This window comes from Papaver somniferum, chromosome 7 (assembly GCF_003573695.1).
Source record: "Papaver somniferum cultivar HN1 chromosome 7, ASM357369v1, whole genome shotgun sequence".
NCBI lineage: Eukaryota > Viridiplantae > Streptophyta > Magnoliopsida > Ranunculales > Papaveraceae > Papaver > Papaver somniferum.
The window spans coordinates 34,625,398-34,697,486 of NC_039364.1; the positions used below are offsets into that span (position 1 = coordinate 34,625,398).

The following is a 72,089-nucleotide window of genomic DNA, read 5'->3' on the forward strand; positions in this document are numbered from 1 at the left end:
GATAGAAAAGTAATCACAAACACTTCGTCTCATCGTTTGGGATTCCACAATATCTTTTTTCGCTGCGTCGATTAAGATTATTGTGAGGTGATCAATAATATTAGGCTGTTCTTCGGGAATATAAGACCGGTTTATTGATTGGTTCCTGTTCACCTTGATCTATCAAAAGACGGAACAAAACTCGTAGGTATATTCGTGGGAGACGGATTTATCTATTATCGTAGACTTTTCTGTGTGATACAGATTTGTTTATTAAAGTCTTCGACTTTGGGTCGTAGCAACTCTTAGTTGTGGGTGAGATCAGCTAAGGGAATCAAGTACGTAGCATCCTGTTGGAATCAGAGGCGTAGGAGCATAATTGTACCTTGTATGAATGTGAGATTGATTGGGGTTCAACTACAGTCCAGACTAAAGTTAATTTAGAGTAGGCTAGTGTCTGTAGCGGCTTAATACAATGTTTTTTCAATCTGGGATAGGTCCCAGGGTTTTTCTGCATTTGCGGTTTCCTCGTTAACAAAATTTTGGTGTCTGTGTTATTTCTATTCCGCATTATATTTGTTTATACAATTGATATATCACAGGTTATGCGTTATTCAATCAATTAGAATATCCGACCTTTTGGTTGTTGATTTAAATTGATTGACACTTGGATATTGGTCTTTGGTACCATCCAAGTTATCTCTCTGGTATTTAATAAAGACTCGAAGATTTCTATTTACTTGAGTATATATCAAATCGAGAGATTGAGATATAAACTCTTTGATATACTTTTATCTAGATTGAGTCTGACTGTCTAGTTGATTCTCTAGAAAGTATATTGGAGTTTGTCCATACAGATTGCTAATCGAATTGTTGGGTGTGGATGTTGTACCCCCACTTTTTCAGTTTTGCTACCAAATAACCTATCAATTACACAGCTCTCTGTGGGAACGATCTCTTACTACCGCTATATTACCAGTTAATTAGTGGGAAATATCTTGATTAATTTGTTGTGCCTACGACACGCATCAAATTTTGGCGTCGCTGTCGGGAAGCAGTTGCTAATTGATTTGTTATTTGTTTTAGCTTGTTTTTATTTCTCTATTTTGTGAGTTGTCATGTTTCCTTACAGAAATAACATGTACGCAGCACAAGATCATACATATGATAGTGGTAATCAATATGGTTTTCAATCTCATTCGTATGAAAACTACCAACCATACCCTACAGAGCCTTATGGATACTCTCATACATATCAACAACCTTATGACGGGTATGTAAGTGAGCAATGAAAGGGATGGGAGGATAGTTATACTTCTAATCAGTTGTTTTCTAGTAATGTGCAGATGACAGAGAGTTTGGAACTAAAAAGTTATGATACTGAATCAAAACCTACTCCTCTTCATCGTGTTTTTCCTTCACTCTTCCAAAAGAGGAGATTGTGCATAACAATGGAAAGCGTGTTACGTCAGAAAACTATATGCGTGATACAACCAACTGGAGGAAGCCGGTGCATCACAAAAGATTCTCGATGAAATTAACTAGGCCATAGATATGGAATTCGAACGTCGTTTCTCTATTGACGATTTTGAAGAGGATTCCGATTGTGATGATGAGATTGTTGAAGATATTGAGATTGAGAATGAAACCAAATTGATTGAAGTTGTGGAAGACCCAATTGACTTATCAAGGAATATAATGATCCTGAGATTTTAATTGAAACAGAAATTAAGAGTTCGATGAGGACCACGATATACTTGAGGTAAATAATTCACTAGAGATAAAAGATGAGGATCGCGAACAAGGTTTGTCTAGTCTTTTACATAATTCTATATCTATTGATCCTTTCCATCCAATTAAAGTAGATTCTCAAAGAGTTGTTCATCCATCTTTAGGAAAATACCTCACTTAGGATTGGAGTTATGTGCTTCCAAAGTTTTAACAGATTATTTTGCTTTTAAGTATCCACCACTTGATGTGTTTGATTCTAGTATTGTGCAGGTTCACCAAGATGAAGAACATTTTGAAGTTCCCAAATTCTATATTCTATCCACTTTCAAGTGTAGAAAGGACTAAGTGTGGGGGAAACTTCAATAAAGTGATAGCTTCCATATTTATATCTAGTGCTAATGTTTTCATGAAGCTGTTACTAGAATTGCAGATTGTTTTCTGGGCAGACTACCATATTTTCAGATTGTTGGTGTATGGCCGATAACGAGAAAGTCAGGCTGAGGACCTTAAACTAAGCGCTTAATGGGAGGCAACCCATAGGTTTTGTATTTCTATCTTTTTATATTTATTTTTCTTCTTTTGCATATCATATTAGGATTTCCCACCTTGATTTTACTTAGGACGAGTCAATTACATTGAGGACAATGTAAAGTTTAAGTGTGGGGGGAGTGTTTGGATATTTGCATATAGAGTTTTTAGCCTTTTTGAGTCAATTTTTCAAAAATTTTGCATAAAAACCTCCAACTTGTAGAGATTTTAGAGTCACTAGCATACTTCTAGGTATGTTTACATAGAGATTATGACCGACATAATTGAACTTGGAAGTTTAGGGAACTACGTTGGATTTCTTGCTTGTTAGAGTATTAAATAATGGATTTATCATGTCGGTGATGCAAATTAGGAGCAGGGATAAATGCATTATTAGAGTTGTTGATCAATCATTAGTGGAGACTACCTATTTTATCAACTGAGGCACCAAACCAGATTTCTTTGTATATAACTAAAGAGCTTTCTTTTGAGTGTGTGTCACCGTACGTTAATTCCGGGTAGAATGGTGAGCTACCCAACCTCCCACCAATAGAAGCACTACTCTTTGATCTCTTGAGTGTTAATTTTGTCAATCATGAGGGTGTCGTCTATAGATGAAAACCACCTTCTTGTAGTTTGATTTGCAGTTAGCACCATTCTCCCTCTCGCCAACAACAGATCCATAGAAACACCATCATCATCAACAAGTGGAGCGACATCAAAATCTAGCTGTTATTCTACGGTTGGTGATGAATGATTCTGACGGAAGATAGATAAGTATACTGATCCAATTAACGCTTGGTGGTAACGGCGAAGGATTCCTTGATCATCTCTTTCATCTTATTCTCTTTTATTCTTTTTATTTTGCTTTCAACCAATACCCCTTTCACTTTTTTTGCTACCAAATAACCTATCAATTACACAGCTCTTTGTGGGAACGATCTCTTACTACCATTTAATTAGTGGGAAATATCTTGATTAATTTGTTGTGCCTACGACACACATCATTCGCAAAGACACATCATCTTGTAGGATAAAGTTTCATCGACAAAGGTAGCAATTTGTTACTATCAGCATGAGACACAATTAACAGTTTCATCAATCTTTGTCTAATCTATCACTTCAGTTGAAGATCAAGGGCATTCTTTCGCTGACAAAAGAAGGTAGATTTTCATTTTTCCCCATTGAAGGTATTATGAGTTAACAATTATATGTGCAGGTTTTGGATTGATCAAGTAGAAAATATGTTTGGTTCTCTGGAGCACGGGTATATTGACAACTGCACCTCTTGAAGCACTTTCCCGTTTGAAATAATTTACATAAAACGATCCACAAAATAATGAATTTTACATCGTTTGATGAGTCACAATTTTTACGAGTTTAATGTTTACATTCTTTCATTCTAGACTAACAGGTTTTGGAAGAGAGAGAAAATAAAAAACAATGGTGCACATAGATGAGGTTAAGATTCTGTAAACTGCTCATAACCGGATTAATGAAATGTTTGACCAGGGTTTAGTCGTGCTCTTACACTGGATTTTAGATGGTTTTAAAGAGGGACGAAAAGTTTTTATGTTTCACCCAGTTGGCTTCAGAGTAGCAGTAGTAGTAAGATTTCAATTCACCCAGTTGATTTCCATTATCTTTGGATGAGCGGGTTTATTCTCAAACACGGATATTTGAAGTCATAAATAGATACGTAATTACTTGAAACTCAACTCTCCTTTAAAGCATATGAAACGTATGGAATACACAAGTAAAAACTTTCAAGAATATCATGAAAAACATAAGATTAAGTTTGTTTGTAATGATGTACAAATTGAAGAAAAGGTTTAAGTTCGGTTAATACATAATAATTTACAAACTGATGAAAAAGGTGTATATAGCAGGGATAGACTCAGAATTTTTTCATTGGGTACGGCTAAATTTCTTTTTATTTTAACGATTATTGCATATTCATGTTGGATTGTAGGCTTCACATGAACTATTTAGATGACTCATAAGGTTTTGATGCCGGCACAATGGTTGTGAGGAGAAGACTCTTGCCAATTGTTAGGGAACTGTCAGACAAACAAAATTTGCATTCTAAGATTTGGTCAGCCTTGATGGCACATTCCAATTTCAGTTTTTCTTTGAGAACTTTAAACATAAATGATTTAGTGAAAACATAGTTTTGGATGATAGCTAGAGATTAACGTGACTATAAACTTGGGCACTGAGGAGCATTTGTAAGTTATGATGAGATTAGTACTACTGAGTGCATTATTGTGTTGCGTTTTGGCTCTTAAGGGATTTAGATCACTGTTTGAGTTTAACTTAGATGGGCCAGACTTTTACATATATAAGGAAGGCAGGCAGCCAACCCGTCAGAGTATATCTTCACACCTAAGAGTTTTAAACTAGCAATTCCTTCTTGATATTGACAAAAAAATGGTCAGGGTAATAACTAATCATCTCCTATAACATTCATTTACAGGTTTTGCTTAATGCTCTTACTTTTTGTTTTGAGAATAGATATGGTATTTTGTCAATATCTATTTATATGTATTTTTTTTTCCAAATAGTCGTGTCTTTTGTATAATTTTCAATGGGAATTATTTTTCTTCCAAAACACATACCAGTTGGTGAACGGAAGCGTATGTTAATGATGTATCCTCCTATGCATATATGCCGCTTATTTTACGCTGATGTGGCAATATAGTAATTCAGAATGTATATTAATACCATCAGAAATATTATCGTGTAACCTAGCGGAAGATTATTTGTTCACCAACTGGAATAGAGTGCGCTAATGGCCATGTTTGTGACTAATACAAACTAATTTTGGGTCAGCATAATAATTCCCCTTCAAACAAAATGATTCCCACTAATCAACATTACCATAATAGTTTTGCAACCTTCGGTGAGTCAGGATAACGAACATTATATAAGTGTTTAAGTGATCAATGGAGTCTTGGAAGTGTTTAAGAGAGTTCTTGCAATGCTAAACATGTTAAAATAATAAGTCTTTAAGCATCTGCTAAACATTGCCGGGACAGTTAGTACAACAGTTTGCCAGCCGTAGGTCTTGTTCATGAGTCAGGATGCTACGGTTCCTGAAATGAGTTCGCCAACCATACTAGACTATCGAACTCAGTTGACCACGGTTCGTGAACTGGATTCGCCAACTGCTAGCCTATTTATCCAACTTATAAAATTCAGTTCACTACGATTCACCAACCGGGTTCGTGAATTATTCCCAACTGAACAAACGGTTTGCGAACTGTTTCGCCAACCTTCCTGTATTTCTGTATCTCATATATCTATGGTTTGCGAACTGGTTCGCCAAACTACCCTGGGTAGAAATTTTAGTAAGTTCATATTTCTCTCCTAAGATGTTTGAAACATTCCTAAATGATATAATCATTTGCATGGGAAATTTTTAATTGATCCACAAATTAATTCATAGAAGAGCTTTGAATATCTAATTGTTAAATCATATTTCGAAATTTTTCAAAAGACAAGCCTGACTCGAAATAACTTCTTTGTAATTTTACTATAAGTCATACGACATAGTCTCAATAGATAAAATGATAGTATAACGAGTAATATAGAAAGGTTTAGTCTTTACATACCTGATTCAAAAGTTCTCCAAATGCCTTCGTCGATCTTCAGTCTTCAAGGGTGATCTTTGATACTCGACTATAATTCTAACCCATCCGAAACTTGACTTAGTAGACTAGAAATTAAGATATACTAGTTTTGATCATCTAACATTAATAACAAGCTTGAGATAGCAAAACTTGTAGGTTCAACCGAGTAATGCTCTAACACTTTTAGTCTAGTTTTTAAGTCTATTACTGTTAGAAGTATTCTTAGCTTAATCTTTAGTAAAAATTAGATAATGAGACAATTGGATGTCTTTAATGCCTTCTTGCATAGTTTCTATTAGAAGATATACGCAGCAACTACTAAGGTTTGTCTCCTTTTAATTTCCCTCTCATATATGTCATATGAAAATATCACTTTATGGTCTCAAACAAGCCGCCAAGAGCATGGTTTGAAAACTTCAGCACTTTCTTGACTAAGAATGGTTTTGTTCAGGCTATCTGTGATAATTTCATGTTTTACTCTAATATTTCTGGTATTCAATAGATTTTACTAGAATATATGGATGCCATAATTTTATTGGGATCTTACATCATCTTCGTAATACTTTTGGTCATTATCTACAAGTTGAATTTGCTATGAAGGATTTGGGTACTTTGAACTTTTGTAGTATTAAGAAAGTTATAGACTCCTTTGCTTACACTTTGACTCTGACTCATAATAAGTATTCACTGGAATTATTTAGAAAGCATATATGATTGAGTGTAGGCGTTGTAAAACTCTAGTTGCACTAGGAAGAAGAACTTCTTCACTTGATAGGACTTTGCTTCATGATGCTACAACTTGTATGTCTTTGGTTGGTGGTTTACAATAACCGATAATGACAAGTCATGATTTGGGTTATACTATGAATTATATTTCACAATTTATGTGTCAACCCACTAATGTACATCTTCAGCTTGCCAAGATGATTCCAAGGTGCTTGAAGGTTACTTGGGTTCAAGCATCAAACTAAGGGGATGAGATTGTTTTGCCATTACTGCTTACAGTGATAGCGATTGGGATGGTTGTCCCCGTACTAGAAAGTATCTTGAAGCAATAATGTGTATATGTGAGTCTCAATCTTCTCGTTTGGTCATCTAAGAAACAACCCACAATCTCCAGATCTAGCACTGAAGCAGAGTCCAAATTATTACCAGTGGCTGCTTTGGAAGTTCAATGGATTTCTTATCTTATAGATGACTTATAATTAGATAACTATAAGTCGGGTATTTTTCTGTTTACACCTTGCACTTTATAATTAGATAACTTAGGAGCTGGTAGTCTGTCTTCTAATCATACTTCCATGCTAAAAACTGAGCATGTTGAAGTTGACTATTAAGCTACTGGGGGATTGGTAGCTACTAGGTTTCTCAAACCGCAGTATGTTTCAACACTTCTACAAATTGCAGTGGACTTTCCAAGGAGTTTTTTTTCAAGTTCCAGGGCAAACTGATGCATTAGATCGATGCATAATTTGAGGGAAGTGTTAGACATTTTATATCCTGATTGTGTCCTTATGTAGATTGTTTTTATTGGTCTATGTGTAAGATGTCATGTAAATGTGTCCATATCATCGATATGTACAACTGTCAGATAAACGGGTCGTTATGTGACTATTTACTGTTTCTGTATGATTCTATTATCTGTGACATAATCATCTCTCTTCTCTTTTTTTCTGGTTTTATGCTTCAATGTTAATACATATCTTTCTATTAGTTTTCTCTTTGATCAATCTAATATAGCTTTTACAAATCTAACAACATATTTTTACAAACTCCTCTATAATATTTTTTTACTATTGTTTACCATTTCATAACAAAACTAATTTCTTCTTCTTACTTTTAATATGCCGACACTGCCACCATATCATACCACAACGAAATATCTTTTTACTTGAGCTTTGCTCCGATTTTCCACTACTATTCCTGAGCATGAGTGTTCATTTATAATGGTGTCATAGATAGCTTTTATAGGTAGACCTGAATTTATTCATGATGTTGAATAATTTGACATTTCATATTATCGTTTTAAATAATTTGCAAGTTTTCGAGGATTGTTGTGACTTTTTTTTTTTTTTTTTTGTAATATGGCTTTATAAGTTCTATAATTATTCTTCTGTTTTTACAAAAGTTTTTGATTGGGCAAAAAAAATAAAAATAAAATAAAATAACCTGGCATTTTTAGGGGCGACCCAAAAGAATTAGGGGCGACACTAAAAGACAAAAAAGGTCACCCAAACGTAATTCTAAGCTTCCCCTTATCTCTGATTTTTCGAAATGGCCAATATGCCCTTATATAATCGGGAGCCTACACCATAATCGGTGGGTTAGAGGTGAATCGGTAGGTTAAATTGAAACTGTACCTACCAATTATAGTGTAGATACTTCGGCTAATAATCCGTTTTGTAATCGGTAGGTTATCCAACATATATGACTACCGATTATAAGTTGCCCCAAAATGAGTTTTTTTCTAAAATCCTTCATGTATTGAATTTTGAAATCTGGTATAATCGGAAGGGAATACAACTTAACAACTTACCGATTATAAGGAGTCCCAGATCGAACCCTTGCCATATTCCATAGGTTTTGAGTGTACACAGCCAGTCATAACCACTTGGTTCGTGTTTTGGATGCATCGTTAATCGGGAGTTAAATATATTACAAAACCTACAGATTATAAGTTGCCCCAAAATGAGTTTTTTCTAAAATCCTTCATGTATTGAATTTTGAAACCTGCTATAATCGGAAGGGAATACAACTTAACAACCTACCGATTATAAGGAGCCACAGATCGAATCCTTGCCATATTCCATAGGTTTTGAGTGTACACAGCCAGCCATAACCACTTGGTTCGTGTTTTGGATGTAGCGTTAATCGGGAGTTAAGTATATTACAAAACCTACCGATTATAAGTTACCCCAAAATGAGTTTTTTTAAAATCCTTCATGTATTGAATTATTTCAGTTTCGGTTTTTGTGCAAGTTTTTTTTTTGTGCTAACAGTCCATAAACGTCCGCGTCCTCCTCTTAAGAGTTCTTAGGGTTTCCAGAAACAAAAGTCTCATTTTCCTATTTACATACACATATATATTACTCTATATGTGTCTCTCCATCCCTATCAAAAAATTACATGGAGAACTCTGCAAAATCTCAAGAGTTTGTGCATCTTGGAAGACGCTCAAGGACGTGAGTCAATTCAAGAGCTGGTCCTAAAGAAGATGCTTGAAAGAAAGGATCACAACTCCTGGACTGATTATTCTGTCAAGGATTTGATTCGTGTTCAGAACGATTCAAAGGTCGATTTTGCAAATCTTAAACTGCAAATAAACCAACTCTTGGATGGTCAGTCCAGAATCTGATTCGGAATCAAAAGAAGCTCATCATGGACTGCACCAAGGCTAGACAGCTTCCTCGGGTTGTTGATCGCAAAGTTAGTGTTCTAACTCTTGAACATGGTGTCTATAGTCAAGAGAATAAAGGAAATCAGTGATACCTTCTTTGGATTCATTGAAAGATATGAGGTTCTCAACGAACTTTGATTCTCTTCCGTTTGTCTAGTAAATATTCTATTTTTTCTTGTTTTTATTAGAAGAATAACTAGAGTTTGGAATAGCCATTATTGTGATTACACATAGCTATGTCCAACGTTTCATCTTCATGTTTTTAGATTTATTGATTTAAATTCTAAATTGTTTGGAAGATGATTTTTGCAGTATTAATCTTTATGGTTTTATATATTGCAATATTGTTATGGGATTTGTGTATTTACGTCCGTGAACTTGACCGTCTCATATCTTGTCAAAAGTAAAGTCTTTCCTAAGTCGATATGCATGTATTGATAAAAGAATGAATGGACTTTTGACAAATACAAAAGTTAAGCCTATATTGTCAATTATTGATGGAAGATAGGTTAAAATCTTTATTTGTAAGGATTATGTCTATTGTATGTCATTGTGCAAATAATGATGGAAAATAGAATGAATCCTTGTGTATTCCGCAATAATTAATCTTCCCTGATCCATAATTTATGTATTACTGTGAGGCTCCGTAAAGTATATTATGTTGAGCATTAAACAACCAAGTTGATTATTTTTGATTAGCTATGTTGTTGTTCCGTGAGGTACTTTATGTCGAGCATTTTCAACTAAGTTAATCATCTTAAAGAAATGTTGGTTATTTAGTTTTGCCCGTAAGTTTTCTTATGTCGAGCACGACCAATTAAATTGATTACTTTTGTGATTAATTTGGTTGTATATTTCAATTAGATTAATTATGGGTTCTCTTGTGATTAATCTAATTGTATTTTTAAGTCTCCATAAGTTCACTTATGTATGAGCATTTTCGATTAAATTAATCATGGGTTCTCTTGTGGTTAATTTAATTGAACTTTTTGGATTCAAATTCATACTTGTATGTGATTTTTATGTCCAAAGAAATCCTTCTTTTCTTTCGAAATTAAGGTCGCTCTTGTTGTTCTTTCGGGAATGACATTTAATGGGGGAGAGTTCTTTTGAACTTGCGCTTAATTTCCATATCTTTGTGGGGAGTGCGGATGTGGAATATTATAGGGGTTATCTTGTATCTTTATAAACTCCTTGATGAATGCATTTAGCTTCAGCTTTATGATTGCATCTAAAGAACAAGTTGATATTTTTGCTTTCTTTTGGTCAAGAAATGTCTCTTTCGGAAATTTCATTAGGATCCCATTCTTGTACCTTTGCCAATTTTATTGACAAAAAGGGGGAGAATTAATATGTAGTTCACACTACAAATACACATGGTTTTCGGATCATTATGTAAGGGGGAGTGGTTTCCATGTGAGATGGAGTATTGACTAAGGGGGAGTGATACATATCACCATAGTATTGTTGTTGAAGTTATGATACAATTGGACTTTGACGTTGTGTAATGATACTATGACACTGTATAACAATGATTGAGAACTATTGTTTTCTTGTTGTTATAGCTACGGATTTTCAACAACGATGATGCTAAACTTACAACCTTTGGGATCATTGGAGTACTTGGAAGTGACGAAGATTTCGAGTAATGTTGAAGATTAGGCATGTGGAATAGGAGCTACAAAAGTTAATTTATTTATTTTTTGTATTCCATATGTATTAATAGTTTTGCCACTATAATTTACAAAGGGGGAGATTGTTAGAGCATTGCTCGATCGAACTCGCATGCGTTGCTATCTCAAGAATGTTTGTCAATGTTAGTGATCAAAACTATAAATCTTGATTTCTAGCCTACATAGCTAAAGTTTTCGGACTAGGATAGAAAGTGTAGTTGAGCTCAAGAAATCCATGGCAATCATCATATAAGACGAAGGACTATTCAAGGAACTGGTGGATCTTCATCGACTAAAAGGTATGTGGAGACTTGAACTTATCTGTCACTCAAAATTTTATCTATTTTATCTCCTACTCTTGAGACAAAAGTCGTTTTGATATATAGACTTTCATTATGCACATTTTCTATTTCGAGCCGAGTTTATCTCGCCTATCTATTTATCGAAATATATGTTGGTAAGCTTTCGCTTTAGCCGAATACATCTTTACCTAGTGACGAAAGTCATGTTATGTTTCAATCACTTTGAAAATTGCTCTGGCGAAAAATGATATGTGAATAACGGCTATATCAGTCCTTTGAGAATGTTTCAATGATTGAAATGAGAGTTTCGATTACATAACCATTGGTAGGATATAAGCATTATTGTGGAAACACATATATGGAAACACATATATGAACAACGGCTATATCCTTATTCCTTGAACCAAAGTTTGTGAACTTTTTTGATCAAGAGAAATGGAAGTGGCGTGAGCCAAGTCCGCGAACTGGCGGAAGTTCTCGACCCGAGAATTTCTGCTGGAGTTTGTGAACTCCTTCCATGAGCTTAAGTCCGCGAACCCAGTACGTGAACTTGATCAGGCTATATCTAAAACCGGTCGTTCTTGAACTCATGTTTATTTAAACTAAGGAATGCTTTATCAAACCGTGGCTATAAAGTTTATGAACCGATTCGAGTGAATCAAACCGTTTTTGCTCCGATTGTGTCTTGTGTAGTTACATAATATCTAAGCAATTGAACAACTCTCTAACTAGTTCATTTGAGTCATTTGAACTAGTTATGGTAAACAAGAATATGGTTGATATGAAAGTAATCACATGGCTAACCATTTGGTTAACTATTGTTGAACCAACAAATGTTAATGTTTGGCAACGGTTAGTGAATCCAAAATTTGACATTTCATTTGTGTGTAACAAGCTAAGTTTTCGATCCAACGGTTGAGAAATATTAAGTTGAATCTAATCAGGTTTTCATCTAACGGTGAATATTGAATGCTTTGTTACCAAGCTAACATTGATTGCAAACCCCGATTTAAAAACTATATAAGGGAGAACTCTAGCAACTGGGAAACCTAGTCCCCACACCTTATGTGGGATACTAGTTGCATAGCCAGAGTCGATTCTCCTTTAATCTTTGGTTTCTTCTTCTAAACCAGGTTAACGACTTAAAGACTTCATTGGGATTGTGAAGCCAGACCGATACTACTTTTCTTGTAGTTGTGTGATCTGATCTTGCATCTTCTATCGTATGAGTACAATTGAAATAATTGGCTTGAGATTTTATATCTCCGATAGGAAAGATAGAAAAGTAATCACAAACACTTCGTCTCATCGTTTGGGATTCCACAATATCTTTTTTCGCTGCGTCGATTAAGATTATTGTGAGGTGATCAATAATATTAGGCTGTTCTTCGGGAATATAAGACCGGTTTATTGATTGGTTCCTGTTCACCTTGATCTATCAAAAGACGGAACAAAACTCGTAGGTATATTCGTGGGAGACGGATTTATCTATTATCGTAGACTTTTCTGTGTGATACAGATTTGTTTATTAAAGTCTTCGACTTTGGGTCGTAGCAACTCTTAGTTGTGGGTGAGATCAGCTAAGGGAATCAAGTACGTAGCATCCTGTTGGAATCAGAGGCGTAGGAGCATAATTGTACCTTGTATGAATGTGAGATTGATTGGGGTTCAACTACAGTCCAGACTAAAGTTAATTTAGAGTAGGCTAGTGTCTGTAGCGGCTTAATACAATGTTTTTTCAATCTGGGATAGGTCCCAGGGTTTTTCTGCATTTGCGGTTTCCTCGTTAACAAAATTTTGGTGTCTGTGTTATTTCTATTCCGCATTATATTTGTTTATACAATTGATATATCACAGGTTATGCGTTATTCAATCAATTAGAATATCCGACCTTTTGGTTGTTGATTTAAATTGATTGACACTTGGATATTGGTCTTTGGTACCATCCAAGTTATCTCTCTGGTATTTAATAAAGACTCGAAGATTTCTATTTACTTGAGTATATATCAAATCGAGAGATTGAGATATAAACTCTTTGATATACTTTTATCTAGATTGAGTCTGACTGTCTAGTTGATTCTCTAGAAAGTATATTGGAGTTTGTCCATACAGATTGCTAATCGAATTGTTGGGTGTGGATGTTGTACCCCCACTTTTTCAGTTTTGCTACCAAATAACCTATCAATTACACAGCTCTCTGTGGGAACGATCTCTTACTACCGCTATATTACCAGTTAATTAGTGGGAAATATCTTGATTAATTTGTTGTGCCTACGACACGCATCAAATTTTGGCGTCGCTGTCGGGAAGCAGTTGCTAATTGATTTGTTATTTGTTTTAGCTTGTTTTTATTTTCTCTATTTTGTGAGTTGTCATGTTTCCTTACAGAAATAACATGTACGCAGCACAAGATCATACATATGATAGTGGTAATCAATATGGTTTTCAATCTCATTCGTATGAAAACTACCAACCATACCCTACAGAGCCTTATGGATACTCTCATACATATCAACAACCTTATGACGGGTATGTAAGTGAGCAATGAAAGGGATGGGAGGATAGTTATACTTCTAATCAGTTGTTTTCTAGTAATGTGCAGATGACAGAGAGTTTGGAACTAAAAAGTTATGATACTGAATCAAAACCTACTCCTCTTCATCGTGTTTTTCCTTCACTCTTTCCAAAAGAGGAGATTGTGCATAACAATGGAAAGCGTGTTAACGTCAGAAAACTATATGCGTGATACAACCAACTGGAGGAAGCCGGTGCATCACAAAAGATTCTCGATGAAATTAACTAGGCCATAGATATGGAATTCGAACGTCGTTTCTCTATTGACGATTTTGAAGAGGATTCCGATTGTGATGATGAGATTGTTGAAGATATTGAGATTGAGAATGAAACCAAATTGATTGAAGTTGTGGAAGACCCAATTGACTTATCAAGGAATATAATGATCCTGAGATTTTAATTGAAACAGAAATTAAGAGTTCGATAGAGGACCACGATATACTTGAGGTAAATAATTCACTAGAGATAAAAGATGAGGATCGCGAACAAGGTTTGTCTAGTCTTTTACATAATTCTATATCTATTGATCCTTTCCATCCAATTAAAGTAGATTCTCAAAGAGTTGTTCATCCATCTTTTAGGAAAATACCTCACTTAGGATTGGAGTTATGTGCTTCCAAAGTTTTAACAGATTATTTTGCTTTTAAGTATCCACCACTTGATGTGTTTGATTCTAGTATTGTGCAGGTTCACCAAGATGAAGAACATTTTGAAGTTCCCAAATTCTATATTCTCTATCCACTTTCAAGTGTAGAAAGGACTAAGTGTGGGGGAAACTTCAATAAAGTGATAGCTTCCATATTTATATCTAGTGCTAATGTTTTCATGAAGCTGTTACTAGAATTGCAGATTGTTTTCTGGGCAGACTACCATATTTTCAGATTGTTGGTGTATGGCCGATAACGAGAAAGTCAGGCTGAGGACCTTAAACTAAGCGCTTAATGGGAGGCAACCCATAGGTTTTGTATTTCTATCTTTTTATATTTATTTTTCTTCTTTTGCATATCATATTAGGATTTCCCACCTTGATTTTACTTAGGACGAGTCAATTACATTGAGGACAATGTAAAGTTTAAGTGTGGGGGGAGTGTTTGGATATTTTGCATATAGAGTTTTTAGCCTTTTTGAGTCAATTTTTCAAAAATTTTGCATAAAAACCTCCAACTTGTAGAGATTTTAGAGTCACTAGCATACTTCTAGGTATGTTTACATAGAGATTATGACCGACATAATTGAACTTGGAAGTGTTAGGGAACTACGTTGGATTTCTTGCTTGTTAGAGTATTAAATAATGGATTTATCATGTCGGTGATGCAAATTAGGAGCAGGGATAAATGCATTATTAGAGTTGTTGATCAATCATTAGTGGAGACTACCTATTTTATCAACTGAGGCACCAAACCAGATTTCTTTGTATATAACTAAAGAGCTTTCTTTTGAGTGTGTGTCACCGTACGTTAATTCCGGGTAGAATGGTGAGCTACCCAACCTCCCACCAATAGAAGCACTACTCTTTGATCTCTTGAGTGTTAATTTTGTCAATCATGAGGGTGTCGTCTATAGATGAAAACCACCTTCTTGTAGTTTGATTTGCAGTTAGCACCATTCTCCCTCTCGCCAACAACAGATCCATAGAAACACCATCATCATCAACAAGTGGAGCGACATCAAAATCTAGCTGTTATTCTACGGTTGGTGATGAATGATTCTGACGGAAGATAGATAAGTATACTGATCCAATTAACGCTTGGTAACGGCGAAGGATTCCTTGATCATCTCTTTCATCTTATTCTCTTTTATTCTTTTTATTTTGCTTTCAACCAATACCCCTTTCACTTTTTTTTGCTACCAAATAACCTATCAATTACACAGCTCTTTGTGGGAACGATCTCTTACTACCATTTAATTAGTGGGAAATATCTTGATTAATTTGTTGTGCCTACGACACACATCATTCGCAAAGACACATCATCTTGTAGGATAAAGTTTCATCGACAAAGGTAGCAATTTGTTACTATCAGCATGAGACACAATTAACAGTTTCATCAATCTTTGTCTAATCTATCACTTCAGTTGAAGATCAAGGGCATTCTTTCGCTGACAAAAGAAGGTAGATTTTCATTTTTCCCCATTGAAGGTATTATGAGTTAACAATTATATGTGCAGGTTTTGGATTGATCAAGTAGAAAATATGTTTGGTTCTCTGGAGCACGGGTATATTGACAACTGCACCTCTTGAAGCACTTTCCCGTTTGAAATAATTTACATAAAACGATCCACAAAATAATGAATTTTACATCGTTTGATGAGTCACAATTTTTACGAGTTTAATGTTTACATTCTTTCATTCTAGACTAACAGGTTTTGGAAGAGAGAGAAAATAAAAAACAATGGTGCACATAGATGAGGTTAAGATTCTGTAAACTGCTCATAACCGGATTAATGAAATGTTTGACCAGGGTTTAGTCGTGCTCTTACACTGGATTTTAGATGGTTTTAAAGAGGGACGAAAAGTTTTTATGTTTCACCCAGTTGGCTTCAGAGTAGCAGTAGTAAGATTTCAATTCACCCAGTTGATTTCCATTATCTTTGGATGAGCGGGTTTATTCTCAAACACGGATATTTGAAGTCATAAATAGATACGTAATTACTTGAAACTCAACTCTCCTTTAAAGCATATGAAACGTATGGAATACACAAGTAAAAACTTTCAAGAATATCATGAAAAACATAAGATTAAGTTTGTTTGTAATGATGTACAAATTGAAGAAAAGGTTTAAGTTCGGTTAATACATAATAATTTACAAACTGATGAAAAAGGTGTATATAGCAGGGATAGACTCAGAATTTTTTCATTGGGTACGGCTAAATTTCTTTTTTTTTAACGATTATTGCATATTCATGTTGGATTGTAGGCTTCACATGAACTATTTAGATGACTCATAAGGTTTTGATGCCGGCACAATGGTTGTGAGGAGAAGACTCTTGCCAATTGTTAGGGAACTGTCAGACAAACAAAATTTGCATTCTAAGATTTGGTCAGCCTTGATGGCACATTCCAATTTCAGTTTTTCTTTGAGAACTTTAAACATAAATGATTTAGTGAAAACATAGTTTTGGATGATAGCTAGAGATTAACGTGACTATAAACTTGGGCACTGAGGAGCATTTGTAAGTTATGATGAGATTAGTACTACTGAGTGCATTATTGTGTTGCGTTTTGGCTCTTAAGGGATTTAGATCACTGTTTGAGTTTAACTTAGATGGGCCAGACTTTTACATATATAAGGAAGGCAGGCAGCCAACCCGTCAGAGTATATCTTCACACCTAAGAGTTTTAAACTAGCAATTCCTTCTTGATATTGACAAAAAAATGGTCAGGGTAATAACTAATCATCTCCTATAACATTCATTTACAGGTTTTGCTTAATGCTCTTACTTTTTGTTTTGAGAATAGATATGGTATTTTGTCAATATCTATTTATATGTATCTTTTTTTTCCAAATAGTCGTGTCTTTTGTATAATTTTCAATGGGAATTATTTTTTCTTCCAAAACACATACCAGTTGGTGAACGGAAGCGTATGTTAATGATGTATCCTCCTATGCATATATGCCGCTTATTTTACGCTGATGTGGCAATATAGTAATTCAGAATGTATATTAATACCATCAGAAATATTATCGTGTAACCTAGCGGAAGATTATTTGTTCACCAACTGGAATAGAGTGCGCTAATGGCCATGTTTGTGACTAATACAAACTAATTTTGGGTCAGCATAATAATTCCCCTTCAAACAAAATGATTCCCACTAATCAACATTACCATAATAGTTTTGCAACCTTCGGTGAGTCAGGATAACGAACATTATATAAGTGTTTAAGTGATCAATGGAGTCTTGGAAGTGTTTAAGAGAGTTCTTGCAATGCTAAACATGTTAAAATAATAAGTCTTTAAGCATCTGCTAAACATTGCCGGGACAGTTAGTACAACAGTTTGCCAGCCGTAGGTCTTGTTCATGAGTCAGGATGCTACGGTTCCTGAAATGAGTTCGCCAACCATACTAGACTATCGAACTCAGTTGACCACGGTTCGTGAACTGGATTCGCCAACTGCTAGCCTATTTATCCAACTTATAAAATTCAGTTCACTACGATTCACCAACCGGGTTCGTGAATTATTCCCAACTGAACAAACGGTTTGCGAACTGTTTCGCCAACCTTCCTGTATTTCTGTATCTCATATATCTATGGTTTGCGAACTGGTTCGCCAAACTACCCTGGGTAGAAATTTTAGTAAGTTCATATTTCTCTCCTAAGATGTTTGAAACATTCCTAAATGATATAATCATTTGCATGGGAAATTTTTAATTGATCCACAAATTAATTCATAGAAGAGCTTTGAATATCTAATTGTTAAATCATATTTCGAAATTTTTCAAAAGACAAGCCTGACTCGAAATAACTTCTTTTAATTACTATAAGTCATACGACATAGTCTCAATAGATAAAATGATAGTATAACGAGTAATATAGAAAGGTTTAGTCTTTACATACCTGATTCAAAAGTTCTCCAAATGCCTTCGTCGATCTTCAGTCTTCAAGGGTGATCTTTGATACTCGACTATAATTCTAACCCATCCGAAACTTGACTTAGTAGACTAGAAATTAAGATATACTAGTTTTGATCATCTAACATTAATAACAAGCTTGAGATAGCAAAACTTGTAGGTTCAACCGAGTAATGCTCTAACACTTTTAGTCTAGTTTTTAAGTCTATTACTGTTAGAAGTATTCTTAGCTTAATCTTTAGTAAAAATTAGATAATGAGACAATTGGATGTCTTTAATGCCTTCTTGCATAGTTTTCTATTAGAAGATATATACGCAGCAACTACTAAGGTTTGTCTCCTTTTAATTTCCCTCTCATATATGTCATATGAAAATATCACTTTATGGTCTCAAACAAGCCGCCAAGAGCATGGTTTGAAAACTTCAGCACTTTCTTGACTAAGAATGGTTTTGTTCAGGCTATCTGTGATAATTTCATGTTTTACTCTAATATTTCTGGTATTCAATAGATTTTACTAGAATATATGGATGCCATAATTTTATTGGGATCTTACATCATCTTCGTAATACTTTTGGTCATTATCTACAAGTTGAATTTGCTATGAAGGATTTGGGTACTTTGAACTACTTTTGTAGTATTAAGAAAGTTATAGACTCCTTTGCTTACACTTTGACTCTGACTCATAATAAGTATTCACTGGAATTATTTAGAAAGCATTATATGATTGAGTGTAGGCGTTGTAAAACTCTAGTTGCACTAGGAAGAAGAACTTCTTCACTTGATAGGACTTTGCTTCATGATGCTACAACTTGTATGTCTTTGGTTGGTGGTTTACAATAACCGATAATGACAAGTCATGATTTGGGTTATACTATGAATTATATTTCACAATTTATGTGTCAACCCACTAATGTACATCTTCAGCTTGCCAAGATGATTCCAAGGTGCTTGAAGGTTACTTGGGTTCAAGCATCAAACTAAGGGGATGAGATTGTTTTGCCATTACTGCTTACAGTGATAGCGATTGGGATGGTTGTCCCCGTACTAGAAAGTATCTTGAAGCAATAATGTGTATATGTGAGTCTCAATCTTCTCGTTTGGTCATCTAAGAAACAACCCACAATCTCCAGATCTAGCACTGAAGCAGAGTCCAAATTATTACCAGTGGCTGCTTTGGAAGTTCAATGGATTTCTTATCTTATAGATGACTTATAATTAGATAACTATAAGTCGGGTATTTTTCTGTTTACACCTTGCACTTTATAATAGAACTTAGGAGCTGGTAGTCTGTCTTCTAATCATACTTCCATGCTAAAACTGAGCATGTTGAAGTTGACTATTAAGCTACTGGGGGATTGGTAGCTACTAGGTTTCTCAAACCGCAGTATGTTTCAACACTTCTACAAATTGCAGTGGACTTTCCAAGGAGTTTTTTTTCAAGTTCCAGGGCAAACTGATGCATTAGATCGATGCATAATTTGAGGGAAGTGTTAGACATTTTATATCCTGATTGTGTCCTTATGTAGATTGTTTTTATTGGTCTATGTGTAAGATGTCATGTAAATGTGTCCATATCATCGATATGTACAACTGTCAGATAAACGGGTCGTTATGTGACTATTTACTGTTTCTGTATGATTCTATTATCTGTGACATAATCATCTCTTCTCTTCTCTTTTTTTCTGGTTTTATGCTTCAATGTTAATACATATCTTTCTATTAGTTTTCTCTTTGATCAATCTAATATAGCTTTTACAAATCTAACAACATATTTTTACAAACTCCTCTATATATTTATTTTTTTACATATTGTTTACCATTTCATAACAAAACTAATTTCTTCTTCTTACTTTTAATATGCCGACACTGCCACCATATCATACCACAACGAAATATCTTTTTACTTGAGCTTTGCTCCGATTTTCCACTACTATTCCTGAGCATGAGTGTTCATTTATAATGGTGTCATAGATAGCTTTTATAGGTAGACCTGAATTTATTCATGATGTTGAATAATTTGACATTTCATATTATCGTTTTAAATAATTTGCAAGTTTTCGAGGATTGTTGTGACTTTTTTTTTTTTTTTTTTTTTGTAATATAGCTTTATAAGTTCTATAATTATTCTTCTGTTTTTACAAAAGTTTTTGATTGGGCAAAAAAAATAAAAATAAAATAAATAACCTGGCATTTTTAGGGGCGACCCAAAAGAATTAGGGGCGACACTAAAAGACAAAAAAGGTCACCCAAACGTAATTCTAAGCTTCCCCTTATCTCTGATTTTTCGAAATGGCCAATATGCCCTTATATAATCGGGAGCCTACACCATAATCGGTGGGTTAGAGGTGAATCGGTAGGTTAAATTGAAACTGTACCTACCGATTATAGTGTAGATACTTCGGCTAATAATCCGTTTTGTAATCGGTAGGTTATCCAACATATATGACTACCGATTATAAGTTGCCCCAAAATGAGTTTTTTTCTAAAATCCTTCATGTATTGAATTTTGAAATCTGGTATAATCGGAAGGGAATACAACTTAACAAATTACCGATTATAAAGAGTCCCAGATCGAACCCTTGCCATATTCCATAGGTTTTGAGTGTACACAGCCAGTCATAACCACTTGGTTCGTGTTTTGGATGCAGCGTTAATCGGGAGTTAAATATATTACAAAACCTACCGATTATAAGTTGTCCCAAAATGAGTTTTTTCTAAAATCCTTCATGTATTGAATTTTGAAACCTGCTATAATCGGAAGGGAATACAACTTAACAACCTACCGATTATAAGGAGCCACAGATCGAATCCTTGCCATATTCCATAGGTTTTGAGTGTATACAGCCAGCCATAACCACTTGGTTCGTGTTTTGGATGTAGCGTTAATCGGGAGTTAAGTATATTACAAAACCTACCGATTATAAGTTACCCCAAAATGAGTTTTTTTTAAAATCCTTCATGTATTGAATTTCGAAATCTGGTAAAATCGGAAGGGAATACAACTTAACAACTTACCGATTATAAGGAGTCCCAGATCGAACCCTTGCCATATTCCATAGGTTTTGAGTATACACAGCCAGTCATAACCACTTGGTTCGTGTTTTGGATGCAGCGTTAATCGGGAGTTAAATATATTACAAAACCTACCGATTATAAGTTGTCCCAAAATGAGTTTTTTCTAAAATCCTTCATGTATTGAATTTTGAAACCTGCTATAATCGGAAGGGAATACAACTTAACAACCTACCGATTATAAGGAGCCACAGATCGAACCCTTGCCATATTCCATAGGTTTTGAGTGTACACATCTAACCATAACCACTTGGTTCGTGTTTTGGATGTAGCGTTAATCGGGAGTTAAATATATTACAAAACCTACCGATTATAAGTTGCCCCAAAATCGTTAGCTTAGACAGGTTTTAATTCGTCCGATTACATAGGAGCCCCAAATTTCACCATTGCAAAAATCTAAAGATTTCTAATTTCTATACTTTAACGATCAGTAGTCTCTTGAGGATCTTGTTACTCCCGATTGTTATAGAAGCCAGATACGAGTTTGGCACATAAACGAACTTAATCGGTAGTGTAATCTAGTTAATAACCTTCCGATTAGGTATTTACAATCGGGTACAGTATAGCTTCTGATTATGTAAGCACATCCCTTAACGTAGTGTATATGTTGGGAATAAAAAAATCGCTCCTAATTCCTTTTGGGTCGCCCCTAAAAATGCCAGGTAAAATAAATCATTTGTAAGAAGATAGGCTGGATCCTCGTGACTCCAGTGGCCAAATGGGCCATCAGTTGAAAATCTGATGCGGGCTTTTAGTGAGTCCAAACAAACATTCGAAGAGGGATTTACTGTTTAGTCCAGATAACCCGACCCGGGTTACTGGCTAGTCCAGCGCCAAAAAATATTTACTCCCTAGTCCAAAAAAGTTTTGAAAAGAGTAAAATTACTCTACTAACCCTACTATATAACATTACGTATAATAATACATATGTTACTACATATCACATATGTAGTATATACTAGTAGTAACTAGTATATTAGTAGTAATTAGTAGTAACTAGTATGTAGTAATAACATATGTAGTATACTAGTAGTAATATGTTATGTATTGATACTACATATTGATATGTAGTATGTTATGTATTGATACTACATATTGACATGTAGTATGTTATATATTGATATGTAGTATGTTATGTATTGATACTACATATTGATATGTAGTATGTTATATATTGATATGTAGTATGTTTGATATTGTTACTACATATTGATATGTAGTATGTTATATATTGATACAACATATTGATATGTAGTATGTTATGTATTGATACTACATCTCAAAAAAAATTGTTATGTATTGATACTACATATTTTACTACTAGTACTAGTTACTACTAGTTTACTAGTTTATTAGTATACTAGTTTACTAGTATACTATACTATAGTAGTATACTAGTATAATAGTTTAGTATGGTAAAGTAGTTACATAATTACTAGTAACAATAAGATATTTTTGTTACTACTAGTACAGTACATATTAATATGTAGTATCACCGTATTGATACCACTAGTATGTAGTAACATACTACTAGTAACATTTACATATGTTGATACTAATTAGACCTGAAAGGATGTTTTAGAAATTTATAAAGTACACTTTATACTCTCCACGAAGTTTTTGGACTAGAGAATAAATCTTTTTCACGGGTGGACTAACCATTAACTGGATCTGCTAGAACTGGACTAGCCAGTAATTCCTACACACTCGAATGTGAAAAAAGAAGAACCAAACAACTAACCACAACCAATATTTCACCAGCTTTCCGGCATTTCCAAAGCTTTCAAAACAGTGTTTATAAAGTGGAACTCCAACATCCTCGATCTTATCGAAACCTACATATGCAATCTCAATTCACTTAGGGTTTCGACAAATCTTATACAATCATCCCCCCTCTATAATCTCTTCCGTTTCTACTACCTACATTCACAAATTCCTCACATTTCAGCAACGATTTCAGTCTTCAAGAGGTACAAATCTTTTCTTGTTCCCTCGTTCTTACCAGTTTTACCTTCAAAGATTTCATTTTTCTTTTTGTAGTAGTTTTAACCGTGGGTTTGATTTTGTTTGCTAAAAATCTGATCTTGGATTTTCTTAACTCAATAGGGTTTTTGCTATGTAGTGAGATTTCTACTACAATGCACCTCAGATTCTTGTGAAATAGTATCCATTTATTTCTTTTGGTTTTGGTTTTATTGTTAGTTGCTTAATTTGGTAATGTGATTTCAATTTTTATTTACTTTTTTTCCTGAAAAATTTGAATGCAGATTTGGATTTACTTCGTCGGGTAGAATGGCACAGACAATGGCTTCAGGTCTACAGATGATGATGGCGAAACCATCAGTGAATTCATCATGGAAGGTGCTCAATTCAAGTGCTGCAGTTTTTGGTGCTAATCCAAAAACAAACTCTTTCTCTATGCTCTCAAGTGCTTCTTCTATTGCATCAGTAAAACCATTGTCCTGCAACATCATTTCTATGCATTCCAAATCCGGTGAAGTCATCACAAGGGCAATGTCTCAATCTACTGACAGCAAACCTACTCTTCCTGGTTTGCCTATTGATTTGAGAGGTTAGCTTACAGCCTTGCAGTTTTATTTTATTTTCTATGTGTGATGTGTGTATAGACATTTAGAATTCATATTTATTATTATTATGGTTATGGAGTGAACTTTTGTGGATAGACAAGTCTAGTTGCCTTAGTACTGTTAAAAGTTCTTATTAGCTTTTGCATTGATTACCTGTAACCAAATTCTTTTGGTACATTATAGTAAGTGCTGATCAGTAATAAGCTGACGCTCCCAACCTTGTTTTCAGGGAAAAGAGCATTTATAGCTGGGATAGCTGATGACAACGGATATGGTTGGGCAATAGCAAAATCTCTAGCTGCTGCTGGTGCTGAAATTTTAGTTGGTACATGGGTGCCTGTACGTCAACTACTCCACCGTCCACGTCTTTTACATTTTTACTCATCTTCACCAGATAGCAAAAATTGAATTCTGACCAAATGCTTATTCTGTTGTAGGCACTGAACATTTTTGAGACCAGTCTTCGTCGTGGAAAGTTTGATGCATCTCGCGTGTAAGAACTTTCATCCATGTCACTCATGGGTTTATGCCTTTCAAAAGGTTGTTACTAACGTAAAATTTTATGATTCACAGTTTGCCAGATGGGTCACTAATGGAAATTACTAAAGTTTATCCTTTGGATGCTGTTTTTGACAACCCTGAGGATGTACCCGAAGATGTAACTATTTTGCAATGCTTTCTTGCTTTATATATAGTTTAGAATTGAACCTTGAGGAGGTGAAGTTAAGTATATCTCTTCGATTTGGTTTGTGCAGATTAAAACAAATAAGCGTTATGCAGGATCCTCGAACTGGACTGTTCAGGTACTGTATTCTTATTCCTAGAACTGCATAGAATGTGATTGTGATATTAGAATATGCCAAGATGAGCTGTTGTTCCCATAGTTAAAATGTCAGCAAAATTACAACAAGCAGAACTTGTGAGTTGAACTTCTGGTGTGACATCATGGCTATATATAATTTTTTTTGCTATTGGTAAGAAAATCTGACTGATCCGAGAGCCGGAGTATAACAAATATGTAACCGTGAGAACTAGTTGTTTTTGCAGTTACATATTATCAGATGTACTATCTCTGGCTGCTTTCTTCTCACATGATTTTAAAATGATTGCAGGAAGTTGCTGAATGTGTGAAAAAGGATTTTGGAACTATCGACATCCTTGTGCACTCCCTTGCCAATGGACCAGAGGTATAGTCTGGTTAAAGTTTCATTTTATCCCAACCTGCATTATTCATTGGTTTAGGACTCATGAGAATTTCTGAAACAGGTTAGTAAGCCTTTACTGGAGACTTCCAGAAAAGGATATCTTGCAGCTATCTCTGCATCTAGTTACTCCTATGTTTCGTTGCTCAAGCATTTTATTCCTATCATGAACCCAGGCAAGCGTCTAACTAAAGATCGGTTCAATTTTTTTATATTTCACTTTCTGTCTTCTGTTCACTTTCTTTTATTTGGATAAGTAATTAATACTATCTGGAATATCTGATCCCCTTCTGCCCTGCAGGTGGAGCTTCACTTTCTCTCACATATATTGCCTCTGAAAGAATCATTCCTGGGTACATTTTCTTAACCGCCTTGTTTACCCACCTATTTGTATTTACATTAGGAGAAATAGATTCTTACTCTCGTCTGATTATCTAACAGGTACGGTGGGGGCATGAGTTCAGCTAAAGCCGCTCTGGAGAGTGACACCAGGGTGAGTGTTTCCAATCAGCTAGTTTAATGCCCTCTCCTCTATCTATATCTAGCTTTATTCCTTACAGGATGCGACAGTACTTGATCCACTTTCTACTTGTTGCAGGTGCTTGCTTTTGAAGCTGGAAGGCGCTATAAAGTCAGGGTCAACACTATATCTGCGGGTAAGCCTATGTCTATATCTTTGTAAATTGTAATGTTTTATTTCTTCCATTGCATGTACCATATCTTTCTCAATAGAATATCTTTTTGATTATAATGTATGCCAGAAGCACCAATAGGATCTATTCTGACCATCTCCTCTAGTCGTAATATTCCCAACTTTGGCATCACAAACCAAGATTAGGCTGACCAAGAAACGGGTTAAAAGAAGCTGGGTTCTTAACTGAATTAAGCTCTATGCTCCCCACCAATAAGATGAAACAATCTGAACTTGTTGTAGTGCCTGGGAATCTAATTAACCCCCGTTTCACTTAAACTTTCTTGAATCCGTGTGGTCTGTTCCCATCAACGATGATTGATCCTCAGAACATTAGTTATTTTTCGTCACATTTAAATATGGATATGGACAAGTTTGTTACAGTTAGTTGGTACACTTCTACAACACCAATAGATGGTAAAGTTTCTTAGTTTTCTGTAATCACTAGCGATACTGAAAGTACCTAAAAGCTTCTTTGGTTACTCTTATTCCCTTCATTCAGTACTACTGTATGCATGAATAGCTCTCTTTCCTAAGCAGCCTAACGATATTTCTTCATCCTTGTTTTGCTCTACTATTTTTTCCCCCAGGTCCTCTTGGAAGCCGTGCTGCAAAAGCCATTGGCTTCATTGACACAATGATCGAATACTCAATAAATAATGCACCATTGCAGAAAGAGTTGGCAGCAGGTAAGCCATCCATGTCTTTGTGATTTATCTTTTCTTGTTTTATCCGTTTCTTGCTAAGCTCCTCAAAAATACATGAAACAGATGAAGTTGGCAATGCTGCTGCATTCTTGCTATCACCATTGTCTTCAGCTATTACGGGTTCAGTTGTTTATGTTGACAACGGTCTAAACGCGATGGGGGTGGCAGTTGATAGCCCAGTATTTGGAGAACTTAACATTCCAAAAGACAACTAGAGCTAGAGGGAGAAGACAGAGCCGTCTTATGGGCTTGGCCAGCTAGGCTTGTGCCTAGAGCCTCAATTTGTTGAGCCCAAAAATTTTAATTTTAGTTTTTTTTTAAAATTTTATCATGCAAGCAGTGTTGGGACATAGTGTCTACCAGTATTCTTGTTGATAGTCATAATTTCTAGCTAGTGTTATTGAAAGCCGTTTGTTTTGTAACTAGTGCGCACTAGTTTCCAATTTCATTTAGTCGGTATTTTTATTTTTTACACTTTTATATAAGAACATTAGAACTTACTACATGCAATTCTCTTTAACTAATTTAAGTGTCTCCTTCCTTGTAAGTCCATTTAAAATATGAGAGACTCAAAATATGATGAATACCATAGGCAGAAGATCATATTTTAACAAAGTCTCACCATTTTAACAAAGTCCCCACCATTTTCTAAGAGGAACTAGAAAAATGCAGATTTTGTGTATATCTGATTTATTTTCATGGTTAGAGATAAACTTTATGCTATTAGCGAGTTTTTAGTAAATAAGAGATCGATCCATCAAGAATTTGATGAATCGGTTATTTTAATTGAGATTTAAATTTAGGGATTGTTTTTGATGAGGATACCATCGTAGGAAAAACTCGAGGGTAGCACCAGAAAATGCATGTCCATTTGCCTTTGCAAGCATGCTTCGCAAGCATGTTACCTTAAGTGTATTTCCAGACTTAACTTCTCATCGTTCCAACTTATCATTGTTCTGCGAAAGGTGTAATGCCTTAAAGGCTGGTGCTGATGCATCTTGGTATGCATCATTGACTTCCGAGTACTGTTCATGCATAATGTAGGCCTTGGACTTGCGCATAGACCATTGCAAGCTTATTTCCGCTTTCTTACTTCACTTTGGCATTGAGCAGAAACCATGTACTGGACTTGCTCGAGCCAAGGGTGTATCAATCAGACTCATGAGCATCCAAGGAATGTTACTACCCCACCAAGCATGGCAACAATCATCTCTTGTATCGCAAAACTGAGTCAGTGATACGAGTTACCAAAATATCGCAACCATATCCCTAGTTAGATGATATGATCGACAAAATGCTGGACCACTAATGTCGCAACTAATTGCGGCTGCCAACGTACCCTACGAACAAAGGATGAAGCACAAATTGTAACTCAGAAGTATTCGGGACAAGCAACTAAAGCCAACTCGTATTGCAAAGTCAAAGTCCAAGCATAACCTAGTCCGCTTAAGCCAAATGGTTTTTTGCAAATGATAAGCAAGAATATGCATCACTGGTCTTTTCTTCGTTTTGCACCGTGGTGGTGCATCCTTAGTTTCTCAACACTGCAATAATGATGCCAAAGCATCAAATAGATCTCTCGAGTAAGTAAAGCGCCATAATGATGGTTTTGCATCATATAGGCTTTATCGTCTAAGCTTTGAATCTTACTAGTGCATTTATGCTATATGCACCTTCAACCGACTACCCCTCCTTATATATATATATATATTTTTTTTTGAAACAAGAAGTAATGCATTGAAAGGAATATTAGTTAATTACATGAGAAATATCCCGACTAAGATGTGATCTAATTTCTACAGGAGAATAACTAGACCAAGCTACTGATAATGCATTTTCTCTAGCTAGTTTTAGAGAGAATATCTGCAACTTTATTGCCTTCTTTTGGAATGTAAGAACATTTCCAAGAGCGAAATCTACTAAAAAAACTTTGAATATCTTTTACGAAATTAAATAATTGCCAATCGATAGAAGATTTGTTGTTGACTGCTTCCACCATTGTCTTTGCGTCAAGCTCAAAGTGTACTTTCTCAAGCTTTAACCTCTGCGCCAAATTCACAGCTTCCCACAAACCCATACACTCCGCTTGCACAACATTCCTTATCCCCGTCAAGTAGATACATTTTGATGCTTGCTGCTCACCTGCAAAATTTCGAACCATTAGTCCAATTCCACCAGTGCTGTTAGAACTCAAATAAGAACCATCTATGTTGATGGTAACAACATCAACAGGTGGAGGAAACCAACATATATTCCTACGACAGACTCTATTATTAGTGGCATGTTCATGTTGTTTTGTGCTAAGTGTTCACTGATAAAGCTACGAGCTTTTAAAATGGTTCTCTCTGGGATAGGGTTAGTGTTCTGAAAAACTTTGTCACATCGATCAGACCATAAGAACCACACAATGATGGCTCTTCTGCAGATGTCATCAGTTGTAATTCTCTTAGCATGAAGGTCATCGAACCAGCTTCGAACCAGCTTCGTGTCCAGTCTGAGAAGGAAGTAGAACCATTTGAATACCAACCAGAGATAGAGAAGCACACTGCTCTTGCCAAGTTATATTCCATCAAAACATGAGATGGAGTCTCCTGTACCAGTTCACAGAAGGGACAGACTGATGCAATGCCAGATATTTTAGAACTTAATATGTCTCTTGTGGGTAGAAGAGAAGAAACAACTTTCCATAAAAATTGCCTTATTCTGGGTAATGATTTATAAGTCTTGATCATTCTTGGCCCCACCGATTCTGAGTTGTCTTGTTCTTCATACATCTTCCTGTAAGCTGATTTTACAGAGAAGCTGCCATTTTTTTTCTAGCAATCAGATTAACCTATCTTCACATCTGTTGTGGATCTGTAAACCCATGCTGAGATTTACTGTGTTAGCCTCAAATAGTTCTTGTAGAATATGTATATCCCATGAACTACTATTCTGATTAAACAATTCATGTACAAATTTATATTGCTGATGAGACGTACAACCCAGTTTTGGGATTGGAGGATTCGATAGTCCAAGGATCCATCTGTGTTGCCAAATTAAAATTTTCCTGCCATTCTAAACACCAGCAACTGTTAGCTTGCACAAACGCTAACTCAAAACTCAGACTTCTCCAAGACCAAGTTGTATTGGTCTTCTTTTTTAAGTTGAAGAGATCTCCGTCTGAAAAGTATTTAGCCTGTAGAGATTTCGCTATCATAGATTCTGTGTCAGAACAAAGTCTCCAAGCATATTTCGCAAGTAATTCCCTATTGAAGATGTGCATATCACGAAAGCCCAACCCTCCTTCTTCTTTAGGTTTTTGTGTTTTTCTCCATGTGATGATATGATTGCCTCTGCAAGTTTTCTTATTTCTACAGAATTGCTGCTGTTTTGTACTCATCTTTTTAATGGTAACGTCTGGTAATCTGAAACTCGTCATATGATGAATTGGTATCGCATTAGAGACGTTCTTAATCATAACTGATCTCGCCGCTTCAGACATGTTGCTACCGTTCCAGTTTGCAAATCTGTTATCCATTTTATCACAAAGAATGGAGAATGGAATACGCTTTTTCCTGCCTACAAAAAAGGGGAGGCCAAGATACTTTTTATCTGAGATATTTAAATATCTAACTTGCAGCATTCCACTAATAGACTGACAAACTTCATGAGAAAGATTAGAACTGAAATACATAGCTGATTTATGAAAATTAATCAACTTCCCTGAGCATATAGAAAATTGTTGGATCACGTTCAGTAAATTTTAAACTTGTACGTCATTGGCTTTGCAAAATAAGAGACAATCATACGCAAACAGCAGATGATTGATCTTTGGATCTGAACGTGAAATTTTCATACATGTAAGTTTCCCAGTAGATTCACAATATGCTAAAAATCTCGAGAAAGACTCCATAGCTAGAATGAAAAGATAGGGTGATAACGGATCACCCTGTCTAATACCTCGAGTTGGCTTGAATGCTGGTGTGGGAGAACCATTCAACATGATTTCAATATGGGTTGTCGAGATGCATTGGGAAATAAGTTGACGAAATTTATCTGAGAAACCAAACTGCTTAAGAATGTCTAGAAGGAAGCTCCATTCTAGTCTATCAAACGCCTTGGACATGTCCATTTTAAGTGCACGATGACCACTTATTCCATCTTTTTTCTTCATAGCTTGCACAATTTCTTGCACTAGGCAAATATTCTCTGATATTATTCTACCTGGTACATAGGCCGACTGCATTGGCAAGATGATTTTTGCGATATGCTTCTTCATCCTCAAAGCAATGATCTTCGAGATGATTTTATATACTGTGTTGCACAATGCTATAAGACGAAAGTCCTTCGGTTTTTTGGCTATTTGTACTTTGGGAATCCATGAAACCCTAGTATTGTTTAGTTGCCGAAGTAGAAAACCCGAGTGGAAGAATTTAATCATCTTACAAACATCTTCCTTCACCACTTGCCATTGAGTCTGGTAAAAACTGGGGGGGGGGGATCCGTCCGGTCCAGGAGATGTCCATGGCTCCATTGTCATGAGAGCTTGATGGATTTCTTGTTCTGAAGGGATAGCTTCAAGTTCTTCATTGTCCTCCATAGAAATACATTGTGGAATATGCCTGAAAAAATTCTGATTGCATGGAGGATTGGAAGTAGTCATAATATCTTGAAAATGCTGCTTGAGGAGATGAGAAAGTGAATACCTCTCATTGCACCATGTTCCATCAGAGGCCATAAGAGAATATATTCTATTTCGACATTTTCTTCGGTTCATTCTAATATGAAAATACCTTGAGTTCATATCCATGTCTTTATAAAAGTGATCACGAGACTTCTGCCGATTGGAACTTGCTTGGATTTCATTGAGTTGTATGATCTCACTATCCAGGTTAATAACTGCTTTCGTGTTGGAACCATTAACATAAGCATCTTGTAGGGAGTTTAATTCTGACTGAAGTTGTGTGATACGTTTATTGAAATCACTAAACGTACTTTTGCTCCATAGTGACAGCAGATGTCTTGTATTAGATAACTTGTTTGTAAGGACAAAAGCATTAGAACCAGAGACATTAGTAGACCAAGCAACTTTAATATTTTTCATAAAAAGTTTCATGTTTGAGCCAATGCTCAAAAAATTTCCAATTTCTACAAGTTACCCTATTTTGGTTAGAAATGTCTAGCATTATAGGGGTATGATCTGAACCGTATTGGTGAAGATGCCTGAGAACAGATTCAGAATAAACTAAAAACCACTCACTGCTTCCTAAATCTCTATATAACCTAGACTTAAACCGGCCGATGCCGTGTTTATTACTAGTCCAAGTGAAAGGCTTTCCACAAAATCCTAAATCTGTAAGGTCTGAGTCCTTAATGAGATCTAGGACATCACTAGAAGTGATATTATTTCACTCAATGTTTCTATCATTGGGTGAAAAGGTGATATTTAAATCACCAATGAGAACCCAGGGTTTATTAATAGTCCTACCAAGACTCTTAATGAAAGACCATTGAGATTCTTTTTCATTGTTATAGGGTGTTCCATAGACGCAAGTTAAGTACCATTCCCCTCTACTAGGGTCATTATGATGCTCGTATGTAATATTTTATCATCTTGGTGAATTATGTTTAGAGAGAAACCATCTTTCCAAAGCAAAAGTAAGCCACCTGCTAGACCAATGGATGGAACAAAAGTCTTATTTGGCATTCCTAGGAAATTAGATAACCTAATGATGCTGTTATCATTAATTTTGGTTTCACAGATGAAAATTATGTCAGGATGATGAAGATTATTAAGATAGAGAAGGTGATCTCTAGTATCTTTTCCTAAGAAACCTTGGCAGTTCCAACTTAGTACTTTCATACTGAAAATATCGTGGATGCTAAACCTAGTATAAAAGTAAATGCATGAAAGATCCGTAGGAAAAACTTGATGGGAAAGATAATAACGAAAAAAGAGAAAATAAGGAAAAGAAAATACCAAGATGTTTGAAGCAGCAGCAGCCTCATCCATCACCTGGGGGGGGGTACTCCTTATTGATATTCTCTCCCTGCTCAATCAAGTCGTACTCCATTCCATTAAACTCAATACAAGATGGATTCTTCACAGTATTTTGCTCATTAACATTAGGAAAATCGTTGTTCTCTAAGAACTCATTTGAGTCATCATCTTCTTCTTCAGTGCTTCTGGATCTTTTAGGTCTTCTGGTTTCCTCCTGGTCATCTCCTTGTTATGCAATTTGTTTCTTGCTAGCTTCACAAATTCTCTGGATTAACATGTCAAGATCTTCACAGATTTCAACTCCATACGCTGCTGCCAGATCATGGATATATTTGATATATTCTTCATTTGTATAACGCCGGATCTTCAGGTCATGAGAAACATTGGCACACTGCTCCTTATTGTGATCTATTTTCCAGCAATCAGTACAAAGATTATGAGGTTGACGCTCCCAATGGTATCTCACCCAAGTAACTCCTCCATCTCTTGTGTTCCGCCAACCACCTCTAAAAAGAGGTTTACTTAAGTCTATTTTTACTCTTGCAGATGTCATGCATCCATAAGAAGGCCGGTAGTTTGGGGGGTCAGTCTTAATCTTTGGACCAAGTTCGACCAAAGCTTCATCAATTAGTTGAACATAATGGTGTTTAAGAAAAAGATTTTTGAACTGAATTGTCCATTCACTGTGAGTAAAGTTCCAATCTTTTAAAGGAACATCATCATCATAAGGGAGAAGATTCAGGTGAGACTTACAGACATTCCAAGGAGTTTTTTTGAGCACCGCCTCCATCTTTTCTTTTGTGAGAAACTTGAAAAAAAAGATGTTCCTGTCAAGAGCACGTATTTCTCTAAACTTGTATGGCTTCCAGAGTTCTTTTAGTTCCTTCCTCACTAGATCTGTTTCCATGGAGTCTTCATTAAAAAGATTTCCTATCAAGGAATGACCTCTTTCTTTTGTAGCTGTTGAAAGAGCTTTCACTGAACCAACTGATTTCCTAAGTTTCATAACTGAGATATTTCTGATGTTGGCATTTTGGAGTTGGTTGGTGATGGAAGCAACATGGTTTTTAGAGGTTGAAGTCATTTTTTTATCTCGGATATAATGAAAAATGTTTGACGATAAAGAATGAGTATTCAACTTCCACCTTTTTTGGTTACATAGAGTGTAGGTAGGTACAAAACTACCAAAATCGTTTTTAGAAGGATAAGGAAAATCTTTTATTCGCGGAAACTTTATAACAGCATATACTACTGACGTATAATTGGCATTGAATGAGTATAAGGGTGACTTTGAGTGCGAAAAGATCGTTATGACACCTTGTTGTTGACCAAGAAAATCATTAAATGGTTGAGAAATTTCCTGCTGAAAGATCGCACCACAACTGTAATGCCGCCAATCGAGGGTTTTCAAAATTTGAAAATTTCTTGGCTCCAAAGAATTATGGGTATTGGCACAAAATTTTAGTGCTGAGAATTGAACTTGAGATCGAAACTCGGTTGAGACCTTGGGATCATAAAGATGATTTCCTGCAAAATACTGGAACATACTGGTATAATCCATCATGAGAGAGATGGTCTGCAAAACTTCCGAAGAATACGGTGTGCATACTGCTGTTGATTGAGACAATAGAGTTTGAACAAGGAAGAGAATAAAACAGGTCCAATAATGGATACCCCACATGGTTCAAAGTAGGATGAGACCCTGCAAAGGAGATTAAGTATTCATTAGATAGTGAGAGGCAATAACATAAGTATAAATACTGAGTGACAATAAATCCTGAAGAAGGAGTAAGAACTAAAAACTAGATTTGAATGTAAAAGAAAACCATGCCTAGACAATCTAAATCATAAAGGAACTAGAAGAGTAAATAGATGAAGCTTGAAAAAGATTCAAACAAAGATCACTAAGGTAACATTAGGAGATAAACAACGGATCAAAGAACAAAGATCAACGATCAAAGATTAAAGAAAATTGATAAAACTCAAAAAAATAATTTTTTCAGAATTTCCTAAATTTTCGGTGCTTCTCTCTCCATCCTCGAATTTTTTGCAGAAGGTTCCATCTCTCCCTATATATGTCTTATTCACATTTTTACAACTAAAACTTGGGGACCAGTGGACATGCTTGTTTCACTATTCATGGTTGTTTTTCTAAGCGTACCGAGTAATGCGCCATGGTGGTGCAAAATCCAGTTTTGGCCCAACGACCAACTTGAATGAGGCGCCACATGGTGCAACATTGCTCTCGGCCAGTCACCCACTGGAGTGATGCGCCATGATAGTATAACATTTTCCTCGGGCAACCACCACAAACATGATGCACCATGATAATGCGATATTAGCTCTTGGCCAATGTAACCTGCATAATGCATCATTATGAAGCGATATTGGCCAACATTATATTGAGATAACGCTTCATCTCATTCAATTGACGCACCTTTGAGCATGCGCCATACTAAAAGTGTGAGTGTTACAGAAAATACAACAATTGTCGCAACAAGTTTTTAGATATTTTGTACCTTTAGATTTACGAACCTAAGATTTTATGTTGAAGAACTCAATTAGAAAGTGTCAGGAGAATCTTTTCTAATCAAGTTTCGCAAACTCAAAAACTAGGTTCGCAAACGTAAGTAAGTTTGGGTTCAGGAATCTTTCTCTCTCCACTAGGTTCACGAACTCAAGCCAAGCCGGGTGCGGGAAAAATTCTTTGTCTCTAAGTTGTGCGAACTTAAAACATAAGTTCACAATCTAATATGTACAAGTTTCAAATTTGAAATAGATTTGTGAACCTATAGTTTCAAAACTCATGATAAATATTTACTTGATGTTAGTTCCAAAAAAGTGACAACCATGAACTTGACATCAAAACTTCACTAAACTTTAGCCAAACATCTAATCTATGACAAGAACCATCTTTTTGCAATTTGATTATTTACTAAAGTCTTTGATTTTGCTATGATAGATAAATAGAAGGAAAAACAATCTGAAAGAAAAATCAATCCTTTTTACTATCCTTCGATGAATTTCTTCATGTAATCTTCAATCTTTAATTTTCACGAGTAACTGGGATGAACCTAAGAGTTTACTACCTAATTAATCTAATGTAGACCGAAGCTAACTTAAGTAGGTTATAAATCAAGAAATAGTTTTGGCGTCTAAATTTGAAAACATACTTTCCATATCAATGCGTGGAGGTTCAACCGAGCATTCTCTCTAAAAATATCTCCCTTTTATTAATTTTAATGACAAAACTTTTGAAATACATATGTACTTTTACAAGTTTAACTTTTGGTACAAACGCCATGATGCTTTCTTGATTTCTTGAAAGTTCAACTTTATTCTTCTACGGTTCTACATGTGTTCGTTCGGTATACGTAATTGAATATTCAGCAGTGATAGGTAATAACTTTGATATTCCTACCCTTCAGAATTTTCATGGATGACTTTCATTTCGCGTATGGTTGTTATCCCAATGAGTAGTATCGTTTGTCATTTTTAAGCACAATATATTTTTTCAAACATATAGTGATACTACTTATTATTTTGATATGTACTCCCTCTTATCCTTTACATGTCAAGTTTTGCTAAATGGGACGATGAGCACACATATTAATTAACTCTCCACGTAGATAATGTTTTGCAAAGCCATATGTCATTAGTAGTAAACTATTATTGTTTCTCACCCTTTTTGTCACAAAGTTGACAAAGGTGATGAGAATTGGGTTCCTCGTGAATTAAGTTATTAAAAGAACAATTGATACGAAGAATATCATGTCGTCAATGATGATTCCACTAAGTTTCACAACTTAGTTTCTTTCACCTTAAAGAGATTAAATGGACTTTTCTTTCCTAAATTCCACGAACACACTCCCCCCAAAGATATGTTAATTAAGCTCTGATTCAATTTAGAACTCACCTCCATTTGATGTTATTCTCAAAATAGAACAACAAAGACGATGTTTTTACTAGAACAATGATTTTCTCGGATTTTAATAAACTCACAAGAAGATATAAGACAAGGATCAATCGTCAAAAGTATTCATCTATACTTATTCAAGCAAGAACATGAGAGTTATAAGCATAACTTTTGAAGATTATCATGAGATTGGACACAATGAAAAAAATGGTAGAACTAAATATCATGGAAAACAATACATAGAAGATCTATTCATGAAGATTAATTATTGCAATTATCTTCGGTGAAAGATTTAATTAAATAAATTCGATAAACAACAATATAAAGAAGTAGCTATTGCATATTACATATTATAGTTATCTTCATTAATGTATTTACTATACGCATTACTACTAATTTGATTGTCTAAATGTTTCCCACGTATTAAAAACACAATTTGTGATAAAATGTTATTACATATAATTTTTCAAGCACACCATGATTCTTATTTATTTTGTTTAAATATTTTTTCGCATACAATGTTATTATGTATTTTTTGGTAAACATCAAAAAAAAAAATTCTCTCATTTCAAATAATCCATATAAATACAAATATCAATTTGAAATGTTGTTTATTTTCTAAATCCCAAGAAGCGGAGATCACAATTCTTTTATATATCATATATAGATAAATTTTCATAAGAGCGTAAACGTAGAATGTTGTTTCGTAAAAAATCTTACATATCCTTACATTTAGTGATATGTATGTATTGCAATAATATATAAGAATATGGTAAAAATGTGCTTCAAAAGTTGTATGTGCAAACAATAATTGTTAGTTTCATATAGGTATGACCATTAAATTTCTTTTTAATAATATATTGGTGCACTTAAAAGGCCTAAAATTAACAGCACGCCTAGAGCCTTCAGAAAGTGTGAGACGGCCATGGGAGAAGATATTCTTTGTATAATACCCGACTAGTTTAGGGGTGAGGTATCATATGAAAGAATTTATTGACGAGGGGTAATGTTTATCTGTCCTTTAAGTGCTAGCCCTCGGTGCCTGATATGTTGTGTATTCTAAGGGCAGAGAATATTCCTTAAGTAGAATGTACTATTGGAGTTATTTTCAGGTTTTTCTTTAATTAAATAAGCAGTTTTTGCCTGTTTTGATGTGTTATATTCTTTTAGAAGGCTTGCACATTTGTAACTGACTTTAAATTTTGGTTGAGAGCTTATTAAATAGGAAATTAGATTTTTTTGTTGTTGTTGTTGTTGGTTGGTATCAGCTAACATTATATTTCATATCAAAATAGAGGTTGAATGGATGTTTATAAGATAATCAAGAACATCATAAATCAAGAAAAGATAAAATCCAAATACAAATAAAGATACAATTTATGAATAAAAGGATAAGAAAATGGGCGATGAACTACGATAGTGTCCAATTTTTGAAGGGAAGGAAGGTATAAATTGTAATAAATTCTGAACGTTAAGGAAGGTATAAACCATAACAAATTCCGAACGTTTCCGATTGTTGTCTTCTTCAAAAATAAGCAAGTAATTGACTCGTCTTCTTCAAAAATAAGCAAGTAATCGACTCAACTGTTGGTTGAGAATAAGTTGGATACCCTAAATTTCTTGGATCGTAAAATCGAACCGTCGTCGAGTTGAATCATTGATGTTCTTGAAGAATCTCAGATAAAAAACCACAAACCAACCAAAATAAACATAGAAATAATCACCTTGGAGGCGAAGATAGAATCTCCATAAAGGTGAAGAGATAACCGCACAAAAGTGAAAGATATAATAGCTCCAAAGGTGAAGAAGAATATCAAATGATATTAAATTCATAACAAAATTGAAATCCTACAAAAAAAATAAAGAAAAAAAAAACCTAATAGCAATCAAAATAAAATGAGCCTGTTTTCAGATTAGATCTGAGCAAAAGGATGGAGACTGCTGACGAATTTCTAGGTTTTTTTTTTCTAAGAGAGTAGAAAACAATTTTTTTTCTCTTTTAGATTCTGGAAATTAGATTCAGTAAAAGAATTTTTTGTTTCGTTGATTAAAAATGTAGTACATCGACTTAGAAAGGTTAGTGGTACCAGTAATAGGCTTGCACTGGATGTTCACTTCCTACCGCAAATTCCTTGGTATAAGAATCATACTATCTTGATGTTCACTTCCTATTGCATAAAGTTTAAACTTCTTTTTATAAGAACTTTATCATTTACAAGCCCATGTAACTAGGCAAACAAAGAACAATTATCCACCTAATGCTTACGAGTTTCGAACTCAGGTCGTTGATATCATCACCCAGTGACTTTACCACTGTGCCACATTGACATTTACAATTTATCATCCATTTATTTCACATAAGTAACTTATACTCGTCATAAATTGTTATTTGTCAGAATTGTTAGAATGAGATGAGAAATATTATTAAAATGAATATTATAAGGTATCTACCACAAACCCAGAAGACATGTATATACAATATGTCATACGACATAGATTTAGTCAAGTCAACATGACTTGACCTATTTCCCCAATACACTCCCTCAATTAGTATATAATACACTAGAAGTTTGGAGAGAGAGACCTTCTCAAACTCATAAGCTACTATGAAACTAATACAAAAGAAACATAAAGAGAAAAGTGAACACAAAACAAGCTATGATATAGCAACAGAATCATCACAAGCACCAGAAACTGCAACAAAAGTGTTAAAACTTAGAAGAATAAATCAATCTTGTTAAAATCCCACAGAAGCAACCCCAGAAAAACCACTAACCAGATATAGATCTTCTTGTGTAAAGGAAACCTGCTCAATCTTAGTCGACATAAGCTATCAGAAAAAGAATTTCACCATTCTTCAAAGAAATACCATTAACCAAAGTACCTTTTAGGTACCTCGACATCCTCTTCACAAGCAACAGATGCTAATTGATAAGATCATGCATAAATTGTAAAAATCACCCACTATTTCCTAATATTCAAATGCAGCTAATAAATACCGTCATGAACTGAACATTACTTAGACTTTGTAAACGGAGTGTCATAAGTTTTAGATTCTAACATTTTTGTTTTAGCTAAAAGTTCTGGAGTATACGCTTGTCGTGTCAAAATAATAAAAATTTGCGGATCAGGATGTTTTAGTGCGTAGACAGTAATGCGAATTTCCTAATTGTTTCATAGAGAATTTATTACTAACTGCTGCAATAAAATCTTCAAGAAGAATACATGAACTTTCTGCAAAAATAATGTCATCTACATATAGCAACAGTACCATCATTTATGTTGATAAACATGGAGTGATCACACATGAACTTGAGAAAGCCTTATTCAAGAAGAAAATAAATAAATCTGGTGAACTATGCTCTTGGGTCTTGTTTTACTCCATAAGGAGATTTCTTCAAGTAGCATACATGATTAAGATAATTGGTATACATAAAGCCAGGAGGTTGCTTCATAAATACATCTTCAGACAAAAAAACATGTAGAAATACGTTGGATACGTTTGATTGCTTGATTGACCAATCTTTATAGATTTCTAAAGTTAAAAAAACTCTAAAAGTTGTAGATTTTACACCTAGGCTAAAAATTTCACTAGAATCAACTTCATCTTGTTAATTATACTCTCTAGCCACTATTACTGACTTAAGTTTTTCTACAAAACCATCATACTTAAGTTTGACCTTCTACACATACTTGCTGCTAAGAATGTTCGTATGTGGTTCAAGATCTACCAATTCCCAAGTATCATCAATACAAGAGCATCAAACTCATTTTTCATGTATCCTAACCATATAGGATTCTCACGTGCTTCCTTAAATATCTTAGGCTCAGAGATAACGTCTAACAAACTTGTAAAAGAAGAAGGGATATGATGTTTGACTGGATGATTCAAAAGAAAATCGGGAAATTGTTTAAATTAGCAACTCCCTTCGTAGACCTAGTAACCATTGGGTCATGAGAAATAAACTTATAATGACTTAGAGGTTGAAGATTCTGGATCAGAACTAAGCATTAGATTTTGAGAATCTGCAGAAATATTAGAAGTACATGAACTATAATAAAAATTAGATTCATCAAAGATGACACGTCTAAATATATGAAATTTTCTAAAAACGTGATCAAAACACGTATATCCCTAAAAGGATTGTATCCAATGAACACACATCTTAAAGATTTTAGAGACAATTTATCAGGTCTTGAATGATTAAAAAAAATGAACAAAAAATGGAACCAAATACTCTCAGAGATGAATAATCTGGAACAACATGAAGCAAAACTTCATAAGAAAATTTTTTATTGAGAAAAATAAGATAGGTAACAACAATAATGACATCAAACCAGAAACTTTTTGGACAAGAAAAGTGAAATAAACGTGTATTACCCATTTCTTTGATATGCCTATGTTCTCTTTATTCTAATCCATTTTGTTGAGGGGTATTTGAACAACAAGGTCTCAGGTGGATATCACTAGAATGAATAAAAAAAAACTGCTTGAATGAACCCTTAACAAGCTCACAAGCATTATCAGTTTAAAACCGCCAAGTTTTAGTGGAAAACAAAGTTTCAATGACAGTTTTGAAGTGTGAATAACATTTCAGAACATCAGTTTAATTTCATTGGATAAATCCAATAAAATCTACCAGCATCATCTATAACCACTAAATAGTACTTATAACCAGCATGAGAAATTGCTGGACTGGGAACCCAAACATCACAATGAATAAAAGTCAAAGGATTAGTCTCATGAGAAGGAGAAAGATGAAAAGGTAGATTTTTAGTTTTCAAAATATGACAAGGATGATATATTATATTCACACATACTCAGTCCCCACTTGTTGCTCACCCGACATAACCTTTCCTCTGAAGATTTATCTGACAGCATTCACTATTTGGGTGATGACAAAATCTGTGAAAATTACAATATTTATGATTAATTATTTCATGTTCAGTTGGCTCTTGATGAATATAATGGAGTTTGATACTTCCTTCTTGAATCCACACCTCTAGTAGTTCAAGTAATTCTTATGGGAAACGGGAGGTCCAGAAGTGCTGGAGCTTTTTTTTTGTCTTTTCTGCCATGAAATCGGAGCTTAGAATGCTTGAGCTTGGTTCGATTTCCATGACACTTAGGTTGCTGATATTGAAGTTGCAACACGAACTAATCTAGAGTGCTTGGACTATGATGGTTCAGGGGTTGGAGCTTTCCTTTTTCCTCGTTTTCTAACAACACCTACAAATGGTTGGGTATTAAGAGTTAATTACATAACTACTAGTGATATACACTGCATCACTATAGCAGTGCTTGTCGGGTCTTATTTCAGAAGCACCTGGCCAGGGATACCATTTACGCCCGACCAAGATACTGGTATGAATCTTAAGTAGTTGATATTAATGTCGACATGCTCTCCACCAGGATAGGTCCTTCACTCTCATTTTTACCTAGCATGTTTTTGGTTTCCTTTAACACGACTACGACCAAATATTGCGTTTTTTGACTAACATTCGAGAGAAGAAATTTATGGGCATTTCTGATATTTAGCTCTTTGAGACTTTTTGTTTAGTTCTAGGTTCATGCGACCTCATTATTAGGAGTTATAGTCCTCTCCAATACAGAAAGCACGGTTGTAGATGAGTTTTTGGAAGCTTCATGCAGTTTCTGAAAGCTCAAGTTTTCCAACAAGGCTCAATAAACTAGTATCATCCTATTTATGCAGAGCTCCACCAGTTGTAGTTCAATCACATTCAACTAATGAAAATTAGTAGATTGGGTTCTAAATCGCTTAACTTTGTCGTGGGGTGTTCATTACTTCGTTGAAACATTCTCACCAGATCCGACAACGTGATTTGTTCAGAGATAAAGATATATTTCTTATAAAAGGTGTCAATCATCTCACACCAGTTAGCAATACTATTAGGAACAATATTATTATATCAGATACATGTGGTGCCTATAAGAGACTTTCAACACTCCCTGATGTGCAACACATGATTTTAGTCATGCTCTCTCAATGACTTTGGAAAACAGAAGACATGTTCGCAAGTGTTATCGGTCTCATCATACAACGAGAATAAAAGAGAGGTATATCATATTGGTAGAAGGACCTTCTCGATATCATGCGGGTAAGGAGGCTGGTGGTGATGAGATGAGACCGAGCCTTTTTTGTTTCCACTTTGGAGGAGTCTCTCTAGGTTTTCAATAGTGACAAAGGTGGATTTTGGAATCTTATTAATTTCAAATTTGGTACGAATCTCGGATATGGATTTTAGATGTGCTAGAGTCGGCGGTCCTTAGAGCATCTTTGACTTTCTCCATGTGCTTTACCATATGAACTTGACTTCTAGGGAGAATTTATTGGCTTTGCATCAGATCCATGAGATTAGGAACTATTTTAGGATTTATAGTTTATTCAGGGACACGACCAGATGAGAGATGGTTGGAGGTATTACGAGTAACATCGTGAAGAGTGATGGTGGTAGGGATGTCAATGGGTACCTGATAACCTGGACATGAACCGGAAGAACTGGGTCCGGCTCCGGGCTCTAAAATTGGACTCATTAGCAATGTAGATACCTCACAAGTATTAGGTACCCGGTTATTCAAATTTTTATAAGTCCTTTTGCCTAAAATTAATACATCTATCTAGTTTTAGTTTGATTTCTTTAATAATTTTCATGTCTTCTTAAATTTAATGTTTATTTAGGCCATTAATGAAAAATAACTGTAATTTTGTGTCAAAATAATTTGTAAATAAAAAAACAAAGAATATTTGTGTTTTTTTTTAAAAAAAATCATTAGTACCCAACGGGTACTCGGACCCGATGGGTACCCGAAAATTTTATTGGGTTTGGTTCCAGGTCCATCAATTTGGGAACCAGACCAGAAACCTTTAAAACCTAAACCGAATAAGATGATTGGTTCCATGCAGTATACTACGCGGACCTAATAAGATTTATTTACACACCTAGCTGGTGGTAATGGTAGTAACACTGACATGGATGATTGTGATCTAGTACTAGCACCACTATTGTTAGCGGGAACAAATTTGGGATTTGAGGTTATTAAACCTAACCTACGGTCGACCATTTTGATTTCATTTTTTAAAATCTACTTTGCAACCGAAAGATTGGTCTCCCATAGTGGTCGCCAAAATATTTCAAGCGTAAAACAAATAAAGTGAGAGTATGGTATTTGTGTGAGTTCGAGAGGCGAAAATCATAAGGAACTCGCCTAAACCAAGAAACAATCTTTCAAGCGTCTCTTTGGTCACAATGAGAGGAGATAAAGTTGATTTTAGGGAGGGAAGCATAGAAATAGAGAGATCACATGGTAGTGATGTATGTGGTGTCTTTGAACTGTGAAGATCAAGCTCATGTATGTGGTGTCCACAAGAAGCGAAAATCATGTTGGAAATAAAAGAATCGAGAAGACTCGGGAAAACTCGAGAAGATATAGAAAACGTGGTAAATCCTTTCTGCATTTTAAGAAGACTGATTTCTACATGTTCACTTATCCCTTATTTCACTTCACGTTTATCACGACTTAGTCTCGTTCTGTTATGAGTGTGAGTTGACACATCGCATCTGTCGTAAACCGCTAGACCAAAACCCTAAAACTTTCCCCCATGTAACATATTTGATGTCTCGTAGAGATAAACATGTAGAATCAATATGCTACTAATGCTGAGTTGATAGTGTCATAAAAGACTACTTGGTCAAGTAATTAACTGATGAGTCTCGTTCAGACTCACTTATTAGTCGAATAGAGAACTACTAGTGCTGATGAGAAATTATCTCTAAGAAGTAGGATGTGAGCGATGAGCTCTAGTCAATAGGCTGTGAGCGATAAGCTCTAGTATGTCAGCCGTGATTAGTTGAGTACGCTGGGTACCTGGTGGTGTAGCAGCACATGTCACTGGTGTATGACTGTGAAGGAATAGATGCCAAATATTTACATACATACAATTGCAATATTAGTCATTGAATTCTCGCATCCTGGGTATGAAATCAGGGTACTAATGGCTTACAACACCAAAAGAAGAATGATTTTTTAGGGACCATGGTTTTTTTGAGGGGACCATGGTTTTATTAGAGCATCTTCCCTGTAGTGATAAGGGATGTCCTAAAACGTTGAAATGACTAACCTACTCTTAACCTAATTTAATTTAAAACCAACCTAATAACCACCTATATATATATAACCACCTCCTCCCACCACCACCGCCCACCACCGCCGATTACCACCACCACCACCTCCGATTACCACCACCACCAACCACCGATTACCACCACCACCGCCCACCACCGCCGATTACCACCACCACCACCACCACCGCCTATTTAAGAAATGTAACAACATCAATGCAATCACAATTAAGTTCTGTTACATGATAATTTTATCGAGTATAAAAGACGCCAGCCGCAGCCTGATTCTGCCATGGGACCACTCCGGAGGTATTTTCCAACAAACCCTTCACTTTAATTTGATTTTGATTGCTTCAATCGAATAGAAATCATCAAAATAGGGTTTTAGTATGAGTTACAGAGCCATGTTCGGTTAGGTCGATTTTCCAAAAAAACCTAGTTTACTAACCGAACTTCTTGAAAATGAAGAACACGAAGAACAGTTCGGTTCTATTGGATTTAAAACTAAGTCACCGAACTCTCTGTTCGGCTGTTTCGCAAAAAAATTTAAAACTACAAAGTAACCGAACTCTACCCTTAGAACCGAAAAAAAACAAATCCAGTCTAACGGAACTGTGTTGTTGTGGCCACTATCTTGAGTTCCAAAATAACCGAACTTAGCCAATTTCGGTTTTTTCGCAAAATTTTTTAAAACTACAAAGTAACCGAACTTAGCCAATAGAGTTCGGTTGATTTGCAAAAAATACTTTTAACCGAACTCCTTGTATTAGAACAACAGAAGTCCATAAGTTCGGTTCCTTCGCAAAATAAGGATATCACCGAACTTTAGTTTACGAAAATAATGAGAAGTCCACAAGTTCGATTCGTTCACAAAAACGTTAAGTTTTCTTTGTAACCGAACTCTACCTTTGAAACTTCGTAACCGAACTCTACCTAATTCGCCAAGAAATAAATTTCGTATTAACCGAACGTTTGCCTAATTGCATATATGCATATATATATAGCCCAGTTCGGTTGATTCGCAAAATATGTTGAAGTTTGCGAACCAACCGAACTTCTAACACTAGGTTACTTTTAACCCGCAGTTCGATTGGGAACTTGGTTGCGTTGAAGTTTGCGAACTAACTGAACACACAAGATGTACCCAAATAAATTGTTAAGTTCAAAGTTCGGTTACCTACCATTTTATCCTAGGTAACCGAACATGACACTGTACGACCAAAACCTCCATTAACGAGCGAGTTCAGTAGCCTGCGTGTTTGGAAAACGTAACTAAACTACACTTTCAGGTGTGTTCGGTTACATGTGCTTGACATATGGTAACCGAACTGACCCAAATGTACATAAAAATTTTCATTTTTTTTGAAAGTTTGGAGCAATTCAACCAACATTATCTAAGTTTGAAGCACACCTGGGTACCCAAATACCCTTCCTCCGGTTGTGGTTGGTAAAATCCATCGTTTTTCATGTTTTTCTTCTTCATCTTCTCTAACTTTACTCTCTCAATAATTCTACTTCTTTAAAAAAAAAAACATCTGATTTTTTAATCTCACTAATTATCTTTAACTTAATCATCTCACTAATCACTACACTAATTATTATTAACACTAACTAATCATCACCCAAAATTAATCAGGAGGGTAATTTAGGTATTAATATAAATATCCAGATAAGAGGTGACCTAGATTTACTTCTAATGTCTTTACCTAAAATAAAATCATGGTCCCCAAAAAACCATGATCCCCAAAAAATCGTTCCAAAAGAAGAGGGGTACAAACACTTGGTACAATTGCGTGACATTGATGAAATATCTGTTGGTGCATCATGGAAGAAGAGTTGGCCCTGACAAGCCTGCGCCAGAGGAAATGAGAAGGCCCAGCTCTGGATGAAGCTGTTGGCGCGGGAATAAGCTAGTGCTGGATGGGCTATGGATGTGGGAGTTAACCAGCCCTGGATGGTCTACGAACGCGGGAACTAAACCAACGCTGGATGCGCTATACATTGTGTGGATCTGGTGTTCTTGCATCATCAACAAGAGAACTCCAACACTCTCTTTCTAACGGTTGGGACAATGATGTGGCTAGTATAGTGCGCACCAACAAGTAGAAGATGCCAACGCTGGTTCACCAGCATTCGAGAGGTGGGAGGCCATGTCTTGGTCGTCGCCGCTCGCAGTAGGCTATATGACATATATACTTGTATTCTTGTACAAGTGGTTTATTGTCATTGTGTACTTGGTACCAGGGAATTACTGTCGAATTACTGCACCCGAGATGGATTCAAGTCGCTCTATACTAGTAGTTAATACGTCTTTGATCTTAGTAATTATTTGAGGAAAAAACGAAAGATATACCAACACCAAAGCTTGTTCTGAATATACATTTTGTATAATCAATAGTGTAGGAAGAATTGCAACAAGTACCAGCAGTCTTGTGAGATTCAATACAGAGAGCAGATATACTGAGTATCGTTAAGTGCGTTATTTTTATATAAAAAATATTGAGAATAGCCAGGTAAAGCATCTAATATTCACATAGATGTATATATTTATAGAGAGACTACATGACCAGCAGAGAGTATCTATAGCTATTATTTGGGTCTGCAATTCTAATTTCCTTTACAGAGACAAAATTAAATATACAAATTATATATTTCGGATACAAGCACATAAATAATTTATATATTTTATATTTCTGCTACAAAACTGGTGTGATTTTACGCTTTCTTCCTTTTGGTAAAAACCCACCATCAATCCATACTAATAATCGTTATTGTAGAAAGTATTGGAGATATTTTGGTTGTCTGACAATCCGTAATCCCCCACCTTTTGGTTAGATTAAATATAATAGTGATGGTGCTTTCGATCTTTCTATTGTGAAATGGCACATGGTATGTGATGAGAGACTACGTCAGTAAAGTTAAAGCTAAAGCACATGGATGTGCTTCATTTTGTGTTGCCATGGTTTTTGAAGTTTCTTCCCCAGCTGAAGCTAAAGCTCGTAACATATGGATTGTTTAAAAAAAGGCATTGGAACTAAAGCTCACCAATGCCATAATTGAGAGTGATGTAAAAAAGTTAGCTGATCAATTTGATCCAAGAGATTTTGCTAGAGACCAACTTATGAATGCTCTCTTTAAGGATGTTTCTCATTTCAGTTCTAGTCTTGTTGCTTGAAAATGTACTTTCAAACCTCGAACTGTAACGGTCTTTGGGTTTCTATGTCTTTTAGCTAGTTAAGTTTGGTTCAGTTATCCTTTCTGCATTTGTTCTCATGATTTCTTTGATAAATTTTTGCTTGGTAAAGACAACAACATTCTTTTTTCAACATTGTATGAAGAGTCTAATCCTTTTTTCAAATTTCAGTTCCAGTGTAATCCATTTATCAATACTACTGACATGAATGTAAAGGGTTTAGGGGTAATTTTACGAACTTCATTGTTTGTTACTTGATCATATTTCATCATTGTCCGAAGAGTTTAATCCTTTTTTATTTGTCATTTTTTTGTCAATTTGGAACTGTAAAAATAATTTACTTTTTGGTAAAAAATTGAAACCCCTGCTATTGGCTTAGATAGAGACAGAGCAATTATTGTTTTTGTAACCCCTAAAATCACCCCTAAACCCTTCATTTATGTCAGTATTATTGGTAAATGGATGCCCCTCATTTTGGTTGGATTAAATGTAATATTGATGATGCTTTTGATATTTCTACTACGATTAATGGTGTTGGATATGTGATGAGAGACTACGTCGGTAAAGCTTTCTTTTGTGCTACTATGGTTTCTACCAGAGACAAAGCCAACAAAGTTTTACTTTGGGTCATCAAAGGATCTGTGGAAACGAAGTCTTTCTCTGCAGAAAAGTTATTGCTTATTTAAAATTATCATCCAGAGATTTTCGTAATTATTTTAGTAAATTAAGGAAACCCGATGTAAAATGTAGAGGTCGGTCTAGGATTCCTTTTTTAATGCATAGTCCCATAAGTATATTAAGGTCCAAAAATGTCCCTGACTTGAGTTCCTTTTTAGATAGAAATTATAGTAAATTTTAGTAAGAGTTGAGGATATATTTTAGGACGTTAATGTTAATTCAAAATTTAAAAACATGGTCGTATATTCCTCATTAAAACATAAAAATTTAATCATATTTATCCAATTAGAAAATGATGTTATCATTTTTCAGTGGTAACATTTTGATCAATATATACGAGTAGTTGACGGTGTCTAATCATGATCTTTAACTTTATGTTGATTGAATTTGTTGTGTTCTAACTTTTGAATGCAAAATTGGAAATTACACCTAAATTGTATGAACTTTAATCATACCTAAACTATCTAAACTGGTTACATTGGCACGAAACATATTTGTATTCGCTTTGTATTTGTGGATATGGTGTGCATCAATATCATTTTTTTTTATTGATAATAAGAATTTTATTAATCACCAAAGCAAGAACAAAAACAGTACAACACTGACCATTTTAGGTCACATACTCAAGAACTGAAACAAAAACAAGAAACTAATTACATCTCAAGAATTTAGCAAAACAAAAATATGACTTGCCGGGATTTCAATGCTACTACAAAAAGGCTTTAGACAAAAACACATTTCTCTGACCTTTCAATAATCTCACCCCTCTTGGCTAAACTATCTGCAGAGAAGTATATTTCCCTGAAACTGTGAACTAAAGATAAACTCCTTAGTTTAGCACATATGACATTCCATCTAGATATAACATACCATGGAATCCTGTTTGAGTTAAAAGAAGCCAGTACAACTTCAAAATCAGATCTGATACAAAGTTGTGGGAAATTATTATTGATTGCACTCACAAGCATAAAGAACTGCAAGAATTGACGTTCTGTAATAGTGGTGAGGAATTTAGTGACCATATTCTTTGGTCCTGTAATTATATTGCACGGATAAGGCAATGGTTGGGAGGTATGTTTATCTTCTTAAATTCAACATCATTTGAGGATGTTTTGAATGCTGCAAATAGAAAAAGCATTGCAGTTAAAGAGATTTGGAAAACAAAAACCTTTGTAACTATGAAAGAATTGTTTTTCCTGAGAAACAGAATGGTGCCTCATAATGAAAAGTTTAATATGGACTTGCTGAAAAATAGAATTATGAGATTCACTTAGACTGTAACGTTAGAATGAATGTTGTAATGTGGAATGAGATATATGATCTACAAAATTCTCGGATTTTTTGAGTTAAAGTGCAGATTGGTGAGAATAATTGAATATTTTTTCCAACTTCCAATTGGAGATCAATTGGTACTGTGCTGGGATAGTGCCTCTAGGGGCAATCCGGGAGATGCAAGATGTGGTTTCATTATAAGGAGAAGTGATGGTGAAGTTGTAGTGGCTGCATCAATATCATATAATGATTTTACAAATTTGAAGGTGTGTTTCAACTTAGACCATTTTTTTTTCTTTCTGGATCTGAGTTGTCAGGATATGACTCATCTAGATCTAACTATAATCACCAGACTCATCTGGATTTGAATAAATATGTTTTTTTTTTGGCGTCAGATCTGACTTAACTGACTCAAAAATATGTGAATCAGAGGCTTGGTCCTATGAAGCATGGGTATTTAGTTACATGACTCATAAGGATCCGAGTCAGGAGTTAGGTCTGAGTCAAGTATTGAGTCAGATATGATCCAAAACAAAAAACAAACGGTCTGACATCTGACTCGCAACGAGGAAGGGGTTACAAACAAATATGGTGTTAGTTTACCAATTATATTTATCTGACAACCAAAACCTAAACCCGAAGGCGTTCCACGCCTTAGCGAATCAAGATTGACACGTACAACCTAGAACTGGATCACAATAATGACATATGAGTACTACCAAAGTGTTTAACCACCACTATTTTCTAAAAGACTTTGCGAAAAAAAAAGTTATAAGATTATTTTACGCTTCTTCTTAAAGTGCCCTTCGGGGCACCAAAATCTCGGGAATGGTCCTACCTGAACCAGCTGAAACTCGTGTTATATAGAGTATTTTGAAGAAAGCAGCGGAATTAAAGCTCACTCATGCCGTAGTTGGAAATGATGTAAAAGAGTTGGTTGATCAATTTTACGCCGGAGATCAACATACAATGCTCTCTTTAAGTATTTTTTCATTTCAATTCTAATTTTCCTGGCATATTTAGGGGAGACCCCAAAAGAATTAGGGGCGACACAAAAAGACAAAAAATGTCACCCAAACGTAAAATGTAGCTATCCCTTATTTCCCGTTTTTTTTAATTGCCAAACTACCCTTCACAATCGGTAGATAATTTTACAATCGGAAGTTAATCCACAATCGGGAGTCAATTTAGTTTATATAACTTCCGAATATAAATTATTCCCAAAATAAAATCCTCTATCTTTTGAATTTTGATTATCCTATAATCGGTAGGAAATAAAGTTATCTTGACTCCCGATTAAAGTAGACCTTTGGCAAAAATGGAACCATAATCGGTAGTGAATTTAGGTTATTTAACTCCCGCATATAGAGTCGCCCCAAAATGAGATTTTGCAAAAATTCTCTATTTTTTGAATTTTGGTGGAGCCTATAATCGGTAGTAAATAAAGTTATCTTGACTCCCGATTATACAATAGACCTTTGGAAAAAATGGTATATCATAATCGATAGTGAATTTAGGTTATTTAACTCCCGAATATGTAGTCGCCCCAAAATGAGATTTTGCCAAAATCCTCTATTTTTTGAATTTTGGTGGAGCCTATTATCGGTAGTAATTGAAGTTATCTTGACTTCCGATTATACAGTGGCTCTCTTTGCAAAATATCCTATCATAATCGGTAGTCAAGATAGTTCATATAACCACCGAATATAGAGTAGCTCCAAAATGAGATTTTGCCAAAATCCTACCATAATCGGTTGTTTCGTGATTTTATTTATCTGCCGATTGTGGTAGATAAAAAAAAAATACATGGTCACAATTGGTAGATAAAAAAAATACTAAACTACCGATTATGAAGGGACATATAAATATTTTCAACCTATTTTGTCTTTTTGTGTCGCCCCTAATTCTTTCGGGGACCGCCCCTAAAGACGCCAGGCTAATTTTGTTGCTGGTAAATTTAGTTTTAAACCTGGATTTCTATAATGATGTTACTCATATCTTGGACCAATAAGATAAACTCTCCTAATATGTTTGGTCTATACCTCCCAGTTTGGCTCATGCCAACTGTTGAGGCAGATGGATAGCCTTTCTCAAGACTTTCGCATATAAAGTTAAAAAAATAAAAATAAGGGACATTTTGACTTTGGGTCCCATAAAATGGTATACCTTTGCATTTGGAGCCTAACTTTGTCCAGCTTTGAGTTTGGGTCCCGGTCAAAGATTGACTATTCTTGACCATCCAACAATCAGTTAAATATGAGATATTTTAACAAAAATAAAACGTTTTCGTTAGTCATTTCACTGTCTTGGATAACTTGGTAGAGTTAGTAAATAAATAAAAAGTAATATTTTCGTTAAAATAACCCATATTTAACTGATTGTTGGATGGTCAAGAATAGTCAACCTTTGATCGGGACCCAAACTCAAAGCTGGACAAAGTTAGGCTCCAAATGCAAAGGTATACCATTTTATGGGACCCAAAATCAAAATATCCCTGAAAATAATAACAAAACATGACTGACTGGCATGAAGGAAAAAGTTGCAGAGTGGGATTAGCAATGCATGAGTTAGGTTTAGCATGCATCACCACATGCGAACTTTAGCATCCGTAACCTTGTAAGAGCTCTTGTCACTTGTCGTCAAAAGAAAAAGAGCTCTCACCAGTCACCACGCACCAACTGCCACAATTGGGTCACGACCAGTAATTGCACTTAAAGCCCAATTGAGGTAAATACTTTGGCATGCACGTTCCGTCCAGCTGTAACCGCGTGTTACTTTCCTTTTCAGACTTGTTTCCCGAAATTTGCTTGCTAGCCACAAGGGCTATAAATATTCATCTTTGGGTGTTTTTTTTTATCGGTTCAAAAAATTCACTCTCGCATATCATCAGAACTCAACTTCTTGATCTCAGTTTTCATTGGAGAAGAAGAAAGATGGGAGAAAGGAAAGTCCAGTGTTATTACATTCCACCAGATCTTGATCCCGCAAAAATACCAAGAAGAGAACATAAGAAACAACAAGATTGCAGATGGATGCTTCCGATGAGTATTCGCTGCAAAACTTGCGGGAATTACATGGGCAGAGGAACAAAGGTTAATGCCCTTAAAGAAGTCGTAGATGGTGAGACATATTTAGGGATTCGAATCCATAGGGCCTACTTCAAGTGCTCTACATGCGCAGCAGAATTCACAATGAAGACCGATCCGTAAAATTCGGACTATATTGTTGAGTTTGGAGCAACCAGAAATTTCGAGCCATGGCGTGTCGAGGATCAAGAGGTGGACAAGAGAGAGGATGCAGAAGGGGATCCATTGAAATCTTTGGAGAATAGAACGCGGGTATCCAAGAGAGAGATGGACATAGACGCGGATATCGACCATGTGAGGTCTATTAAGGCGAGACATGCTAAGGTGAGTTCAGAAGCAATGCTTGAGGCCGTGCAGCGTAATGTCAAGGAAAAGGAGAAGCAACTGGAGGCGCAGGACGAAGCACTTGCAAAGTCAATTTTTCGTAATAAGGAAGTCGTTTTGAGGATCCATGGTGAAGAAGATCAGGCAGATTACAGGGATCCAACCGGTTCTCTGACGAAGAGCAGATTTCTGAGGCCTGCTAGTAGAGGAGAGAAAATGAACCTGTCGAAGTTGATATCCAAATCTTCTTGTGTTAGACTCTCGGTCATCAAGAAGCCTCGCACTATCTCAAAATCATGATTATAACGTTTTGCTTCGTAGACCGCCCAAGGTTTGTGAAACCTCTTGTTTAACCTGTTCTTATTTTTTCAGATTTTGCAATTTAAAACTGTAACAATGTAACTTAAATCTGATGGCCTTTCAACCTGACAAATATTTAGCAACCAGGCTAGTCTTGTAATAGTAAAATTATGCCATCACTAAAATATACAATAATAAACTAATACATTATCCATGTCTCAGTTAGCAACTGACACCTTCGTCCCCAGACGGCCAAACCCCAGGCATCAGAGAAGAAATAGATTATACTGGTGTACATGAATTTAGAGCTCTACCTAGTATAGCATATATGCAAAAGGGTTCCAGTTTGCATCATTAAAAAGCCTCGGAAAAAAATAGAAAAGAAACTGAGGCATAAGAGGATACTGGTAACTTTTCATAGTGGGGCAATTCCAACTCATCTATGTTCAGATTAATGCTTGGAAATTTAACCCAATTAACACATCAATCAAATGGAAATGCAGATATGAAAGAATCATAGAGATGGCGAACTAACATTTAAAATATAATAACAAACACAACTAAGAATACATGCCGTGGAAAATTGCAAAAAATAGGATAAAAAGATCTCGCCTTGTCAGCATGATAAAGAAGTACCAGCCCTGGAAGTACCTGAGGACTCTGCAACATCCTCTACTCTCATTGTTGCTACCACTTCAGCTAATTTACCTCGATCAGTTGAACCATCAATTACTCTATTTAATCTTTTCAACCAAATATCATAATCCACAGGGTAGGGGGTCCCACAAAGACTGTCGACATAGTCAGCAAATGCTTTCAAGAGGGCAGAAACCTCGCCCAGTTGCTGCTGTATCAATCGTCTTGCCCAGCATTTCTCTCTCCACTGCAATGCTGACTCAATAGAATCTTGCTGTTGCATTGACCCCCCACAGATGAAATAAAGAAGGTAAACAAGGCTTTCGGCATCTGAAGCTGGATATAGTTTACCTTGCTGTAGTGCATGAGTTGAAGAAAACTGTAGGTTCACTGCCGGGCTATCTCTATCTTCGAGAACTGCTCGACCCCATGAGATAGGAACATACATGAACCTATTTCTTCCTAAATGGGTATCAATAACACGGATTATGTTTTCAGGACAGATATCCCCGTGCTGAATATTAGCCATGGAGGCACTTCTTAAAGCTGATAAACAATCTCTACAGCATCGAAGAGCATCCTCAGTAGAAAATGGACCACTGCGAGAAATTATGGCTGATAACGGCTCTCCAATTGGGCGTGTAACGAGAATTGGGGTCCCACACCAAGGATGATCACATCGACCACCTGGACTTTGCTTCTTACAAGGACCAGAATGTAAAATTCTACCCGAGGCAACAATTTCAGGCAAATACTTGCTTGGGATTCCTTTCAAAATGTTTAATACTTTAGTTTGTCTCTGTACTTGATACCATAAACTCATGTCTTCCCAAGATGGCTCAAGCCTAGATGGATGGGAACCAATATATACAGTTAATAACTCGCTCGTGTCCTCCAAAGAAACAGCACTGTATGATAAACAATTTCCTCCTAGAAGTGTATCCTGTATCTGAAATCCTTGCTGCCCTAGTTGATCCTCAAGCACCATCATGTCACCTGGATTAAATTTCAAGTTAGACAATTGTTTTCTGAAAGACGAATCCTCTTCAGGCTCAAGTTCAACAATCTCTTCCTGTCTCTGGCTCTGGCTAGCCTTTAGTAAAGGGAGCAACCCATTATCGTTCTCATTGAAGCGGCACTCTATCCTACGTCTCTGTAGTCGAAGGCTGTGATCCGCAGCTAATGCAGAAATTGATTTCTTTGGTGGTCCTTTCCACTGAGCAATGGAGTAGTATGTTGCTAAAAGCAGTTGCAGAGTTCCCAAGTCTTCCCAATTCGCATTTCCTAGTTTGTTCCATATTCGGTCCACGGGAGAAATGCTTATGTCTGCATGGAGTTTGACCCATTCAACAACAGAATGGTATGGGTCGTTTGAATTATATTCAAGTTTGCTTAAATCACCGCCAAATTTGATTACTCCTCCAAATTTTGAATCGAGAACTAAAAGATTGACTGAATCACCACCGGCAGTGTTATATTTACTTAAACTCCTGGCGAGAAGTAGATGGAAGCCGTAAAAGAGAGCTTCGGAAAGTGTAGCTGCAGAAAACCCTATCTCGTTTCCCTCTGCAATATCATGTTTAAATAACGCAAATTCCACAACTTGATCCCATCGAACATGTGATTCGCTTCCAGTTTTACAAACCAATGCTGCTCCGGAGAGCTGTCCTAGTCTTCCCCTCATTATTGCCCTCTCAACTGTGTAGAACTTGGAGCCAGGATGTCTGGGACAGGATACAAAAAATGGGACAGGTCCATCTTGTTGCCAAAATGTATGCCAAAGGCCATCTACAGTTGCTCTAAGGAAATCTTCTAGAGCAAAATACTCATCCTCTTTCAGATCATTACTAGCATATAGGGAATAAGGCATACGAAAAAGCTGCTGGAATAAGACCCCTTCTAGAGCATAATCGAGTTTTCGCACTTCATCAATCAGAAAAGGAGATTTGAAAGGCAGCATTCTCTCAGCGGAACTTGTACTGGTTTTCTCCAAAATCCAGTCTTCTATACCATGCGAAAATGGCTCAATATCAATAAGTTTCTTTGAGTATTCTTTAAGTCCCTTGAACACTCTTCTTGATGTATGAATGTAATTGCTAGAAGTTGAGACCCCCGACAATCTATCAGGAGATATACCTACATCAAATAGTGTCCATTAAAGGAATGAGACCATCATGCTTATTTTCTGTGTCTTAAATGAACAAAATTCAAACAAGCGAGTTACACAGATAATTTGAGGAATATCAAGAAAAAATGCATAGTTAGTAAGAGAATATCAATGACAGAACTACATGAAATTAGTTCGAAGTCAAAATCTGGTTCTAGCACCTTACCAATATTTACCCTAATAAAAAATTGGCATACAGAACTAAAATTGCATTTCCGATGATTAATTTAATGTATTATATTATTTATATTGTGCCAGGGCCTATAGGTAGGACAGATAATACTTCTCATTCACCTTCCACACTGACTCATGTAGAACATAACGCAACTTATTCAACAAAATAGAGATAATTAAAACCAATGCACTCGAGTACTTTAACTTCTTAGGCTTCTGTGCAAAGTTGATGTTGGAAGTAGACTGGGCCTGGAGTTATCTTACGGAAAACAGCACCAAAAATCGGTGGGAAAACAATGCACAGTGGTGCAGTCAAAAGCTAACTTGCTAAGAGGGGGTCATCTGCATGTCTTTGCTTGCCCTCACACGTACAGTCGATTGACTTAATGTATTTCCCTCTGCCTACAGAGACTTACATTCAACAGTTACAGAATTGTTTTCCTTCCCTAATTGATCTTATCTTCCTTTCTAGCTATAGTTGTGTCTTCTATCATCATAACACCTAGCTCTCTTTCTCCTTTCGACTTGTCTTCTTACCTTTTTATTTCTTTTTTTTCTTTTTCCAAAGCATGCTTTTTTACTTTTGGTCACAAGTTCTTACTTTCTTTTCTTGATAAAACAATGAATCATGAAGAATAATTATTTAAGGCAAATAAACTACCCAAGTCCCATTTCCTGCTTCCTCTTTTTTTAAAATAATTACTGTGTCTTGTCTGAGACCATTGAGTCATCGTAGAAGAAGTAAGGCAAGCTTTACTATCTTATGCTGATGCACTAAAACCTTAAGGTTAATTCATTTATGTTAGCAGTTGAGAAGCCCATTTATGCAGCAATGATTTTTTATTTACTATAAATTGCTTAGATCCCAATAACAGCAGTCATCAATTTAACTGTGTACAGCATACGCAAGAGGAAAATATATATCAAAGTCCAGGTCATAATAATAGTTCCAAAGAGGATGTTAACAAATTCAATGACTATCCAGGTTGAAATACAAACCAGATCTAGACCTCCTAAAGCTGCCATCCAGACTTTGTCCTTCAATTGAGTCCAAATCCCTTTGATGGAAACCTGAAACACGACTGGTCAGAAATCAATACCCATCATTTTGAGAGTTTAAAGTAATCAAGACTTGATAGTTAATACTTTGGGAGTGCACACATTTTTCAATAACTAATGGTGCAAGAATACTTGACAAATAAGTGGACTGATAAAATATCTACAACTCAGAACAAATAAAACATAATTGGGAGAAGAAAGCTTGTTTGTTGGAGAAAAAATAAAAAAACACCTAAAAAATTTGCATCTTAGAGAAATAAATATTACTCGTAATTCACCGAGAGAGTCGAATATTCTATGGTACTTCCCTCAGGCCTCGGCCTCACCTGAAATAAACTATCAGCATCTGAACGGATACAGTAAACTGTAAAAGTATAGAAACTGACTGCTGCTTGTCAGAAGCTTGATATCAGAAAAGAGAAAGGCAACATCATATGACCATCAACCAAAGCAGACTTTCCTCTACCTAAACATCACTTAGGTTCAAGCATCGTATATTTCTTTCTTGATTGGCAAGTTGTGCTAATATTGTCCCAATTGGGAGTTGTCAGAAATTTGGGCGAACTTAGCAAGTTCAAGAGGGTAAAATGAGTCTCTCTATATGTTTTTTGCTAGTATTTCTAGCATAATATTCTATGGTTCTTCCCTCAAGCCTCAGCCTTACCTGGAATAAACTATCGCATCTGAACAAATATAATAAGCATTGAAGCTTGAGATCAGAAAAGAGGAAAGGCAACATCATATGACCATCAACCAAGGCAGACTTTCCTCTAACTACACATCACTTATGTTTAAGCATCTTATTTTTCTTTTCTTGATCGGCAAGTGGTGTTAATATTGTAACAATTGGGAGTTGTCAGAAATTGGGCCAAATTAGCAAGTTCAAGCGTCTGAATTGGGTTTGTCTATGTGTTTTTGCTAGTATTTCTAGAATCAAATTGGTGTCGTTCACCTAAGAGAACTGTATCATAATATAATCTGAGGCTGATGTATCTTACATTATTCAATTGTCTCTAAGACTGTAATTCCCTTCATGCACAAGGTTTAAGATGCTTATGTCACATGCAGAATTAGCATCTCCTTCTAGCGAGCTATACACCCATCAAACTAAGAGACCCTTTTCATTTTCTTTCTTAATTTATTAATACCATCTTGGCTTCTTTCACCGCACTACCTTTTTGGAACTAATAAGTATTTGCATTTCCCTTTTCTTTTTTTTTCAAGTAAATAAAAAGAAAAAGCCAAATCACGCGTCTAGTTATGAAACAATGAAAGACCCACGCTGACGATACTTGCTGCTACTCTCTATGAGGAAAAAAAAGGACTATCGAAGATGATTTTAACTTGAAACTGATACGATGTTGGACATCCAAGACATTCTAAGGTTTCTTACTCATTCAAGACTGACTAATTCTTCAGCTTGGAAGAGGAAATGATTTTTGTGACTCAGTTAAGAGCACTAGTAAGCCCCGTAAAATTGATACTTACCTGCAGGACACTATTATTTCCACTTGAAAACTAGTACTTAGCACTCTGAAATTCAACTAGAAGAACGTCATAGACTTAACATGGAAACCAAACTTGATATAACCGGCCGCAAATGGACCAAAAGACCATGCATCAAAATAAAGAAATCAGCAGTCAGGGTATAGTCACAAACGAATGACATCCAGGTTGACAACTAATGAATTATCAAGGAAAATAGAATTTCATGTACAATGAAAGAACACCTGCAACTGCAAGTGTTACAAGGAAAAACATGGAACTAACCAGGGAATTGAAATTTTATGACTTCTGATGTGATGTTACAAAGAAGGCAAGAGTGTTGTCATCAACTAACAATGAGCAGTGCCTCAAAACTAGTTTGTAGGTGACAATTCACTTCTATGTAAACACAATAATGGGATCTCAACTAACAATAATGACAATTCTATAGATCAACAGAAGGCGGATATGGTGTTGTTCATAAATAGGGTCTCAGCATAGAAAGTATCAATTTTATTTTATTTTTTTGATCCGTAAAATGATTCTGTTATAGTATAGAAAGTATCAATTGCAAGTTTGCAGCAACACCAAAGGGTTAAACTTGTAGCAAGGAAATGGAGGTTACTCTGCAATAAATTTGAAGTGTTTGAACCTAACTCGAACTGTCATTCAAATTGACCTGGCAATCAAAATGGAGTAGGAACCACAATGCTTTGTTACACTGTGTTCATTCTGTATATTGGGTTCTCTGGCATTAGTCTAAACAGTAGATTATAAAGGACTTATTTAATAAGAGGATATAATGATGGCAAAAAGCACATACAGAATGTTGGGTGGGAATGGCACATAAAAATTTAATTCCAGACATCAGCTCAAGTAATTTGCCATCAATGGAGTACATCAAACACAATAAATGGGTATAGGTTAGCTTTTATGGCCTAATGTTAGGTTAACTCAAAACTTATTATAAAATTTCAGTAGAAATCGAGAACGTTTTGCATCAATTCTATAAAATTACATGAAATAAATTCACAAATTCAAAGATCTAGAGCTACTAACTTTAGTTTACCATATACCCTTAAATCTTGTTCCTTTTAGCTAAAACCCACATCAAAACTAAACCAACATTCTTAAAATTTCTGAAGATAAACAAAAAAAAGAAGAAGTTCAGAACTTACCCATTTCCATAGTGAAGAAGAAGACCCAAAAATCAAACTCTCCGAAATCACCCAAGTGAAGAGATCTTCTTCTTCTCAAATTTTACAAACCCAAGTAACATTGTTAGCTTATCATCATCATGGTAAAAACATTTTGATTGAGTAGAGAAAAGAGGAAGAAGAAGAAGAAATTATTAGAAATGAGAAAAATGCTTCGCTGGTTTTTGTGGTTCTTTTTCTTATGCATTTCTTTCTTTCAAAACCCTTATTTAGTGAAGAAAATGAAATAAAAAAAATAAAGAATTTGATTTCTGAAATTTTAAGTGAAAGAGCTTTACAAGATAAAGTTTTTTTGTTGACGGCAATTTTGTCGGACCCATTTTACCCCCTAAAAAAAATACATAGAATATTATTCTCTCTGTCTACAGTCATTCCACCATTTGTTGTGTGTTCTCATGCGACTCTCATGTATGTACTATGCCGATACAGTTAAACATTGTTGGTGTTGTTATGTAACTGAAATTATAAAAGAAGAAAGATGGGAGGAGAAGACGGGAATTAAATTCCCCATTTCATTTCTAATTACTATGTTTCTTAAAGTAGTACACCCATGTTACATAAGGGGGTCGGCTATTTATAGCCTAACTGTAATCAGTTAAAAGGAATGACATACAGTCACGTTCAGAGACATCTGTTTACATTAGGTTATGCTTAAAAACTTGAGGGTTAAAATTAGTCTAGCTAAGATAAAGTCGCCAGCTCTTATCCTTTTCTTTGGAGGTGTAAAGAGGTGGTCAGCCACCAGAAACTTCTTTACATTACACGACACTCCCTCTTGGATGACCACCGATTTAAAATATTTTCTTGTCAAAGTTTTACTGGTGAAATTCAATTGGGACAAAAATCGGCCGAAGAGAAAGTACAACACCGGTAACTTTAAAGTGATTATGATCGTCACGAGTTTTCTCCTCTTGTTGATGTTGTGACAGGAAAACCATTCAGGAAAAACCTGCACTTAGAATGAGGTTGGTCGCCGCCAAAAATTTCCTTTTTTTTTGAATTGTGTTAGGAAAACCATTTGGGAAAAATCTGAACTCCGAAACATACTTCCTCCATCTAAATTGCGTTAGGAAAATCACTTGGGACAAAACCTACACGCCCGCGCCAGGAAAACCATATGGGACAAAACCTGAGCGCTTGTGCAAAACCACTTGGGAGAAAACCTGAGCACACAAGATTCATAATGATATCGACGTCAAAAAGGGCGTGTTGCTTCGTTAAAAAACCTCGTCTGGAAAACCACGTGGGACAAAACCAGACCAAAGGAAAAGTGTACAACGTACGTCTCCCGAAAATGGTGTTGAACATGCATATGCTGCCTCGTTAAAACCTTGACAAGAAAAAATCGTCGGGACAAAACCTTGGCGAAGGAAAAAGAGTACAACGCGTTTAAGTCCAGCGAATGATTCTACGAGTTTACTCCCCCTGAAGTATGATTTGGTGGTGCAAATATTATATAGCCTTCAGAAAACTGCTTTACGATTTGCAGTTTTATGGAGGATTGACTGCAGGTCTTGCGCCGAGTGCACCACTAGCAATGTACACTTCGCATTTAAATCATCCATCATTGCACACCAAATTTAGTTTTCCGCTTTAACTTCGGGCATAACAATGAAAGGCCTTTTGTAAACTCATAAATACCGTAGAATCAATTTCAGCCTCTAAAAGTGTAACCTGCAAACCAAAAGTTAGAACGCAACAAGATAACGCATGCATTATATTCGTATATATTCGTATATGGTACTCCTGGACCATAAAGTATTATTTGTACGTACGTATCAGATAGATCGATCACTTTCCACTTTTGGGAATTACGTAGAAATTGTGCTAATTTTAGTAGCACAATAAGTATTATCAATATCAAAAATTAGATACTCTAATATGTGCTAGCATATTCTCGAACTTCCGGCCGAGAAATATTTCAATTTCGACGAGATCTCATAGTCTAGTTCAAGCGTGGATTTAGCGCTGTGAAAGGCTTTTCAAGAAGCTGAAGATGATATCATCAATTCATCCGGATATTAAACTTATACCAAAGAAAATAAAACACACACAAGGATTGTTCATGAATTTCTCCTATGTGGTGATAATGACTTATTTCAAGCCTGACATAGTTCAAAAACTTAGGTGGATGCCTGAGTTGGAAACTCGAATCCTTCAAGGATTCTTTACATTCACTAGTCATAATAAGATGCAATATGATTCCTTGAGGGACTACCACCCTAAAGTGCATCTATATTAGGAGAATACTGTTCGTTTTACGGAATCAATCCTGGGGGGTTCAGCAGGAAAAACCCTTAAATCGCACCTTGAGTGATTATATTACTCTCTCTGCGGTTCATCTCAAACACCAACCTGTAATATTCAGGCCTCATGATTTTTACGGTGTGAGTCGGATCCAATCTTTTGCGCTTTTTGGAGAGATTCCATCCTCTACCTTATTTTGAGGGGAATATATTATATGCCTACCAATCACGATGTCGATGTTCCTTTGCAGAGGGGTACATAACCACCATTGTCAATAGATAATCGAAAACTATATAGATCCGACACATTTCTCTAATGCATGCATACTCAAAAAAGGTTTCACATACTAGTACCAGCGCCACTTCAGGGGCATTATCATCTCCTCATCTTTAATAAGGAGTTTCAAACTTAGAGAATGTGGATCATATTATGATAGTCTCCACGAGCACTATCTGTAGTCTCTCTTCAAGAGCACTACATATTAGAAACGTGATTGGATTCTCTTTTAAGAGGCATATATGAGGCAGTTATTCAGGCCCCAATCGTGTTTTAACAGACGACTTGGTCATTGCAAGATGCATGATTTAACCTGCTGTGACAACTTCTCGTGTCTGCATCCTCAAGCAAGTGACAAACAATATTTTCCCAGAGCTACTGCAATTATTTATTTTAATCATGAGTAATCTCCAACACCTCAATTACATCCAATATCTTGGCGAGAAAAAAAATGAGATATTTCACGCCAATTCTAGTGGCAGTCAAACTTTATTTGATCGGGATAAAGCTTAATCAGATAACCTATTTGATTGTCGACATCTCTTCCTGCAACCTTTAAGCGATTTCTGTCATCTCTATGACGTTAAGGGAAAACCCTTAAATCTGTCGACATAATACGTGCCATCTTCAGGTGGAAATCTTTCTCCCCCTGGTTAAGGCGGGAGAACCTTTTTAGGTTATCAACATAACTTGCACCATTTTCTTGTGGTGACTTTTCTCCCCCTGATTAAAGTGAAAGAACCTTAAAGGTTATCAACCTTGTTCACGCCAACTTCTGGTGGCGAGGTTGTCATGCCAACTTCTGGTGGCATTTTAGTCTTCCTGATCATGGCGGAAATATTACTATCTCATTTCTGGAAACTTCTCGTCCCATAATTGCCTGATTTTCAAAGGCAGTTCTACTCATGACAATTTTTGAGTTTTAATTTAACTACATAAAAACTACCCAAAAACAGTTGCAGGCTCGGCAAGAGATGAGATATTTCACGTCGTTCTTTTTTGACGACTTACTTCCTCCCCCTAACGGAGGGAATACAGTCTCATCATCTTCAATAAGACATTACCAGGACATGGTTTTAAATGTCTTATGAATGGAACCCAACATATATAGCTAGGTGACGATATGGACCAAATACGTAAGTTTTAAGGTTGCTTCACAAGACATAATTGATGGTAAAGAATTGGTCGAGCAATCAACTAAAGATGCTTAAACAAAGAACTCAACTATACTGTATTGAGTACGCACATTTGCTTTTTAGTGCTCGATATAACACCAACTTAAGGAAAAGCATTCAAAAGCCTATATATTTACCACCAAAATAAATGGACTTAACTGGAAAGTCCAAAAATTGATACGCAACCACAAGTTTTGCACAAACAGTTTGGTAAATACAAAATTACGTGTTAATATAAATAAGAGACCATCTATTAGATGCGTCTACCAATACAGTGAAGTATTGAAAAATGTCCGTAGTGTAGGGAAAATAAGCCCTACAAATGCCACCATAAATCCTCTGCAGGAATGTTGGTGATCCAATAAGTTACCATAGTGTAATTGATCCAATAAGTTACCATAATGTAATTGTTAATGCTAGTTAAAGAGCCAAGTGTCTCAAAGAACGACCAACATAATTTACATCTTTATCCGACAGAAGCTTCAGGTTCTGTAAAAGATGTCTATGAGCATTTTGTATTGTCTACTCATCTTGGTAGAACTAGGGTGTCCAAATATATCATGTCGAAGCATAAAAATTCAAGTTCATTAAACTTCTAGTTAATGACAATGTGATATTCGAAAGTTCGAATCCTCATATGACACACCCTACAAAAGAGAGCATTAAGCTTTTCTATAACGTGCTTCTGGCACAGAACATATGAAGTGATAAAATACTCCATAAAATGCTCATTCTTCATTTCAAGGTGGTAGTTACGCCGAATATTTTCAAAATTCAATAGGTTCTTCAAGAATCCAGAATAATATAAGGCGTCAATAGTAGTAACTTTTATACCACCAGAATGATACACGCTCTTCTGGAGCCGTCCATCATAATATTCGAACCCGAAATGGCATTTCACATTTCCCAAAACCTCTACAAGGTTACAAAAATGGTTCGAAAATTTGTGTTTGTTGTTCCGTTGTCTTTGAGATAAATATCTCCATCGTCTGTTAAATATGGCTAAATTACTTCAGGAATCCATATCAGTTGTCACAGATAGACGAGAGACATATATTAATAAGTCATTAACACAATCATTACGTAACCATGGGCTACTTCGGGAACCCAAAAATTCGTGGCTAATTCCTGGAATCCAACTATTTCGGTAGACCACTTTTGGAGTCTATTTTATGAATTACTGCTGGAACCCATAAATTTTGGATTTACATGAAGGCACAAACTATATGTTGAATTTCTTCTGGAATCGACAACATTTCATGGATTGCTTCTGGAATCCATTACTTACAAAAATAAGCAAAGAAAATAAATAAAACTTAAAACAAAGGACAAACATCAAAATACATATGGTACTAATATAATATCAACAAATCTCCGACTTCGTCACCTTCAGGGTCAACGATATATTAGTTTACAAGTGTGCAAAAATGGATACACTTTGGAAAAATTGCCTCAAAATCAGTCGTAGGTCACTTCAGGGACCGCTGATAGAAACCGACTAGCACTTTGTAACGGGTTACTTCTGGGACCGACTGGCTAGCGAAGCGCACTTTTGCATCCATATTATGCATGCTACACGATATTCCATCTTCTGATGGATTTATTTCAAAATTTATGGAGATTATCAAAACTGAGAAAATCAAGTTTACGCTATCCTTCAGAATGCGATAATTTTTCACTTTACCGGTATTAAACCGTTAATTAGTACTATAAGAAAATGATAATCAAAGAAAATTATCAACTTTTCCGAATCCTTACCTTTGTGAACAAAAATAAATATACTTACTAAAATTATAAGCACCCGTCTTTACAAAATGTAAGGATATTAAAATCTTCTTTTCACAGGCATGAATGATCTAATAATCATCAACCCGTAAAGAAACTAATATCCTGTTCACAGCGAAGAAGATATACACAATTAGTGTTAGCTTAACACAAATCTAAAAACAAGAACCAAAAATTAATAAAACTAATAGGGGAAATAAGAATGATAATCTCTTCCAGTCGTCGACGATGACATAGTTGTATCTACTCTACTCATGATTTTCTCTCCACCAAACGGCCTATGGAGTCGATCTTTGTTATCGAGCAATTCTTGCTGATAATGTGTTGTGTGTTCTCATGCGACTCTCATGTATGTACTATGCCGATACAATCACACATTGTTGGTGTTGGTATGTAACTGAAATTATAGAAGAAGAAAGATGGGAGGAGAAGACGGGAATTAAATTCCCCATTTCATTTCTTATTACCATGTTTCTTAAAGTAGTACACCCCTGTTACATAAGGGGGTCGGCTATTTATAGCCTAACTGTAATCAGTTAAAAGGAATGACATACAGTCACGTTCAGAGACATCTGTTTACATTAGGTTATGCTTAAAAACTTGAGGGTTAAAATTAGTCTAGCTAAGATAAAGTCGCCAGCTCTTATCCTTTTCTTTGGAGGTGTAAAGAGGTGGTCAGCCACCAGAAACTTCTTTACATTACACGACACCATTGTTTCTTTCTTTCTTTCTTCTTCACCCTCCGTAGAAAATTCCTAAAAAGAATAGTATGTGTACAGAATACAACATAGTAAAAGACAACAATGTATTGCTTTTAAATACTCAAAGACAACAATAAAGTAGTTGTTTTTTTTATTTTTAACCGAACGAATGATGAGTTAGTCTAGGAGTGTTACTTTGTTTTTGCGACCTCGTGATGAGTCTTTTTGTTGCGAGTTTCCAAGTTATAATTTCAAAGCCTTGGGCAGTCCCTATTCTATCAGGCCAAATCTGGTGGAAGTGAACAAATGGATAGATTCGAGCATCCACCGTGGTAACTTGAACCACGGATTGGTTCATATTCAAATACTAGAACTTAAACGGAAATGCAATTTTTCCTTGAATTTTATCCACTAAAACTTCTTTAAAATTTTATACTAGCATTTTAGATTTTCTTAATTAAAATGTCTCACAAAGCCTGAGGTAATTCCTAGTCTGTCACGGCAGATCCAGTGGAAGTGGGTAGCTGAATAGATTTGAACATAGGTAGGTAAATTCAGTTTACGATAGTAGAAAAAGGTTTACAATGCCAAAATAAACCGACCATATCAGATAAGGACGGCCGTCCCAAAGTGTGAGGCTACTGGTCTCCACTTGAGTCGGGGCTGGTTCATATTGAGTCGGTCGTCGTCCCTTAGTGCAGCGGTAACGGTTATTTCCTGCATGTTTAATTTTCCGTCTATAAATAACACACTCATTTAAACACTAAAACTTACACCAAAATTGAGTTTTTTCTTGAATTTTCTCCGTTAAAAATCCTTCAAATTTTCATTCTATTACTTTAGATTTCGTAATTAAAATGTCTCACAAAGCTATTAAATTTTCTTGTGAAACGAAACTTGAAGTTGTTACAAATAATATATATGTTAATTATTAAAAAAAAAATAGCGAAAGGGGAGCAGTAATATTAAAACCGGATCTAAAGACTGACTACTACTTGTTCTTTGAAAAGCCCAATCCTTTTAAGAACATTTCGATAGTTTCATTTCATATTCAAGTGTGTAGACCTGGAATTGATGGGTTTTGCCAAAGAGCTTCTTCACTTTTATCTAGAAAATATTAGACAAAGAAGATATCTACTAAGTTCGGGTATATGCAGATGTGTAATAAAGTGATGGTGGTGGTTGTATCGGTGTTGCTGGTAGAAAATAGACAGTGTTGGTGGAGTCTTTTGAGATGCGTGTGAGTTTCGTGTGTTTGCTGGGTGTATTTAGTAAGAGTGGTTTCGTACGAGTTTGAAAAAAATTCTAAATAGGTCTTTGTTGACGAGTTGATTACGATTTTTGCACTCCTCGGATTGTTTTTTGCTCTCCCTTTAATAAAAGTAATTAAGGAAATTGTCCTTCTAAAAGCAAAGAATAGCTCAAGTTTTGAAAGTTAAAAACCAAAAGTACAAAAAAAAAAAAAAAAATTTGTTAACAAACGCGTTGTATGGAAGATACGTCAAATGAAGATAACCAGGAGGCCAAAGATTGTACTAGATTTTTACCGAAGTCGTTATTTAAATTCTTGTATTAGATTATTATTTTCTAAGTTTATATCTTGTAAAAGAAGTGACAATAATATTAGCTAATGAAAATATTTAGAACTTGAATTAGACTTCCAATTTAAGCGAAACTTATTACATTTAGACTTCCAATTTAAGCGAAACTTATTATATTTGGACTTCCATATAAAGTAACTTAATTTCATAACGATAACAATAACATCAAACTACATCGGATTAAAGCAACTAAACCGAATGATCTTTAAGGATGTTGAAACAAGTTTCATAAAGAAAAGGTTTGTCGTTAGTTTCCTCACATTCATCTAGCGCTATCTGAATCACTTCATTTTCAGTTACACCGTTAAAAACATCTCGATTAATTTTCTTTCCCTTAGCAAGAAATTGCGTGACTACATGATTAATTGCTTGTAAACGAACAAACAATCCATGAGCTTCTCGTCTTCCGGGGTTCCGGGTTGCTAAAACGAATATTGTGAAAACGTTATGCAAAACGACGTGCGCGACATGGCCTGACCACCCATAAAATTTCCTTGAGTATGAAAAATATAGGTTTTACAAATAGCTAAATTCTTTTCTTGGGTATATTTATGACGACGAAATTTGACAGACATTTTTTTGAGAATGAAAGATTAGTATTCTGGGAAATTATAAAAATTTGTAGGTGTAGAAGGCGTGATTTTGGAGTTAAAATTGATTGAATTTATAGGGAATGAAATTAGATTCATTAGATGTAACTATTCGTTACCGCCTCAGGCTAGGCCGCTCGTCTCAGTGTCAGTCGAAAGTCACCCGAGCCTCGTTTTAGTTTTATGTTTTAATTTGGTATCCTAGGTGTTTTATGATTTGGTTTGGTGTTATATTGTGTTATTTTAATTAATAAGAAATTTATTTGCATCATTTCGATCGTAATTAATTAGAGCTTTCCTATTTTAAAGCAAACTAAATTTGATTAGAGTAAACTTTAGAACTAATTTACCATTCGATTAAAAATAAATCGTAAAATTCGTTCATTAACGTCCTCATTTGTTGGTTTGGTGGTGGAGCATCCAGGTAGCAGTAAGGTTGTCAATTGGTACCCATTACTCATAACCAAATTCGAGTAGATTCAGGTTCGGTTCCGGGTCCTAAAGTTGGACCCATTAATAATATAGGACCCAATGGATAATTACTCGATTGGACCCGAATCTTAAGGGTTTTAACGGGTGATGCTCGCCAGGTACCCCGTTATTCATTCTTTGATTCATTTTTTTTTGTAATACTATAAGTATTTTGCTAGTTTTAGCTTTGTTTTTTTTCCTTTTCATTATTTAGTTTTTGAGATTTTTTTTATAGTTTTCTTACTACCCAACAGGTACAGGTACCTGGACTGACCGTGTACATGCGATTTTTAATGGGTCCGATTTTGGATCCACAAATTTAGGAACCGGACCAACTTTTATAAGTAAGATCCGATGGTACCCGGGAGGACCCGAACCCAATGACAGCCCTAGGTTATACTTGTAAAGTTGTCTAAAGATGTTGAAACAAGCTTTGTAAGCAAAAGGTTTTCTGTTAGTTGGTTGCCATGTCACTAGAGTTATTTGTATCAGTTTGGATTCAGTTTCACTATTCATTCTATTGAGGTTAAGCTGCACTACTATTCATATGAATCGATTGACATCGTAATTTATTATTCCAAAGCGATCTGATAACCCGTGATCATCATCCCCAATATGGTTTCCCGTTTGTTCTACGGTTGTCGCATAAATATTCTGCCAAACACTAACAACCAACATATTTTGGTGACCATAGACACTTTCTCTTGTTTTAAAAACATAAGCTCTACAAAAGATCTAAATCCTCTTCTAGAGTATACTTACGACCACGAACTCTAGAAGGCATTGGTATTGATTAGATTGAGATTATCTAAAAATGGAAGAGAAATTATAGGAGATTTTGGGTACATAAGGTGTGATTTTGGAGTTGGAGTTGATTGAATTTATAGGGAATGAGATTGTGACCGTTGGATGAATATAAATGTTATCAGCTTAAACAAGATCAAGCGCCTCACTTTGAGATGAGACGTGACTCGTCTCCATATTAGCCGAGGCTCGACAATGTATGGGACAATTTTCCTTATTAAACTGTCCATATCTTATTGACACTCTCGGTTTAGTTTGAGATGGGATTGGTAAACTCTTATATTTGAGCCTTTGCCCATCCATTTTCTTGGTTTGGCAGTCCTACTGTGGGTGGAAATGGGCAAATCTGCTAATTATTCCTTCACACTTGAACTTCCCTCAAAGTTTAGTTTTTGAGAGGCTGTTATGGTAAAAGCGAAAAAACAACAACAAAGCAATTAACGAGCAGAAAAGAAAATGCCCAGCAGAAGAACCATTTCTGCTGACTGCTATATCCCAAAATTATTATTATTTTAGTAATCCCAAGTTACTCCCTCAGTTGATTCAGATTTATTTGCACAAATCAATCTTTACATTTCTTTGTCTTTTCCCAAAATAAATTTTGAATTCTCTCAATTTGATTTCTAATTTAGTGTTTTATAATTTTTATTCTTATGATAAGGAGAGATGAAAATGAATATCGATTGGTACCATGGATAATAGATATAGTATTGTGGATGTTGCACTAATTGGATGATGTGTCAGACGAGGATAAACAACAGATGTTGAAATTTCATTCTGGAAAATATTCTACCCTTTCAGAGCCAAAACTAGTGTTGACAAGAAGATATATATTTCGAAGGCAAGAATTTTACCACCGGAAACTGATGCAAGATTATTTTATTCATGGATGTGTGTACTTTAATCAAGGTTTCCATATTCGATTCCGCATGTGTTGACACATGCTTCAATTTACCGAAGATCTTTTCCAGATGCAACCTATATTAATTATCAGTATGATGCACGACGTATTTGAAGATATAATCCTGAACAAAAAGTAATCGCAGCCTCACGGGTTATATGTTGTGGTCAGGGGTGGATCCAAAATTTCAAGATAGTGTAGCAAAAACGAAAAATTCCACAAAAAGAATCACACTGAATTGGAAAAAAAAACAAATCAGTTCGCATGAAAGATCGTATTACAACACCTAACGTTTAATAACAAAAAAATATTCAACATTGGACATGTTAGTTAGTTAATCGTTTGATCATATACCGTACTCCGATTGTTTGTAAGTGTGACTCACGTAAATTTATTTCGAATATCCTCAAAAATCAACGTATTATACAAGAAAACCTTGACAATTACTTGAAACTATTAAGCATATGAACAAACTAAGATATCAGAAAATCGCTAAAAAATACAAACACAAAGATTAATCATGAAACCAAATGAATAAATTCAAAATAGATATAAAAGTTAGGTTTTACTTCCCAAAGTATATTTCCAAGGTGACAAAGGGTAATGACTCTATTTTGAATTCATGGCTCAAAATCAAGAGAAGTATAAATAAGCCCATGATGAAAATCATAACTATATGTATTATTAACAGAGAACAGATGGTTTGCGTCAAAACGTTAACATAAGAAACGACGGATGAACCGACAACAAGAAATAAACTCGTAAAACTAGCTAAAGCCAAGTTACATACAAAAAATGAAAAAAAAAACACGTAAAAATAATAACAGAAAAACCATTGTAGGATCATGAAATTCGTTAAACAAAAAACAGAAGAACCACTGGATATTTGTAATTAACAGTGAAATACTTATTTTACCATCATGCCTTAGAGAACGATTCGAAACAGATCAATACTGGTGGGTAGGTTACTTTGGGATCTCATTAAAACAACTAGCTTTCTTTTTATCGACTAAACAAATAGTTAGCTACCTATTTCACATATGTGTACATCGAATATGATAGTTTATTTAGCGTATGTTAAGATACGCGTTATCGCAGAGAATTCTTTAGCCTAATTTTTCAGAAACAAGAGCACTAATCTTGGAAAAGGGATGATGATACATCTCGTAAGTGCAAACAATTACTCAAGATATTTCCCACTAACGTTAACAAGTATTATAACAACAGTGGTAAGGATCGTTCTCACGACAAACTATGTA

General features: G+C 35.4%; 2 protein-coding genes and 1 pseudogene across 3 annotated transcripts; 2 read left to right on the plus strand and 1 right to left on the minus strand.

Moving 5' to 3' along the window:
- Positions 1-23,196: 23,196 nt before the first annotated feature.
- Positions 23,197-27,171, plus strand: LOC113296950 (enoyl-[acyl-carrier-protein] reductase [NADH], chloroplastic-like). The gene is made up of 13 exons (XM_026545321.1): positions 23,197-23,429; positions 23,727-24,031; positions 24,277-24,386; positions 24,485-24,540; positions 24,621-24,705; positions 24,803-24,850; positions 25,160-25,234; positions 25,314-25,425; positions 25,551-25,602; positions 25,691-25,742; positions 25,848-25,905; positions 26,531-26,629; positions 26,711-27,171. Exons 2-13 carry the CDS (start codon positions 23,752-23,754, stop codon positions 26,860-26,862), a joined length of 1,179 nt encoding a protein of 392 aa, XP_026401106.1. The 5' UTR covers positions 23,197-23,429; positions 23,727-23,751; the 3' UTR covers positions 26,863-27,171.
- A 25,530-nt stretch (positions 27,172-52,701) lies between these two features.
- On the plus strand, positions 52,702-54,438 carry LOC113296952 (annotated as a pseudogene).
- Positions 53,936-60,511, minus strand: LOC113296951. Of its 2 annotated transcripts, none has more exons than XM_026545322.1 (3): positions 60,241-60,511; positions 57,518-57,589; positions 53,936-56,313 (listed from the first exon to the last, which is right to left on the minus strand). In XM_026545322.1, the coding sequence occupies exons 1-3, from the start codon at positions 60,248-60,250 to the stop codon at positions 54,158-54,160; spliced, it is 2,238 nt and encodes a 745-aa protein (XP_026401107.1). In that variant the 5' UTR covers positions 60,251-60,511; the 3' UTR covers positions 53,936-54,157. The 2 variants fall into 2 exon arrangements, with proteins under 2 accessions (XP_026401107.1, XP_026401108.1); XM_026545323.1 differs by lacking the exon at positions 60,241-60,511 and adding an exon at positions 57,845-57,863.
- Positions 60,512-72,089: the final 11,578 nt, after the last annotated feature.

Excerpts from the sequence above, each read along its gene's own strand:
- LOC113296950 (XM_026545321.1), top strand. The coding sequence starts at position 23,752 with ATGGCACAGACAATGGCTTCAGGTCTACAGATGATGATGGCGAAACCA. Across the intron at positions 25,235-25,313 it reads CCCTTGCCAATGGACCAGAG|GTTAGTAAGCCTTTACTGGA; the intron begins GTATAGTCTGGT and ends TTTCTGAAACAG. Across the intron at positions 25,743-25,847 it reads CTCTGGAGAGTGACACCAGG|GTGCTTGCTTTTGAAGCTGG; the intron begins GTGAGTGTTTCC and ends TACTTGTTGCAG.
- LOC113296951 (XM_026545322.1), bottom strand. Across the intron at positions 56,314-57,517 it reads CTTTAGGAGGTCTAGATCTG|GTATATCTCCTGATAGATTG; the intron begins GTTTGTATTTCA and ends TATTTGATGTAG.